The 72,089-nt window shown below is 41.7% G+C and overlaps 1 protein-coding gene across 8 annotated transcripts; it reads left to right on the forward strand.

The window, feature by feature from the left end:
• The first annotated feature begins 18,258 nt into the window (after nt 1–18,258).
• ppm1aa (protein phosphatase, Mg2+/Mn2+ dependent, 1Aa) lies at nt 18,259–50,788 on the forward strand. Of its 8 annotated transcripts, none has more exons than XM_070879456.1 (7): nt 18,259–18,451; nt 20,570–20,683; nt 23,168–24,025; nt 28,763–28,880; nt 33,801–33,912; nt 39,926–39,980; nt 46,744–50,788. In XM_070879456.1, the coding sequence occupies exons 3-7, from the start codon at nt 23,189–23,191 to the stop codon at nt 46,771–46,773; spliced, it is 1,152 nt and encodes a 383-aa protein (XP_070735557.1). In that variant the 5' UTR covers nt 18,259–18,451; nt 20,570–20,683; nt 23,168–23,188; the 3' UTR covers nt 46,774–50,788. The 8 variants fall into 8 exon arrangements, with proteins under 8 accessions (XP_070735557.1, XP_070735559.1, XP_070735558.1 ...); XM_070879458.1 differs by lacking the exon at nt 20,570–20,683 and adding an exon at nt 45,125–45,193; XM_070879457.1 differs by having other exon boundaries at nt 18,259–18,447.
• Nucleotides 50,789–72,089: the final 21,301 nt, after the last annotated feature.

The following is a 72,089-nucleotide window of genomic DNA, read 5'->3' on the forward strand; positions in this document are numbered from 1 at the left end:
AATCCTCTGGTCTTCCACTATTCTTCACAACATTAGAAACATAGAAATATAGAAATTTACAGCGCAGAAGGAGGCCATTCTGGCCCATCGTGTCGACGCCGGCCGACAAAGAGCCACACGGCCCTTGGTCAGCAGCCCTAAAGGTTACATATGAACAATGACGGAAAGGCAAAGAGCACCCAGCCCAACCAATCCACCTCACCTCAACTGCGACACCCCTTATATTGAAACATTCTTCACTCCACCCCAACCGGAGCCATGTGATCTCCTGGGAGAGGCATAAACCAGATAAAAACCCAGGCCAATTTAGGGAGAGAAAATCTGGGAAAATTTCTCTCCGACCCATCCAGGCGATCGAAACTAGTCCAGGAGATCACCCTGGCCGTATTCTATTCCCTGCAGTACTTACCATTATATCTGCTCCGTCCAACAAAAGGTCATCCAGTCTAATCCCAATTACCAGCTCTTGGTCCATAACCCTGCAGGATACTGCACTGTAAGTGCCCATCCAACCATCTCTTAAAAGTGGTGAGGGTTTCTGCGTTCACCACTCTTCCAGGCAGCGAGTTCCAGATCCCCACAACCCTCTGCGTAAAGAAGCCCCCCCTCAAATCCCCTCTAAACCTTCCACCAACCACTTTAAAACTATGCCCCCTCGTAATAGATCCCTCCACCAATGGAAATAGACCCTTACTATCCATTATGTCCAGGCCCCTCAATATTTTATACACCTCAATGAGGTTTTCTCTTGACTCACAAAGATTCGGAGAACAGGTTGCCATCTGGATTGTCCCGGGGGACGGTCCCACACTGCTGGGGAGGAGTTGGCTTGCTGTCATGAACTGGAAATGGAACGATGTCAATTCAATTTCTGCTGTGGAGTGAATATCATGCTCACAGGTCCTTGACAAATTTGATTCACTATTTCAACCCGGCATTGGCACTTTCATGGGGACCAAGGCAGTGATTCACATAAACCCGGACGCCAGGCCAGTACACCACAAGGCCAGAGCGGTGCCATACGTGATACGGGAAAAGATAGAAGGCCAATTGGACTGCCTGCTGAGGGAAGGCATCATCTCACCAGTCGAATTCAGTGACTGGGTGAGCCCGATTGTGCCGGTGCTCAAGGCGGATGAGTCGGTCAGGATATGTGGTGATTACATGGCCACCATCAATCAGGTGTCACTCCAAGACCAGTGCCCACTACCAAGAGCGGAGAACCTCTTTGCGACGCTATCCAATGGCAAACTCTTTTCAAAATTGGACCTGACCTCAGCTTACATGACCCAGGAGCTGACGAGTGAGTCGAAGAAGCTGATCACCATCACGACACACAAGGGGTTGTTTGAGTACAACAGATGTCCGTTCAGGATTTGCTCAGCCGCCGCGATCTTTCAACGAAACATGGAAAGTATCCTCAAGTCAATTCAAAGTATGGTGGATTTTCAAGACGACATCCTCATCACAGGTTGCGATACTGAAAAACACTTCCACAACCTGGAGGAGGTGCTACGCAGACTGGACCGGGTGGGTCTGCGACTGAAAAAGGCGAAGTGCGTCTTCCTAGCTCCAGAGGTATAATTACTGGGGATGAGCATAGCAGCAGATGGGATCAGACCTACTGCGTCCGAATCGGAAGCAATCCAGTGAGCACCCAGACCCCATAGCACAATGGAGCTGCATTCGTTCCTGGGGCTCCTGAACTATTTTGGTAACTTTCTTCCCAAATTGAGCACGCTGTTAGAGCCGCTACACGTGCTCCTACGCAAAGGTCACGAATGGATCTGGGGAGACAGCCAGGAAAGGGCTTTTGATAGAGCACGCAATTTGTTATGCTCCAACAATCTGTTAACGCTATATGACCAATGTAAGAAACTTGTTTTAACGTGCGATGTGTCGTCCTATGGGGTCGTATGTGTGTTGCAGCATGTTAATGCCAAGGGTCAGTTACAGCTGGTAGCTTATGCCTCCAGAAGTCTGTCCCAGGCAGAAAGGGGCTACAGGATGGTTGAAAAGGAAGCGCTTGCATGTGTATATGCAGTAAAAAAAAATGCACCAGTACCTGTTTGGCAGGAAACTTGAGCTGGAGGCAGATCACAAACCCCTAACGTCCCTTTTGGCTGACAACAAGGCCATAAATGCAAATGCGTCGGCCCGTATACAGAGGTGGGCACTCACATTGGCCGCCTATGACTATACAATTCGGCACAGATCGGGCACTGAAAACAGCGCCAATGCACTCAGCAGGCTCCCACTAGCCACCACCGAGGGGACAACAAGGCCATAAATGCAAATGCGTTGGCCCGTATACAGAGGTGGGCACTCACATTGGCCGCCTATGACTATACAATTTGGCACAGATCGGGCACTGAAAACAGCGCCAATGCACTCAGCAGGCTCCCACTAGCCACCACCGAGGGGGCAACTGAGCATGCTGCTGAGATGGTCATGGCTGTTGAAACTTTTGAAAGTGAAGGCTCACCTGTGACAGCCCGTCAGATCAAAGTCTGGACAAATAGAGACCCGCTACTGTCTTTAGTCAAGAAATGTGTCCTGAATGGGGACTGGGCAGCCACGTACGGGGCATGTCCTGAGGAATTTAAACCATTTCACAGGCGCAAGGATGAACTCTCGATTCAGGCCGATTGCCTACTATGGGGAAACCGAGTAGTCATGCCCCAGATGGGCAGAGAACTCTACAATGAGCACCCGGGCATTGTCATGGTGAAGGCAATTGCCAGGTCACACGTTAGGTGGCCAGGGATAAATGCAGACCTGGAACTTTGTGTTCGCAGGTGCAACACGTGTGCCCAGCTGGGCAATGCGCCCATGGAAGCCCCCCTTAGCCCCTGATCCTGGCCCGCCAAGCCATGGCCACGCATCCATGTGGACTACGCAGGTCCTTTCATGGGAAAAATGTTTTTGGTTGTAGTAGACGCCTACTCCAAATGGATCGAGTGTGACATTCTCAATTCAAGCACATCCTCTGCCATGGTAGAAAGTCTACGGGCAATGTTTGCCGCCCATGGTCTACCGGACGTGTTCGTCAGCGACAATGGCCCGTGCTTTACAAGCATTGAGTTCCAGGACTTCATGGCAGGAAATGGTATCAACCATGTCAGAACGGCACCGTTCAAGCCGGCCTCAAACGGCCAGGCAGAACGAGCAGTGCAGATAATCAATCAGGTGATGCTCAGAATCCAAGGGGGTTCCCTACAAAGCCGCTTATCACGCCTCCTGTTGGCCAATAGATCCCGACCACACTTGCTCACAGGGGTTCCACCCGCAGAGCTGCTAATGAAAAGGACGCTCAAAACCAGGTTATCCCTTATACACCCGACCATGAAAGAAATTGTTGAGAGCAGGCGTCAGTCACAATGTGACTACCATGACGGGAATGCGAGGGCACGATATATTGATGTCAATGACCCTGTCTTTGTCCTCAACTACGCTGCAGGGCCCAAATGGCTCGCAGGCACTGTGATTGCCAAAGCGGGGAATAGGATTCTGGTAGTTAAACTTACCAATGGACAAATCTGCCACAAACACATGGATCAAACAAAACGGAGGTTTAGCAACCCCATAGAAGAAGCAGAGGAAGAACACGATGTAGAGTTCACTCCACCACAGGTGACCGAACCAAGTGGAGGAGAGCCCAGTCACTGAGGGCAGTCCGGACAGGCCTGAGACACCGCAAACAGCAAACACTCAGGCCAGCGCCCAACAACCGGAGCCCCAACTCAGGCGCTCTACAAGGGAGCGTAAACCACCAGAGAGACTTAACCTGTGATCCCAATAAGACTTTGAGGGGGAGGTGATGTCATGCATTCAACTGTCATTGTAATCCATGTATAAACTGACCTAAGTTGTACACCGTGAGAACACTGACCACTAGGTGGTGAACTTGTGGGAGACACTCTTAACCTGGACTTTCAGGTATAAAAGGGGAAGCTCCAACCATCTTCTCCACTTCAGTGCTGGCTAATAAAGGTTACTGGTCACAGAGTGACGTTCTCTCTAGTATGGACCTCATGTGCATTTGTACTGTATAGTAAGGACATATCAGGACTAAAGGTGGACAAGTCCCCTGGTCCTGATGCAGCGGGTAGGCTACCCCAATCAGTCATCAACGCCGCACTGATCATGTCAGCGCATCGCTGATGCATAACAATGTCCCTCCCCTTCGGTTAAAGGGAAGGGCCACTGCGAGCTCTGCATATTTTTCCCTTGCGTTCACTGGGCTACCAGGGAGGGTTTCGGATGGGCCAGTGGCCCGTCACTCAAGAGAGGGTGCCAGGCTGCCTGTTGGCGGCCCGGCTGAACCCGGGGGACATAATTGTCGGGCCGACATGGTAGTCGGCCGAGAATAAAAAATAAAATGGCATCACCGGCAGCGCCACCTCCCCTTTAGGAGCGGCCGTGCTGTCTGCGAACAAGAAGTTCACCGACTGAAAAAGCTGTTGGGGACACTGACAAGCGGCGGTGCTGCTCCCGTGGGACAATTCCGCAAAAGGGATATTTCCCACGGGGCAATTTCGGGAAGTGGTCGCTGCCGGTCGGTAAGGGGTTGGCGTATGCACGCTGTGGTGGGAAAACGGGCGGGGCGATCCCCTTCACCGCTCCGACCCTGAGGAAGGGCAATGTTTAAAATAGCGGCCCCTCCGCGGAGACTCGGCAACCATTCCACGCCGCCCCGTGGCTGCCACTTTCAAGCAGCCAGAGGCCTTATCGGAAGCAACAATTTCGGCCCCTTAATGTCCAGACATCTATCAATTTCAGTCTTGAATAGATTCAACAACTGAGCATCCTTTGGGGCAGAGAATTACAGGGATTCACAACATTTGATTGAGGAAATGTCTCATCTCAGCCCTAACCAGCCGATCCCTTATCCCGACACGATGATCCATAGTTCTCCAATCAGAAAAAACAGCCTCTCAGCATCTACCCTGTCAAGGCCTCTAAGAATGTTGTAAGTTTAGATGAGATTACCTCATTCTTCTAAACTCCAGAGAATGTAGGGCTTCTACTCAATCTCTCCTCATAGTACAACCCTCTGAGCCCAAGAATCACTCCAGTAAACCTTTATTGTATCTCCTCTAAGACAAGTATATCCTTCCTTATCTAAGGAGACCAAAACTGTACACAATACTCCAGATGTGATCTCACCGAAGCCCTATATATTCCTACCCTCTTGCAAGAAAGGCTAACATTACATTTGCCTTCCTAATTGCTTGCTGTACTTGCATGTTAACTTCATGTGATTCGTGTACAAGGACACCCAAATCCCTCTTAATAACAACATTTCTAGTCTCTTACTGTTTAAAAAATATTCTGCTTTTCTATTCTTCCTACCAAAGTACATAATTTCACATTTCCCTACATTATACTCCATCTGCACCTTCGTGCCCAGTCACTTAACCTGTTTATCTTCCTTTACAGCCTTCTGCCTATTCCTCAAAGCTTGCTTTCCCATCGCACCTTCACAATCCAGAACATGCTACAGACTGTCGTTTTCCACACACGCAGAGAAAGCCCAAATATTACCCACGGTCCTTCCCCCACCTCTGTGTTGAGGATTGGCTCACTAAGCTGAAAATCAAAACGACCACTCATGTTGACAGCACCAGATGGCATTCAACATACTCACAAGACATTTAAGTGTATAACTTTATTAGATCCAAACTTAACCAAGCATTACATTCATAGATAGATTATAATTCGTTAATAAGTTATGAGCTTTCTAGTCATTGCATACTCGCCACTTGGGACACTTCACCTCGATTAGAATCTAAACACAAGAAATAGGAGCAGGAGTAAGCCATTCGGCCCCTCGAGCCTGCTCTGCCATTCAATAAGATCATGGTCGATCTTCCACCTCAACTCCACTTGCCTGCACTATCTCCCTTAATATCCAAAAATCTATCATAGAATCATAGAAATGTACAGCATGGAAGGAGGCCATTTCGGTCCATCGTGTCCGTGCTGGCCGACAAAGAGCTAGCCAGCCTAATCCCACTTTCCAGCTCTTGATCCGTAGCCTTGTAGGTTACAGCAGTTCAAGTTCACATCCAAATACTTTTTAAATGTGGTGAAGATTTCTGCCTCTACCATCCTGTCAGGCAGTGAGTTCCAGACCCCCACCACCCTCTAGCTGAAAATTTTCCCCTCAAATCCCCTCTAAACCTCCTACCAATTACTTTAAGTCTATGCCCCCTGGTTGTTGACTCCTCTGCTAAGGGAAATAGGTCCCTTATCGGAGGAGAAGGAGATCGAGAGGCCTATAAAAGGCCCGAGAGTTCGGGAGTTCAGGCAATTAGAGGAGCTAGCTGATGCAGGGCAGAAGGTAAACAAAGAAGTAAAAATAAATTGAAGTGTGACGTCACAGCCAAGCGGGTAAGTGATTGGCTGGTGGATTGGTGAGTATTTTATCTTTTTCTTTTTCTTTTCTTATCAGTAGGAAACCTTTGGCAGGGTTGCCAAATTAAGTTAATCGAAGGGTTAAGTCATGTCAGGAGAGCCCAGACACGTGTCATGCTCCTCTTGTGCTATGTGGGAAATCAGGATGTGTGTCCAGCTGCAGCTCCTGACAGACCGCATTGCGGCACTGGAGCTGCGCATAGAAACATAGAAACATAGAAAATAGGTGCAGTAGTAGGCCCTTCGAGCCTGCACCACCATTCAATAAGATCATGGCTGAACGTTCCTTCAGTATCCCTTTCCTGCTTTCTCTCCGTACCCCTTGATCCCTTTCGCCGTAAGGGCCATATCTAACTCCCTCTTGAATATATCCAATGAACTGGCATCAACAACTCTCTGCAGCAGGGAATTCCACAGGTTAACAACTATCTGAGTGAAGAAGTTTCTCCTCATCTCAGTCTTAAATGGCCTGCCCCTTATCCTAAGACTGTGTCCCCTGGTTCTGGACTTCCCCAACATCGGGAACATTTTTCCCGCATCTAACCTGTCCAGTCCCGTCAGAATTTTATATGTTTCTATGAGATCCCCTCTCATCCTTCTAAACTCCAGTGAATTAAGGCCCAGTTGCTCCAGTCTCTCCGCATATGTCAGTCCTGCGATCCCTGGAATCAGTCTGGTGAATTTTCGCTGCACTCCCTCAGTAGCAAGAACGTCCTTCCTCAGGTTAGGAGACCAAAACTGCACACAGTATTCCAGGTGGGGCCTCACCAAGGCCCTGTACAACTGCAGTAAGACTTCCTTGCTCCTATACTCAAATCCCCTTGCTATGAAGGCCAACATACCATTTGCCTTCTTCACCGCCTGCTGTACCTGCATGCCAACTTTCAAGGACTGATGAACCATGACACCCAGGTCCCGCTGCACCTCCCCTTTTCCCAATCTGCCGCCATTCAGATAATATTCTGCCTTCATGTTTTTTCCCCCAAAGTGGATAACCTCACATTTATCCACATTATACTGCATCTGCCATGTATTTGCCCATTTGGCTAACCTGTCTAAGTCACCCTGCAGCCTCTTAGCGTCCTCCTCGCAGCTCACACCGCCACCCAATTTAGTGTCATCTGCAAACTTGGAGATATTACACTCAATTCCATCATCTAAATCATTAATATATATTGTAAAGAGCTGGGGTCCCAGCACTGAGCCCTGCGGCACTCCACTAGTCACTGCCTGCCATTCTGAAAAGGACCCATTTATCCCGACACTCTGCTTCCTGTCTGCCAGCCAGTTCTCTATCCATGTCAGTACATTACCCCCAATACCATGTGCTTTGATTTTGCACACCAATCTCTTGTGTGGGACCTTGTCAAAAGCCTTTTGAAAGTCCAAATACACCACATCCACTGGTTCTCCCTTGTCCACTCTACTAGTTACATCCTCAAAAATTTCCAGAAGATTTGTCAAGCTTGATTTCCCTTTCATAAATCCATGCTGACTTGGACCAATCCTATCACTGCTTTCCAAATGAGCTGCTATTTCATCCTTAATGATTGATTCCAACATTTTCCCCACTACTGATGTCAGGCTAACCGGTCTATAATTACTCGTTTTCTCTCTCCCTCCTTTTTTAAAAAGTGGTGTTACATTAGCAACCCTCCAGTCCATGGGAACTGATCCAGAGTCGATAGACTGCTGGAAAATTATCCACTATTTCTAGGGCCACTTCCTTAAGTACCCTGGGATGTAGACTATCAGGCCCTGAGGACTTATCGGCCTTCAATCCCATCAATTTCCCTAACATAATTTCCCGCTGAATAAGGATATCCTTCAGTTCCTCCTAAACCCTCGGTCCCCTAGTACTTCCGGAAGGTTATTTGTGTTTTCCTTCGTGAAGACAGAACCAAAGTATTTGTTCAATTGATCTGCCATTTCTTTGTTCCCCATTATAAATTCACTCGAATTCGACTGCAAGGGACTTACGTTTGTCTTCACTAATCTTTTTCTCTTCACATATCTATAGAAGCTTTTGCAGTCAGTTTTTATGTTTCCAGCAAGCTCCCCCTCGTACTCTATTTCCCCCCTCTTAATTAAACCCTTTGTCCTCCTCTGCTGAATCCTAAATTTCTCCCAGTCCTCAGGTTTGCTGCTTTTTCTGGCTAATTTGTATGCCTCTTCCTTGGATTTGACACTATCCTTAATTTCTTTTGTTAGCCACAGTTGAGCCACCTTTCCCATTTTATTTTTATTCCAGACAGGGATGTACAATTGTTGAAGTTGGTCCATATGATCTTGCCTATCCACCGTCAACCCTTTTAGTATCATTTGCCAGTCTAATTTAGCCAATTCGCGCCTCATACCGTCAAAGTAACCTTTCCTTAAGTTCAGGACCCTAGTTTCTGAATTAATTTTGTCACTCTCCATCTTAATAAAGAATTCTACCATATTATGGTCACTCTTCCCCAAGGGGCCTCGCACAACAAGATTGCTAATTAATCCCTTCTCATTACACATCACCCAGTCTAGGATGGCCAGCTCTCTGGTTGATTTCTCAACATATTGATCCAGAAAACCATCCCTAATGCACTCCAGGAAATCCTCCAGCTAGGTAGCATGGATTCACTCTGGAGCATCCACAATACTGAGCATGTCGTGAATAGCATGTTTAGTGAGTTGGTCACACCACAAAAGGTTACTCAGGCAGATAGGGAATGGATGACCAGCAGGAAGAGCAGGAGAAGGAAGGTAGTGCAGGGGTCCCCTGCGGTCATCTCCCTCCAAAACAGATATTCCATTTTGGGTACTGTTGGGGAAGATGGCTCATCGGAGGAAGGCAGCAGCAGCCAACTTCATGGCACCATGGGTGGCTCTGCTGCACAGGAGGGCAGAAAAAAGAGTGGGAGAGCTATAGTGATAGGGGATTCTATTTTAAGGGGAATAGATAGACGTTTCTGCGGTCGCAAACGAGACTCCAGGATGGTATGTTGCCTCTCTGGTGCAAGGGTCAAGGATGTCTCGGAGCTGCTGCAGGTCATTCTGGAGGGGGAGGGTGAACAGCCAGCTGTCGTGATGTATATAGGTACCAACGATATAGGTAAAAAATGGGATGATGTCCTACAAGCTGAATTTAGCGAGCGAGGAGTTAAATTCAAAAGTAGGACCTCAGAGGTAGTAATCTCAGGATTGCTACCAGTGCTACGTGCTAGTCAGTGTAGGAATAGTAGTATAATTCAGATGAATACCTGGCTTGAGGAATGGTGCAAGGGGGAGGGATTCAAATTCCTGGGACATTGAAACCGGTTCTGGAGGAGGTGGGACCAGTACAAACCGGACAGGACTGGAACCGATGTCCTCGGCGGAGTGTTTGCTCATGTTGTTGGGGAGGGTTTAAACTAATATGGCAGGGTGATGGGAATCTACGCAGGGAGGCAAAGAGAAGTAAAAAGGGGGCAGAAGCAAAAGGTAGGAAGGAAAAAACAAGGGTGGAGGGCAGAAAAATCAAGAGCAAAAATCAAAAATGGCCACATTATAACATAATTCGAAAAGGACCAAGAGTGTTTAAAAAAACAAGCCTGAAGACTCTGAGTCTCAATGCGAGGAGCATTCGTAATAAGGTGAATGAATTAACTGTGCAGATAGCTGTTAACGGATATGATGTAATTGGGATTACGGAGACATGGCTCCAGGGTAACCAAGGCCGGGAACTCAACATCCGGGGTATTCAATGTTCATGAAGGATAGACAGGAAGGAAAAGGCGGTGGGGTAGCGTTACTGGTTAAAGAGGAGATTAACGCAATAGTAAGGAAAGACATTAGCTTGAATGATGTGGAATCTATATGGGTAGAGCTGCGAAACACCAAAGGGCAGAAAACGTTAGTGGGAGTTGTGTACAGACCACCAAACAGTAGTAGGGAGGTTGGGGATGGCATCAAACAGGAAATTAGGGATGCGTGCAATAAGTATAAAGCAGTTATCATGGGTGACTTTAATCTACATATAGATTGGGCTAACCAAACTGGTAGCAGTACTGTGGAGGAGGATTTCCTGGAGTGTATAAGGGATGGTTTTCTAGACCAATATGTCGAGGAACCAACTAGAGTGCAGGCCATGCTAGACTGGGTCTTGTGTAATGAGAGGATTAATTAGCAATCTGGTCATGCGAGGCCCTTTGGGGAAGGGTGACCATAATATGGTAGAATTCTTCATTAAGATGGAGAGTTACACAATTCATTCAGAGACTAGGGTCCTGAATTTAAAGAAAGGTAACTTCGATGGTATGAGACGTGAATTGGCTAGGATAGACTGGCGAATGATACTTAAAGTGCTGATGGTGGATAGGCAATGGCAGACATTTAAAGATCACATGGATGAACTTCAACAATTGTACATCCCTGCCTGGCATAAAAATATAAAGGGGAAAGTGGCTCAACCGTGGCTAACGAGGGAAATTAGGGATAGTGTTCAATCCAAGGAAGACGCATATAATTGGCCAGAAAAAACAGCAAACCTGAGGACTGGGAGAAATTTATAATTCAGCAGAGGAGGACTAAGGGTTTAATTAGGAGGGGGAAAATAGAGTATGAGAGTAAGCTTGCAGGGAACATAAAAACTGACTGCAAAAGCTTCTATAGATATGTGAAGAGAAAAAGATTAGTGAAGACTAATGTAGGTCCCTTGCAGTCAGAATCAGGTGAATTCATAATGGGGAACATGGAAATGGCAGACCAATGAACAAATACTTTGGCTCTGTCTTCACTAAGGAAGACATGAATCACCTCCCGAAAATAATAGGGACCGAGGGTCTCGCGAGACGGAGGAACTGAAGGAAATCCTGATTAGTCAGGAAATGGTGTTAGGGAAATTGATGGGATTGAAGGCCGATAAAACCCCAGGGCCTGAGAGTCTGCATCCCAGAGTACTAAAGGAAGTGGCCCTAGAAATAGTGGATGCATTGGTGGTCATTTTCCAACATTCTATAGACTCTGGATCAGTTCCTATGGATTGGAGGGTAGCTAATTTTTTAAAAAGGAGGGAGAGAGAAAACAGGGAATTATAGTCCGGTTAGCCTGACATCAGTAATGGGGAAAATGTTGGAATCAATTATTAAAGATGTAATAGCAGCGCATGTAAGGGGAGCTTGGGGTGTGAGTTCGAATCCGCACTCCCCTGGGGTTCTGTACGTGCGATTTATGAGGATAGGTGAGTAATGAGGCACCAGACACAGTGGGTAAGAGTACAAAATGGCTAATGTTGTTTATTTAGAATAGTAAACACCAAAGATAGAAGGCACAGGAAGAGGTCATAAATAGCAGTAATGGCACAATCTCACTCAACAACATGAAAAATCTTGCAACAGGGAAGGGGAAAATAAGAGGTTAAAACATTCCACTCACAGACAACCCCACCTCCCACTCCCACCCTTCTGACCAATTCCTATCCTAAATTAAGTCTGTGAGGGGGGTTTGGGCTCTACTCACAATCCTATCAACTCCGGGGTTCTGGGGGCACTTATTTCAGCTCGGGGTCCCTCTGGGGTGGGTTTTACATTGTTGGTCAGTTCGGTTTTCCTCCTCGATGTTGCGTCGGTTTCTTCTCTTTGCCTTTCGGTTGGCTCCTAAGCAAACAGCTGCTGGAGTTAAGCACACCTTCCCCAGAGCGAGGGCCCTGTGAAAAGCTGACTCAACTCCCAAAAGCTGACTCAACTCCCAAAAGCTGACTCCAATCGCTTCCAAAAGCTAATTTCAACCGCTTCCAAAAGCTCACTTCAACTGCTTCAAAAGCTCACTCCAACAGCTTCCTAAAAGCTGACTCCAACAGCTTCCTCCTCTCTGCTGGTTCCACACCCTGCTGCTTCTACACCCCCGGTGGTTCTCTAGGTCCTATAACCAATTTAGTTCTGGCCTTTTTGCACTTAAACTCAGTTGGTGGTCCATTGTGTATGTTTGGGCGGGGAGATAGCTTTGAATATTTAATCATAAGATGTCACAGATACAGGTAGGTGTGAGGACAGGGGTATTGTTTCAGTGCACATTGGTACCTCAACGTCTGCTGGTCCATTGTCCACTGTCCATATTAATTAGGTAGATGATGGTCCACATTCATTAGGGGTGAGTCATATTTTCAAACTGGGCCAGGTAGTCCCCATTAGTTGAGGATTTCCCCACTTCAGGCCCAACTCGACCCCTGATTGGCCTGCCAGAATGCACTTTTCCCCCATTGGCCAGTGCCTCTGTCTCGCTTGTGAGCCAGACTCCACAATGTCTGTATCCACCCACACGTTTCCCAGCCTGCCTGGTCTGAGGATTTTACTTGGCCAAAAAATTTTAATTTAAAATGTATAGGACGATCCCATGGTAGTTTTCTTGTCCTTAGGATGTTCCAATAAAATGTGGCCGTGGATTTTCAAATCTTACACGCATTTAGAAAGCAGTGACAGGATCAGTCCAAGTTAGCATGGATTTATGAAAGAGAAATCATGCTTGACAAATCTAGAATTTTTTGAGGATGTAACTAGTAGAGTGGACAAGGGAGAACCAGTGGATGTTGTGTATTTGGACTTTCAAAAGGCCTTTGACAAAGTTCCATACAAGAGGTTAGTGTGCAAAATTAAAGCAAATCGTATTGGGGGTAATGTATTGACGTGGATAGAGAACTGGTTGGCAGACAGGAAGCAAAGAGTAGGAATAAACGGATCCTTTTTCAGAATGGCAGGCAGTGACTAGTGGGGTACCGCAAGTTTCAGTGCTGGGATCCCAGCTTTTTACAATATACATTAATGATTCAGATGAAGGAATTGAATGTAATATCTCCAAGTTTGCAGATGACACTAAGCTGGCTAGCAGTGTGAGCTGTGAGAAGGATGCTAAGAGGCTGCAGGGTGACTTAATCAGGTTAGGTGAGTGGGCAAATGCATGGCAGATGCAGTATAATGTAGATAAATGTGAGATTATCCACTTTGATGGCAAAAACAGGAAGGCAGAATATTATCTGAATGGTGACAGATTAGGAAAAGGGAAGGTGCAACGAGACTTGGGTGTCATGGTACATCAGTCATTGAAAGGTGGCATGCAGGTCCAGCAGGCAGTGAATAAGGCAAATGACATGTTGGCCTTCATAGCGAGAGGATTTGAGTACAGGAGCAGGGAGGTCTTACTGCAGTTGTACAGGGCCTTGGTGAGGCCACACCTGGAATATTGTGTACAGTTTTGGTCCCCTAATCTGAGGAAGGACATTCTTGCTATTGAGGGAGTGCAGCAAAGGTTCACCAGACTGATTTCCGGGATGGCAGGACTGACATATGAAGAAAGATTGGATCAACTAGGCTTATATTCACTGGAATTTAGAAGAATGAGAGGGGATCTCATAGAAACATATACAATTCTGACGGGATTGGACAGATTAGATGCAGGAAGAATGTTCCCGATGTTGGGTAGGTCCAGAACCAGGGGTCACAGTCTAAGGGTAAGGGGTAAACCATTCAGGACTGAGATGAGGAGAAACTTCTTCACTCAGAGAATTGTGAACCCGTAGAATTCTCTACCACAGAAAGTTGTTGAGGCCAGTTCGTTAGATATATTCAAAAGGGAGTTAGATATGATCCTTACGGCTAAAGGGATCAAGGGACATGGAGAGAAGGCACGAATGGGGTACTGAAGTTGCATGATCAGCCATGATCATATTGAATGGTGGTGCAGGCTCAAAGGGCCGAATGGCCTACTCCTGCACCTATTTTCTATGTTGCTATGTTTCCTATCCACACTATCTCGGCCCCTTATAATTTTATACATCTATCGATCTCTGTCTTGAATATATTCAATAACTTGAGCAACCACAGCCCTCTGGGGTAGAGAATTCCAAAGATTCACCACCTTCTGAATGAAGAAATTTCTCCTCATCTCAGTCCTAAATGGCCGACCCGTTATTCTAAGACCGTGACTCCTGGTTCTAGACTCCCCAGCCATGGGAAACATTCTCCCTGCATCTATCCTGTCAAGCCCTGTAATAATGTTGTATGTTTCAATGAGATCACCTTCCTCATTCATCTAAACTCTAGAGAATACAGGCCTAGTCTACTCAATCTCTCCTCATCGGACAATCCCCCCATCTCAGGAATCAGTCTGGTGAACCTTTGTTGCACTCCCATTTGTTCTCTCAAGTGGACATAAAAGATCCCATGGCACTATTTCGAAGAAGAGCAGGGGATTTATCCCTGGTGTCCTGGCAAATATTTATCCCTCAATGAAAACAACAAAAAAACGGATTATCTGGTCATTATCACATTGCTGTTTGTGGGAGCTTGCTTGTGTACAAATTGGCTGCCGCGTTTCCCACATTACAGCAGTGACTACACTCCAAAAAGTACTTAATTGACCGTAAAGCGCTTTGAGACATCCGGTGATAATGAAAGGCGCTATAGAAATCCAAGTCTTTTCTTTTCCCTCTGTGGCAATTATCTCCTTCCTTATGTAAGGAGACCAAAACTGTGCACAATCCTTCAGATGTGGTCTCACCAGAACCCTATATCATTGTAGTTCGACATCTTTACTCTTATACTCAAATCCTCTTGTAATAAAGGCCAATATACCATTTGCTTTCTTAATTGCTTGCTGTACCTGCATGTTAACTTTCAGTGATTCATGTACAAGGACAAACCAAATCAAAATCCTGTTCTCTGGACGTGCCAACTAACTAATCTGCTCCCTCTCCTTTATACAGTCATTCTTGTTACCTTTTTAAGCCAGCTACAGCACACTGACTTCCTTTCACAACACAGGAATAATCCCATAATTATTGCAAAGGTTTTATTCTTATCTGATCTTTCTCAAGGTTGTGAACTGAAATCATTCCTTTCTTTATCTAGTAATTTATATTATCCCTCAGCTTAACCTTATCTTTCTGTTCTGGCGGATTGGCTGAAAAAGATGTTTTCCCATTTTATTTTATTGTTTTATGTCAGACACTACAGGAAGAATTTTAACATCCACGACGGACAGGAGAGGGTTAAAAATTCAAAAATAGGAAACCCCTCAATCCACCTCCAATGTACCCACTACCGTTTGTAACAGAGATAAATTGGGGGGTAGGTGATTAACCTGCTCTCCAGAGGCGGGACCTTCATTTAAATATTTTAATGAGGCTGCATGCCTCAGATTTTAGGATAGTTTTAAATTTAGTGGCTGTGGGTCGGGTTTCCTAGGGCTCAAGAAACTCGGCAACTGAAAGGAGGTGATATACTCAATGACTGAGCATCCACAACCCTCAGGGATAGAGAATTCTAAAGATTCACCACCCTCTGAATGAAGAAATGTCTCCTTATCTCAGTCCTAACTGGATCCAGCAGGTAAGTGCTTTTTCAGTATTGCTTGTGGGCCAACAGAAGCAGAAGTACTTCCCTGGCCCCTCAAGCTAACCTGCTACCCTCCCCGCGATCCTCCGAGCTCCACAATCTCGCCCCCTCCCTAATCACCTCCCTTCCTGCGATCTCCTCTCTGCCCACCCCCCGCCCCCCGCCCCCGATTTACTCCAGTAGGCCCACGATGTCCTCACCCATTCCGCCCTCACCCCCCACCCCCCCCACTCTAATGTCTTTTCCGCTAAGCCACCCGATCTACTCTCGGCTCATGATCTCCTCTCTGACCCCTTTCAATGTTCTTTCCTGGGCACCCCACAATATCCCTCCACAATATCCCAGCCCTCCACGATCTCTCCCGCTTCTCCACTACCCAGCTGCGGCCTGGCCCCTAATTCTGGTCTCCCCTATCAAATCCTAAAGATCTCTATCAGTGTCAGCTGTGGCTCAGTGGGTAGCATACTCGCCTCGGAGTCAGAATGTTGTGGGTTCAAGTACCACTCCAGGAACTTGAGCACATAAATCTAGGCTGACACTCCAGTGCAGTGCTGAAGGAGTGCTGCACTGTCAGAGGTGCCGCCTTTCGGAGGAGACATTAAACTGCGGCCCCATCTGCTCTCTCAAATGGATGTAAAAGATACCATGGCACTATTTCGAAGAAGAGCAAGGGAGTTATCCTCAGTGTCCTGGTCAATATTTATTCCTCAATCAGAAAAACAGTTTGTCTGGTCATTATCATATTGCTGTTTGTGGGGGTTTGCTGTGCACAAGTTGGCTGCCGCGTTTCCCACATTACAACAGTGGCTACACTACAAAGGTACTTCATTGGCTGTAAAGCACTTTGAGATGTCTGGTGGTCATGAAAGGTGCTATATAAATGCAAGTCTTTCTCGCTATCGTTACCCCTCAGTCTTCTCTTCTGGAGAATAAGAGCCCCAACCTTTTCAATCTTTCCTGATTAGGTATAACCTCTCAGTTCAGATATCATTCAAGTAAATCTTTTTTGCACCTTCTCTAGTGCCTCTATACCCTTTTTATAATATAGAGATCAGAACTGTCCTCAGTACTCCAAGTGTGTTCTAACCAAGGTTCTATACAAGTTGAACATAACTTCTCTGCTTTTCAATTCTATCCCTCTAGAAATGAACCCCACTGCTTGGTTTGCCTTTTTAATGTCCTTATTAACCTACGTCGCTACTTTTAGTATTTGTGTATTTGTACTCCCAGATCCCTCTGTTCGTCTACCACACCGAGACACTTATTTTCCAGAAGCCTCCTTATTCTTCCTACCAAAATGTGCCACCTCACATTTATCTTTATTGAAGTTCATTTACCCATTCTGCAAGTTTATTTTGTCGCAGTCCTCCTATATATTAACACCTCCCAATTTGATGTCATCCACATATTTTGAAATTGTACTTCAGATTCCTGAGTCCAAATCATTTATGTAAACGTAGAACAGTGGTCCCAGCACCGATCACTGTGGAACACCACTTCTCACCTTTTGCCACTCTGAGTAACTACCTTTAACCTCTACTCTCTTTTCTGTTTTGTAGCCAGTACCCAATCTGCTACTCAAATACTGCATTGATCTCTAGTCCAGTTCTCCATCATCCACCCTCCGTAAACTATAGTTCATCAAAATTTTGCTGCCTGTATCCTGTCTCGAACCAAGACTCTCCTGTCCTCCCTGTCATGCTTGGTTCCTAGTCCCCCAACGCCTCCAACTTAAAATTCCAACTTAAATCTCTCTATGGCCTTGGCCAGCCCTAACTCTGTAACCTCCCCCAGCCCTACAACCCCCTCCTGAACTCTCCACTTCTCCAACTTTGACCTTTTCCTCACATCCACTCCTTTCGCCCCACCATTTCTCCCTGCACATATACATTTTTTTGTGCTTTTGCTCCATATAAGGATGTGATCAGCCAATATAAGCATAATCATTTTAAATAATTATAGTTTAAGGACAGGCCTCCTTTACAATTACTAACTGGTGTAATGGAATGCAAACAAGGATAGTGAACAAGGATGGTGAACAGGGACTTGAGCACAAACAGCTAGGCTGACACTCCAGAGTAGTACCGAAGGAGTGCTGCACTATCGGAGATGCTGTCTTTCGGATGAGACATTAAACCGAGGCACGCTGTCTCTCTCTCTCTCTCTCTCTCGTGGACGTAAAAGATCCTATGGCACTATTTCGAAGAAGATGGCCAATATTTATCCCTCAATCAACATCACAAAAACAGAGAAAAAAACCTTGTTGATTGTGCGCAAATTGGCTGCCGCATTTCCTACATTACAACACTTCAAAAAAAAAGTACTTCATTGTCTATAAAGCGCTTTGGGACGTCCTGAAGCGATTAAAGGCACGATATAAATGCAACACTTTCTTTCTAGGACAAGTTCAGTGCTGCTCTAGTACTTGTAAGTGACGTGAAAGGCTGCTGGCCATGTACATCCGGGTTGCTCGGCGCAGCCGCCGTTGTCGGGAGGCGGACGGGACCATGTTACTGTGATTCTGCCGCGCTCTCGCTCTCGCTCTCTTTTTTTCCGCCGCTTCTCCGACCATGTCTCGCCCTCTTTTCGTCGTTACGGATCGGACTTCGGTTTCCTGGTGAATGCTATCGCGTTGAAGGACGTTGTCTGGCTGTCTGTTCTGTGTGGTGGTGGGGGAAGGAAGGTCGGTGAGTGTCCGTGTCTGCGCCACACATTCGCGGCCTCCGGCTCGACCAGCGCCGCGGGGAGATAGACTAAGCGTGAGAGGGCGCCATTGTCAGCGCCTAGGCCCCAGTGTTCAAAATCGGCGTCCGGGCCTTTTTTTAAATTCGCACCCGAGGTTTCTCCCCTCCCACTCTGACCTGGGACCTTTGCAGCTCCCGAGAGCCAGTTTTACTGCCTTTGTTTTAAGCGTTGACCCCCCCCCTGCTTCTATAATAGGCATAAGCCTATATCAAGATCGGATCTGGAGGGTGTTTCATGGGTGTGTGCTTGGTTACATTAGTGTTATGTAACCGCTCCTTTATTGGGGTAAACGATCGAGTGAGAAATGATTTGCACTCGGACCGTATTCGAGAGTTTATTATTGCCACTTTTTGGTGAAGTCACCCTACAAAATATCGGATTCACAAACAAATATTTTAATCTTCACAAATTTCGAACTATTTGATATCTTCCGAAATGATTACAAATATCATTATCAAGTTAGTAAAACTGCTCATCAGGATTATAAATATATATATTTTTAAAGCTCATTGTTACAGTACCAAACATTAACAGTAACTTTAGATGGTAGCAGGGGTGTGAGTTGATGTATTATTAATTTGATGCATTTTCAGATACTAAAGTGATACTGTAAGTTTATGTAGATACATATTTTATCATAGCTGACCAAAATATGAAACGGATTGAGTAGAAATAATCTGCATGGGACAAAAAAAACACCTGTATCTCTCCAATTTTGGATCTCTTAAATTCTAATAGAACAGCTGCAGAACTTGCTCCAGGGAGAATTATAACATGGTACATTTTTGCTTTCCCAGCATCTTGTTTTGTATGTCCTGGATTGGCAGATGGTGTTTGTTTTTAACTACCCCACATATTGTACAAATGCTGGACGATTAATACAAATATTCCCTTCTCTATTTTTTTCATGGTTTCATGCCATTAATTATTTAAGCTGCTACAGGTACTCTGGCTTTGCAATGGTGCTTGTTGGAATTGAACATTAGTGGACCTGTAACAGTCTTAGGACTCTAAAGAAGATGTCCTAAATTGAATTTCTACTGAGAAATCTCATGTTCTTTTACCACTTGACTATTACTTTTACTTTTCCAAATTTGGTTGACTTTCTTGACAAACATGCTCTTACTATGTAGTATAATCTATTATAGATCAATGTCATTTTAAGTGTGGAACATATACTGTACATTGCTGTTACTGTATATGAAACTTATTAACTTTGCATTTGTTTTAGAACAACATATTCTGCTGCATGTATCACCAGTTGCATGAACTGAAGGAATTAACTAGTCAATAGCTTGACATGTTCTGATTGTTAAAAGGATCTTACCTTGAATTAAGTGACTACCTGATGAAAGTTGCATTATAATTGACAAACCAACTAGTAACAAAATAAATAAAGCTGGGGTAATAGTTGAAGTGGACAAATCGGAAGTGCAGCACAAGGCATGCTTCAGCTTTGTTGTATTTAGACTCCATCTGTGTTCATAGAACTCTTAATTCCATCATTGGAAGCTTGACCTTATTGATTAAACTATTATTTGGGGGGATTGGAATCATAGAGGAATTTTCCTGATCAGATTATCCAAAATGATAAGATTTTCTTCATGTTTTAAGAATGCCAGCCATCATATTCCATCTTCACTTTTACACTTTTTAAAATAAATGTCTTTGTCCAAGTAACTTGCTGCTATCCGTAGTCTTTCCAAGTGGCTTATGCCTGATAAAAAGGATTAGTGGAATATTATCTAATTAAATATATAACTTAAACCTAGACTGTAATGACCTAACCTAACTTGAACTTATTACTAAGTATGATACTGTTTTTTGTAGAAGAGCAATGCTATATATGTTATATATTTATATTATGTCCGTTTTCTGGACTGCTTTGAAAATTAGGTTGGAATTAGCCGATCAAATTTAGCCGAATAGAAGGCCTTGCCACGACTGAGAAGGTCATAGGTTCAAGCCCCACTCCAGAGACTTGAGTACATAATCTAGGTTGACACTTCAGTGTAGTACTGAGGGAATGCTGCATTGACAGGTGCTGTTTACTTTCTCAGGTGGACGTAAAAGATCCCATGGCGCTATTCGAAGAGCGGGGGAGCTCTCCTGGCCTCCTGGCATCCTGGCTAATATTTATCCCTCAAACAACATCACTAAAAACAGATAATCTGGTTAATTATCTCATTGCTATTTGTGGGACTTTGCTGTGTGTAAATTGGCTGTTGTGTTTCCTTACATCATCAGTGACTACATATCAAAAGTAGTTAATTGACTGTAAAGTGCTTTGGGATGTTCTGAGGTTGTGAAAGCTGATAAAAATGCTAATAAAACATTTTGTGCACTTGCTCCTCAGAGACACTCCTGCCTGCCCACACATACACATTATCTCCTTGGAGTCCTCCTTTTTAGACTAAGTCTTTGCACTATTGTGGGAAGTATTGATTTATTAATTTAGTTTTCATTATTAATCATAAAACTAGCCAGTTAAAAAACTAAATGAGTTAGACTAACTGATTTAGTAATGCTATGACATAGTACTCCTATGCTAGATTGTTAGCCAAGTAAAAATTTTCACCAAAATCCGTATGAGCAATTGGTGACTTTCAAGTCAGTTCAATCCCTGCAATACTGTTTGCATTCAACTTGGTGCAGGAGAAGACTTGCCAGTTTCACATATAGTGGTCTTCCTCTGAATTGTCCTACCTTGTGGCCTGGCTAAGAACTGATACCAATTTTTGGGTTGCAGATTGGAGTGTTGTCAGCCAGTGCCAAGACTTAAACCCATCTGTACAGCTTTGTGAATTCGATATCTTGAATTCTTTGCAGCATTATTAATTGTAAAAGTTCTCTAACAGATTTTTGTTTAAATTAGGGTGAGTTTAAAAAAAAATAGAAATTTTTCTTATGTTATCTAGGTAATAGATTTCAACCAATCCAGCTGGTTCTGCCTCCCTCCACTCCAGTTTGAAGTAAAAGATGGAATAGTGACCTTATTGTGTCTCTTACTATACCAGGCACTGCTTGGGAAACTGGGTCAGGCAGCAGGTAGGCGGCAACGTGTAGCTACATTCTCCTTAGTATGGCTATGTGTAAAATGGGAGCACTGCCTGCGTAGCTGGGCTAGGTAGTTGAAATTCAATTTTTAAAAAGTCATATCTTTATTTAGCAAATTATTTGTGGTAATATTAGAAATTCTACCACCACCTATGGCAGATAAGAGCATACATATTTTGGGACGCCTTTCCCTTTCCTATTTTGTTTCCTATTCTATCTGTCTTTATCAGTTCTCAGCAAAGTAGTAAGTTGCAGAGCTTCCCAATAATAGTGTACTCCCATGAAAGTAAAACTAAGATGACCAAAATTGGCTTAGTAAATGTGCACCTGGTCAGGGTATCATTGGTTGTGCAATTAATTGGGTAGTTACATTAACCTTGTAAAGTGCACTGTTAGATGTTTGGGATCCAACATTCTTAGTACAATACCAAGTTGTCAGATGCTTGTTTTTGGAACAAGTTTATTATAAGGGATATGGGTAGTTCCATTACATTTCTGTCTATTGGCTTTGTGAATACTTGGGCAGGTCCATAACGATTATCTGTATGGAGGGGTGAGTGGTCACATATTATATAAAAAAAAAAGGTCCATGGAAATGCAAATCCAAAAATAGTGTCAAGTATCTGACCTTGATGTCCTGTGAATACATATTGCAGTAGTTGTTGGGCGGGGAGGAGGTGAAAGTCAGCAGAAAGCAGCTTCCTGTCAAACATACTCGAGAAAGACTATTGACCTTTAACCATCACATTATTTTCTACCACATCCTGGGTAGAATGCTGTTTGCTTAAGTGATTCAAGTTTCAGAGGGTTTAAAAAAAACAGCAATTGCTAGAAATGCACAAGATTTATCAGAATATGAAAGAAAGCTTAACATTTAAGGGGCGATCCTTCAGAACAGTTCAGGGTGAAGTACTGGTAGTTACAGTCTGACCCTAATGTTGATTGTGAATAAAGGAAGAAATGTGTTGCACAACATTAAAGCTTATTGGCCTAAGTGCTTTTATTTATAGTTTGGCACTAGTATGCTAAATAAACCTCATGGCACTAGTGATCCAGTGAGCTTGTAATCACAGGTACTTCACCCTAGTGTTCAGTCTTTCAAATTTGGAAGGACAAAATCTGTATTTGTACTTTGGGTATTTTTCATAGTTCAATTAAACACAGCATGAACATTTCACATGCCAATTGTTGCACTTCACTGAAATCCTAGCAATGAATTATTCCATCCTACTTTTATATCTTGTATTTATGGTGAATCATTTAATGCAGATTGACATTGGAATTAATATGATCACTTATCTGAATTATTCATTTGTCTGAACAAGTGTTTTTCAAACTGTTCAGATAAACCATATTGACTAATAAATTAGGCAATTTGTAAATTAAGCTTGCTTTTCAGTGGTGTCCTGCTATTGTAAAAGTTTAAAACATATTGTTTAGTAATCATTGTACTTGCTTTTTGCTGAAAAAGTTTCTTGGGTGCATTCCATTTTTCACTAGCTGCAGATCAGCTGCAATATAGATTATACCAATGTTTCTGTTTTAAGTACATTCATTGAGTGTCCAGAAAATTGAAAAGTATTTGTTTCCTTTTCCTTCAGCGCTGAGCATATCGGGGAAAAATGGGAGCATTTCTGGACAAGCCAAAGATGGAAAAACATAATGCCCGTGGTGAGGGGAATGATCTGCATTACGGACTGAGCAGCATGCAAGGTTGGCGAATTGAGATGGAAGATGCACATACAGCTGTCATTGGTCTACCACATGGACTTGAATCATGGTCATTCTTCGCAGTCTACGATGGGCATGCTGGATCCCAAGTTGCCAGATATTGCTGTGAGCATTTGTTAGATCACATCACCAACAACCAGGATTTCAAAATCACTGATGGTGTGGCAGAGCCTACTGTGGAAAAAGTAAAAAGTGGAATCCGAACAGGTTTCCTGCAGATTGATGAGCACATGCGAACAATCTCTGAGAAGAGGCATGGATCGGACAGAAGCGGATCAACGGCAGTGGGTGTCCTGGTTTCGCCCAAGCACATATACTTCATCAACTGTGGAGACTCGCGAGGTTTGCTCTGTAGGAATGGACAGGTTCATTTCTTCACACAAGATCACAAACCAAACAATCCACTGGAGAAAGAGCGCATCCAGAATGCTGGTGGCTCAGTGATGATTCAGCGTGTCAATGGTTCCCTCGCTGTTTCAAGGGCTCTTGGAGATTTTGATTACAAGTGTGTCCATGGGAAGGGTCCAACGGAGCAGCTGGTCTCACCAGAGCCTGAGGTTTATGAAATCGAGAGAACGGAGAACGACCAATTTATTATCCTAGCATGTGATGGCATTTGGGATGTCATGGGGAATGAAGAGATCTGTGAATTTGTTAAATCCAGACTAGAAGTTAGTGATGACCTTGAGAAAGTTTGTAACCAGATTGTTGACACATGCTTGTACAAGGTATATAGAATGTCTTTTCCATTTTTATTATATTTAATCCTTTTATCATTTTGCATTTGTTAAAAATAGTCTTCAAATCAAAGCGTACTTCAGTTATTGTTAACCTGCAGTCCTGAATTACACCTTTTGTATGAAAGTAGCCTAGATACTGTATATGCTGTAGTTATTACCATGTTCCTGTTATATGAGCTGGCAGTAAGTTCTGGAGATTGGACATACAGTTGCATTCTCCTTAGCCTGGCTATGTGCAAAATGGGAGCACTGGTTGAGTAGTATCAGGACCAGGTAGTTGAAATTATTTATTGGCCTATAAATGATTTTTTTAAGAAAGGATCCATAGTTGTTTCTGTTGGAATAATCCTTAAAGTAAGTCGACATTATTCCGAACATCAGCAAAAATTAATTTTGGGACCCGGTGACAATGTGTTGGAGTATCATTGTGTCGTGTCCTGAAGCGGTGGGATGTTGAAGTGTAGGCATACTTTCTCAAATGGCAAGTTAGGAGTCTTGGGCAGGTGATTAATGGGAAGTATTGTGCGAAGAATCCCCAGACAGAAGAGGAAAGAAAAACTTTGAGAGTCATTCCAGGCTACCTGTGCCTTGTAGTTGCTTTCAGAGCAGCAATTTCATGAGACTTGATTGCATGTATGAAATGAGAGATGAAAAGGAATGTAAAGTTGCTGTGTAATCACTGATCAGCAATCACATTTTCAATTGGCTGCTGATACCTTACCTTCATAAAAGTATGCTGTTAACAGTTGCATTTACATTGGGATAATTACCAAGATTATTCCATAGGTTAAGAGCTTGAACTTTGCTAAGATTGTTAACTAGTGTGTGTTGATCATACTGCTGAAAAGGGACCATTTGATCAATTGCATTATTCACAGACTTCAACATTCTTGATACTGGAACTAGTTACAGTTGATTTGGGATTTCAACAAATTGATTTAGAAAAAGTAGATTTACATTAACTGTTTCAGTTATTTGCTACTCAAAGTAGAATAAGGCACAAGGCTCTTCTTTCTAAGGTCCCTTGTTACCTGGATGACTTGACCAAGTTAACAAACATTTAATGAGCTCATTGGTGTACTGAGCTAGTCAGCATTTCTGCATTTGAGCAGCAGGATAGCAGGTGACGAAGGATAGGAATGAGCAATAAAAGGCAGATGGCAGCATAATAGGTGATACCAGCATACAGTGTTGATTTCAAAGGCATGCTTTAATTTGTTTGTTTTTCCATATATTGGTGCTGGAGAGCAAAACATGATTTCCAAATTTGCCACCGAGTAACATTTTCTTCCTCGCCCAGTAATGGGGATGAATTTCCTAACTTAAGTAAATGTGGGTAAAAAGTTTTTAAAAATCCCACTTTATTCATGTCTACTTTTGTTAAAATTAGCAAAGACAGAACTTTCACCTGATCTGTCTAAATCCCAGCCACAGAACAACAGCCCTGACACTTTCAGTTCATATGTTTCCACTTTCCATGCCAGCTAATTGATGGCATTTGTAAAGGTGATGGCCACTTACCCAGTATGAACTGGATTCAAACAGTACAAGCTTATTTTATGCCGGGCCTTTACTGCTGGCAAAGACGCCTTCCCATTCGTCTCAGCTGGAGACACGTCCAGGTCCCAAAGGTGAAGTGACCATGTGTGTCATCTTTGTGCTATCTAGTCTCCCAGGATTGTTCAAGAGATTACCCGCAAAGTCAGTTTTAAAGAGTCTTTAAAGAAAATAAAAACTTTACTTTTAAATCTTTTAATTTGGGACAATTAAGAAACAATTAAGAAGACAAGGATCAGTGCTGGGACCACTGTTGTTTACAATTTATATTAATGATTTAGTCTTTGGAATCCAAAATACAATTTCTAAATTTGCGGATGACATCAAATTGGGGGATAGTTAATACTGAGGAGGACTACAACAAATTACAGGACATTAATAAACTTGCAGAATGGGTATATAATTGGCAAATAAAGTTTAACAGTTAAATGTGAGGTATTACATTTTGATAGGAAGAATAAGAAGGTCACTTTTTACTTGGTGGGTGCGAGTTTAGATGGGGTAGAAGTACATGAGGGTCTCGGAGTATCAATACACAAATCACTAAAAGTTGCCACACAGGTTAGCAAGGCCATGTAAAAAGCAAACCAAGCACTAGGGTTTATTTCTAGAGGTAAAGAATTGAAAAGTAGGGGAGTTATGCTGCACCTGTATCGAACCTTGATTAGACCACACTTGGAGTACTGCGTACAGTTCTGGTTGCCATATTATAAAAAGGATACAGAGACACTGGAGAGGGTACAGAGATGATTTACAAGGATGATACCAGGAGTGCAATGGTATACATATCAGGAAAGGATGAACAGGCTGGGTGACTTTAATCTTGAAAAAGGGTGACCTTATAGAGGTCTTTAAAATTATGAAAGTTTTTAGAGTGGATAGAGAGAGAATATTTCCACTTGTGGGGAAGAGCATATCTAGAGGCCATCAATATAAGATAGTCACCAAGAAATCCAATAGAAAATTCAGAAGAAATTTCTTTACCCCATTGAGTGGTGCAAATGTGGAACTCGCTACCACAGGAATTGGTTGAAGTGAATAGTATAGATGCACTTAAGGGGAGGGTAGACAAGCATATGGGGTAGAAGGGAATAGAGGGTTATGCTGATAGAGTTTGATGAGGAAAGACTGGAGGAGGCTCGAGTGGAGCATAAATGCTGCATGGACTGGTTGGGCCGAATGGCCTGTTTCTGTGCCGTATATCCTATGTGATCTTATGTAATTTCATAAACCAAGGATAATTTGCAAAAGACTAAATTTCAACCATCATATATTTTTTACATTGTGTGTGTGTGTAATACATGGAGACATTGGTCTTGTTATATATTGCACAAGTAAAGAAATAACTTGCATTTACATAGGCATCCCAAAGCATTCCATTAGCAAAGAATTTCAAATTCTTTATTGTAATATAGGCAAATGTGGCAGCTAATTTGCACACAATTGTACTACAATGGAATGGGGCTTGAACCCACAAACCTCTGATTTAGGCAAGAGTGGTATCACTGAGCCAAGCTAATACTAAATGCTTATAGTCTGCAGGTAATTTCTAGTCATCTGAAGACCAGTGGTAAAGATTGTTCTGTCCACTTGTCAATTTGCCAGTGGTGACAGACTTTGCTGCAGTCCTTTACCTGTGAAAGTCAAATATGACTAACATAGTTTCATATTGATTACTGGTAAACTCCATAACACTAAATTTTCTTTGATTCAGTTTAAGGTACTCCAGTTAGAAACTCTGCTCCTCATTTACTTAGTGCTGAGATTTTTCTATTACTGTGGCAAACAAGAATTTATTATCAGTAAATGTCCAGAATTTGGGGAAATGTAATGATAGATAGCAGACACGGTTGTTGAAGCTGTGCAATTGCCATAATAAAGAAATATGAAAACTAACACAGAAGGTGAATGAATAAGAGGTGGGTAGGAAAATAGATTGACACAAGATTGAGAAAAGAAGATAGATGATAGTTGCATGTAGAAAATTAGAATCAAAAGGGGAAAAAAATGATTAACTATATATCAGTTGTAATTCTTTTTAGACCTGCTTGAAGTAATTATAAGCATAACATTTTGATCAGTCTGGTTGCTAAATGTTTGGAGATAGTGGTCAGTAGAAAGGCATGTTGGTGATAGCCAGCTAACTACAGTTATTTTTGTCTTTATTACTTTTGTCTTTATTACAATTAAGTTTTCAGCTTCCTGTACAGTTGAACATTCATTAAATCTCATTTAACGGTCTTATTATTTTTGTTACTATTGTTAGTGGTGTATACAATCCATTTCTAAAAAAAATTTCAACAAAATGACAATCGTCTATTGATCTATTAAAATTCTTATCAATGGGCACACTTTTTATCGACTTTTTCCATTATAAATTCCTACGTTCACATTTAATAATGGAAACTGCCTGCTTAAATGAAGCAGGAGGATGTAATTGCAGCATGATCAGTTTACATAGGCAGGTGCCAATATAAATGTGGATGTAGAAATTTATAATGGAAAAATAGAAATAAGGATAGAATGCATCACTTTAAAGTGGTATCTGCATTATATCTGGTTCTCTTGGTCCAATTATTCGACACCTTCTAATCCAAATTCACCTGAAGGCTACACTTGATGTTGCCCACCTATGTGTAAGACTGCAGTGGATCGAAGAGCATTCTTTAATCTTGCTGCACTTGCATGAAACAACTATTACAGGAGATGTGCAATGCTCTTTTATTAAGATTTGCCTGTAACAAACCCCTCCCTTTCTGTAAAAACTTTCACTTTTCAAACACTTAACATGAGGTAGCTGGGCTCCTCTTTGTTGCATTTCCAAAACTGGGCCTCAGGAATCTGAGGGTTTTTTTTCACCCTGCTTTTACGGATATATGTTTCCATGTTTGCTAATGTTAGAAAAACAAGTTAGCGGGAGCATAAAGCAGGTAAACTTGCTTTCTACCTGAACTGTTTTTCGCTAACAAAAAAAGAAGGCAAATACCCTTTATATTCTGGTGCTGGACCTTGGCTCTCACTGTCTCTCTTGCAATTTTTTTTTAAAGTAGGACAAATGAGTGGTGAGGTATGTTTAGATATCACAACCAGAATTACATAAAAATAATTAATGCATATTTTGCTAATTTAGCTGTCTGATTGAGACTATTTTTTGCCCCCCTCAAACAGGGGAGTCGAGACAACATGAGTGTCGTATTGATTTGCTTTCCAAATGCACCAAAGGTATCGCCTGAAGCAGTGAAGAGAGAGGCTGAGCTGGACAAATATCTGGAGAACAAAGTGGAAGGTGGAGCATCTAAAAAAACACTTGCTGCTAAGTAAAATAACTTAAAAAAAAATTAAACCGTGTTAACCCTCTAAGTTCATGAATATGAACTAGACAACTAAATTCTATAAGTCTTTTATCTTCTGTTGCTCCTTGAACTGAAGTGATTCTGTACTTCATTACAGTACTAGATACAACGCCTAATACCCGATACATTTTGTTATAGTGGTATAGATTTAAAATTGTACTTTTATAAAACTTTCTCTCTGCTATCATAAATACAAGTCTGAGCTTAGAGGGATAACTTCCACATAAATACTGTAAGTTAGAGCTTTCAGTTGCATATCTTGTAGAGTAGTCAGTGCTGTACTGCTTTATACTAGCACTTGACATTTCGGTTGTGGGGACCATTTCACTTGCAGGATAACTAAATCCCAGTAGTTTAAAATCTGCTACAAGGTTATGTGCCATTATAGTTTTTGTGTCCAATTGAACAATGCTGCTAGCGTGATGATTTACTGGTAGTTCGCTCAGGTTTTTGAAGGCTGCCATTGATACAATGTAGCTGTGCCCTGGAAGTGTTGCTGCTTTGGTTCTGCCAACCCAAAAAAATTGAATTGTCACTTGTTTGTGTATATAATTGTATTATACGATATCAAAATATCAATGTTGCACAAGGTCAAAACAGAACATCCTGTCTGTAATGGAAGATTATGCACTAAGGCATCCTGGGCACAAGTCTGCTATTTTGAAAAAAGTTAATGTCTTTGTTCCAAGTTTCCAAGAACTTGAGTTAATTCTGTGTAGTTTCTGACATTTGTTCAGTCAGACAGGAAAACATTAGTGCCCATAAACAAACTTTGTTTATCCACAGCTTATTATAATACAATTATTGGGGATAAGTTGCCACTTCAATATGAAAATGGAGATGTCAAATAACCATTTGTCACTTAATCTTTACTAAAAACATTAAAAAAATTGCAGACTGTCTCATCGCTGCAGCAGTAAAATATCAGATTGATCAGTTCAGATCCCAGCCTGGACTGTGATTGTTTTCCCCACTGGGATGTGCATCATGTGCAATTGTGGGGGAGACAAGGAAGATAAAATAATTGGTGAGACATTATGCCCGGCAAAGTGCATTTCCTATACACACAGTTTTGTCTTGTCTCACCATCTCTGGATAAGATAATATTCCATGGAGGAGTGAAAGGGGATAATGCAGAAGATTATAGCTTGTTTATAAAAAGGAAGAATTCCGATTAGATGTGCAGATATTAATTAGAATGCTTAACAATGTGCACTTATCAGAATTTAAGTTTGCTTCTTGACCATTCCAGCATTAGACATATGGTGCTGCCTTACCTGAAACTTAAAAGTAAAATTGTCAGTCTCCTCAGTACAAAAATGTTAGATTTGTAAGGAACTCTGTGTGATTGCATGAACACGTGGATACACTGACCTTTTCTAGACTTGAGAGGAAATATTTTGGTACCAGGCAATAGTCACATTCCGATTATGTTTACATAAGCATATCATTAAGCCATTGCTGGTTTTAATGAGAAGAAAACTCTCAACAGACATTTTTATACCCATAATCACTTCTTGACTACTTGACACTTTTCCATTGTATTACATTTGAATGTATAAATTGATCTGTCATTCAAAAATGATTCGGGTAATATTAAATAAACCACAAGAAGTGATTGTGGACAACTGAGTTACATAACACTCAATTTACTCTTTTCAAAAAAGAGACCAAAAATTTAAATTTACAATTACAACAATACTTATTGTCCAAAGATAACACAATTCTTGGTTTCAGTATCAGATTATTGCATACCTCACATTGGCTGTTAACCATTTGCCTGTACATTTCAGACTTGGCTGAAGAAATATAACTTGATTAGCCAAAATTACTGAGTTAACAAAAGTTATGGTACTTCTACATACACTGGTGCAAAAGTATTTTTTAAGTAGTTCTTCCATTGGAAAATAACAACTAAAATGTGGCTATAGTTTTTTCCCTATGGCTAAAATGCCTCCTAACCTCATGAGCTGTAACTTTACAGTCTCCAAGATAAGATCTGGATTTTTTTTATAGTTGCAAAATAGTGACATAATTTCAGAAGGTTGAAATGATCCGAATCAAAATGAATTAAGCCAATCATGTAGTCTATTTTAATAATTCTAGAAGTGGAGGCAAAGAAATGCCATACTTTCATGAAAATATGAATGAGATCTAGTTCATAAAATTACTTTTTTTGCTTCAGTTTTGTAGATGTGCTGTAATCTGAGTAGTAAGTTAAATATGAAATCTGGACTGATGAGTTTGTGGAGCTGTCAGGGCAGCTTTATACTGAATATTAAAACAAATTGAAGTGGGCCAACACTTGACTGCAGTGTAACATGTCTACAGCATACTGTATTTGGAGGGGATTTAACAGATATGATGAGGCACTTTGGATCTGAGCTTGTGTCTAAATTGATGTCTGTATGAAGCTACTGCCCGATAAAGATTTGGATTACACTGACATCAATTCAGAATGCATGAATCCGACCAAATAGGGAATACTTCAAAGGTCACCTTTTAACCAGTTTCAGGCCCAAATCTGACCTCTGAAACTTACCCTCAGGATTGATTGGGAAAGTCTTGTAAGGTCTTGTCTGTCTGTGAATAAAATGTTGCGAACATTTGTGAGTGGTTAATATGTCAATATTTGTGTGTGATTGGTATAGTTTAGTGAGAGTTCAGTGAACCTGTGTATGTGCAAGCCATAGTCCAATTTTTAAATGTTTGGTTTTAAAGATTTTATGCATCAGTTTTTTGGGGTGTTATTTTTGTAATATATAGAATCATTTATTATCGATCTAACAATCCCCTGTTAGTACATTTTACAAACTACATTCCAAGTGACTATTAATCCTTTTACTTTTTGATAAAATAACTTTCTTAATTGTATTTACTTAACAGAATATAAAACCTATTTAAATTATGTTTGGATGGTGTGCTTGGAGCTGCTGGGATCTGTCATAAAAATACTGCATACATAATATACCGGTGAATGTCTTAAGTGAAGCAATAATGAATAGAGGTGTGTGTTTAAGAATAATGCACAATGCGGTATGTATTATATAAAGTGATGTCAAATGTGTGCTAATAATAGATTCATTACATACCAGTAACTTGCATTGTGTACCAATAATACACACCTTTCAGCTGATTATTGCTATTATATAATGCCTTGATATTATCCTGAAATGCTAACTTTGCTGAATTTCATGTCGAGTCCATCCACTGTTAAATGCCAGCAAATTATGTTTCATGTCAGTTATAAAGTCACCTGATCCCCAGACCCTCCTCTAACAGACTGATTTGGCTGTTCTATTCCTTCTCTTTTATTTTGGCGACACCCCCTAATGTGCAGCTAAGATTGGAAATTTGATGTGTGGGGAGCTGCAGGCAGAATATTTTATTTTCCCCCAGTGCAGTACAGTCGTTATACCTTTAAGTCACCTTCACTTTGGGGAGGAGTTGGGCTCATTCTAATGAATGCACATTTGATGCCTAGATTCATATGGTTGGTGCTTCCTATTAGTCTACAATTTTTAAACTTCTATTTCTTTCAATTTTAATTACTTTTCATCCTGCCTTTACTCCCCTGGGGTGGGGGTGCAGGGATATTTTATATTTTAATAATCTCTTAGATTTTTAAGCAAAAGAAAAAGGCATTATATAATGTGCTTTATAGTAGGTTTTTTCTATAGTGACACTTTAGATAACATTGAAACATACAATTTGTTGGCACCCTACATATAGATAGGAGCAATAGACATACACATAGGAAGAAATAGTGGTGATAATTGCTTGCTAAAATTAATGCCTGTTGTATTGGAACTTCATTCTGTGGAAGTACCTTTTAATCACCCTTGCCTGTGCCTATGTGTCTGGTAACAAGCAGTTTATTTGACTTTTTTTGTAGAAAGAACGATGAGGTACTAAATCAATCGACTTTCCTCTTATTTTGTCTCTACATTTTTAGTCAAATAAGACTAAGAGGTATTTAAGCAAATATATTGTGACAAAAGAAGTGATTAATGTAATGTAGTCACTTGCTTAATGTTTGCACACAAACTCTAGTGTCACTATCATCTGATATACATAATATCAAGTAGTTTAGTTATGGTTTAAAAATATATGGGTAGTAAGTAGCTGTAAATCTTTTATTTTTGTATAGTAAATTATACAAGTAGGATGATTAAAATACAGCATACTGATGTAGATAATATGTTAGCCATATTTATAAAGTTACATGTTAAAAAGTTATTCTAATAAAGACATTTACTGAATCAATTCTGAGATCTTTGAATTTTTTTTATTTGACTAAGTCTTAGGCAGCATATATAGAATATTTCACTAAATCTGTTGGGCTGTCAGCTAGTCCTAATTAGTGCTGAAGGCTTTACTTCAAATTGTTTTGTTTAACAGCTGTTTGTACTCCCACCAGTAAGTTTTTTCTCTGTGTTGTAACTGCTTTTTGTTGATCTCAAAAAGAAACCCATTATATGTGGGTTAATGATGCTTTCCGGTCCCAAACCTAGTAGCTGTAATGCATGATATAAAATGTTAATGAATTGTTTGCTTGTACTCAATCATTATCTGGTCAAAATTCAAACATTTTTTCTACTGACAGTGTTCCATTGTTGCACTTTAGTAACAAAGTGCTCAAAAATAAAAATCCATCTGGTAGTTGTATAACTGGAATATTGTCATTAGTTACCTCATGAGAAAATACATCAAATTCTGTTCTGGTGCAGTACATTGATGTTTCACAGTTGCTGCTGTGTTGTTTGTTGTCATAGAACTTCAAAATTTGAAATACTGATATACAACTTTGACATGCACACCCCACTGACCCGGAAGTCCTTCTGATTCCCCAGAAATCTTTGAGAAGCAGGGTGCTGAGGGGGTGCCAGAGCTAGTCCACGTGATGCGTGCTTTATCGTCGGAGAGCATCCCAAACCTCCCACCAGGAGGTGAACTGGCCAGCAAGTGAGTGTACAATGTGTGGAATCATAACCTTTAACTAAAAATCTATTTGCACTGTTGAAAGGAACTTAAAGGGGGCTGCTAATCAGCTGCAAATATAATTTCCCTTCCAACACAACACTTGACTCCTTAACTGGCATTTTTATCAATGGTAAGAATGGAAGCTATTACTTGAGCAAAGCGAAGAAACTTTGACTGATTCAGCATTTCAGTACAGCATATTTGATTCTTCAAATATAGTGGTGATGAATATATTATGGATGATCTGAAAACCTAATGTGTAATCAGTTAAGTTTTGTACATAGTGATTAACAGTCCCATTTTAACCCCTTACAGTGCAAAATAAAATTAACGCTGTTCTTTCATCACAATGTTAATGCTGAAAGTTCTAGGCAGTATAAATTAAATGATTAGTATGTTATAACATACATTGTGGCACAAAGTCTATAGTATTCATTTAAATATGCAAAATGGGCAGTCATAAATTTTGTCCCTAATGGGCACTTGGATCAACTAATGTATTTAAAATTTGTAAATGATTTAAAGCTGCAGTATCCTTTTTTCTTCAGGCTTCTTGAGCTATATTTAAAACTATAAAATAAAACCTATTGTTTGCCTTTACAAATACAGGATCTCTTTGCATTAAAGTTCCATGCGCAACCTTGTCGGGATCATTCAATGCACGTATAAATGGAAATAAAAAATAGCCTATAAGTTATGAAAAGGATACTGCAACTATTTAAGTGGAGGTTTTACATACAGTTGTGGAGGATGCAGAGAAGAAATTTGCATGCTCATTTGATTCCTGTGCATTGAAAAAATGTGTTTGTAACTGTTTTACAACTAATGTAGCTAAATCTGTAAGTTGGTATTTAAATTTCTAAATTAGATTAAATATATCAGTATTGCATAGTTTAAAATATATATTTCAAATACAGTCAAGATATTCCTGGCATTCTTGTGTCTTTACTTGATAAGGTAATGGCCCTGAGTACATAGCTTTGAAGCAGTTTGATTTTTAATATGAATAAAAAAAGGAAATCCAGTTATATGATCTTGAGTCATGTTTACTACTCCATGCATTTTGTTGTTTATTTGGCAGCACACAATCATGTATGCCAATAGTTCTGCTGCTTGCACATCCTAAACAATAATGCATGCAGTTGTATCTGTATTGTCTACATGTTGAAAGAGTGTGTTTTAAACATGTTTTTTCTTCTAAGTAGACAACACCATGCAAATAGCAAAGTAAATGAATATAACTTGTTGGGTGTGTCATATTTAAATTGGTGCCACTGCTCAAATTACCTGAATGCAGGCCTGTAAAAATCGGATAGAGATAATATGACTTCAATTTTCTGGGGAAAAATTGTTTTATAAATTACCTGCACAGAAACTAGTTTAGAGAAGTTTTATTTTTTGTTGCTGGTTGTTACTAGATTTATTAAAAAGAATTTAAATGTAGCTACAAATTAGTGTTCTAAATCCTTATCTTTGTCTAGTTCATATAATAACTGCACCTTAAATTAAATGGTTTTAGAAATTACCAACAGGATTTTCTTTCCTTCCCGTAAGAGCATTTGTGTGTGGTGTGCTTTTATATTATAGCCATAATCTGTAGATGGAAATAGTGCAAGCTATTTTCTCATCAATAATTTTTCAATTTATGTTGAAATGCATACAGTACTCATACAACCAGGTACAAAAGTTGTCACTGGTTGTGATCATTTGCAGGAATTAAAATGCTTAAGTAAGCTTTAAACCATCTCTGCAAACTTTCTGTAATACTGCAGGTGAAAATGAACAATATAAAATTTAGTGGGAACCTTGAAGGTTTGGCACATTAAGATGCAATGACAACAACAACTTGCATTTATATAGCACCTTTTTAATGTAGCAAAACTTCCCAAGGCACTTCACAGGAGCCTGGTCCCGAGCCACATGAAATATTGTGACAGGTCACCATAAGCTTGGTCAAAGAGGTAGGTTTTAAAGAACGTCTTAAAGGTCTCCGAGGCAGTCAGGGCCCGCTGGAAGGAGCACTTCGAAGATCTCCTTAATCGAGACTCTGTCTTTGACACAAGTGTCCTCAACTCCATCCCGCAGCATGCTACTCATCATCTCAGCAAAACCCCAGCCCTGTACGAGGTAGAAAAGACCATCCGTCAGCTCAAGAACAAGGCATTGGGAGTGAGGCGCTATTGGCATGAATGCATGACCTCATTCTCTCTCATTTGGAAGGAGAAGAGCATGCCGGGAGATCTGAGATGCAGTAATCGTGACCATCTTTAAAGAAAGGGGACAAGTTTGACTGGCAACTGCAGAGGAATCTCCTTGTTGTCGGCCACTGGGAAAGTCATCGCTAGAATCTCCCTCAACCGTCTTCTCCCTGTGGCTGAGGAGCTCCTCCTGGAGTCACTGTGTGGATTCTGTCCACTACAGGGTACAACGGACATGATCTTTATGGCGCAACAACTGCCAGAGAAATGCAGGGAACAACACCAACCCTTGTATATGGCTGCCTTTGACCTTATAATTGTCTTTGACACTGTTAACTGCGAAGGACTATGGAGTGTCGTCCTCCGTTTTGGCTGTCGCCATACTCCGCCTGCTCCACGATGACATGCAAGCCGTGATCCTGACCAACGGATCCAACGCAGACCCAATCCACGTCTGGACCAGGGTCAAGCAGGGCTGCGTCATCGCGCCGACCCTCTTCTCGATCTTAATGCAATGCTCCACCTCGCGTTCAACAAGCTCCCCGCTGGAGTGGAACTAAACTATAGAACCAGTGGGAATCAGTTCAACCTTCGTTGCCTCCAGGCGAGATCCGAGACCGTCCCATTCTCTGTCGTCGAACTGCAGTACGTGGACGACACTTGCAACTGCAGACATTGAGGCTGAACTCCAAGCCATCGTCAACATCTTCACCGAGGCGTACGAAAGCATGGGCCTTACACGAAACATCCATAAGACAAAGGTCCTCCACCAATCTTGCCCTGCCACACTGTACGGTGCGGCCTTGGACAACATGGACCACTTTCCATATCTTGGGAGCCTATTATCAGCAAGAGCAGACATCGATGACTAGGTTCAACACCGCCTCCAACGTGCCAGCGCAGCCTTCGGTCGCCTGAGGAAGAGTGTGTTCAAAGATCGGGCCCGAAAATCTAGCACCAAGCTCATGGTCTACAGGGCTATAGCGATACCCGCCCTGCTGTATGGCTCAGACGTGAACCATATACAGTAGACTCCTCAAATCGCTGGAGAAATACCACCAACGATGTCTCCGCAAGATTCTGCAAATCCCCTGGGAGGATAGATGCATCAACGACAGTGTTCTAGATCAGGCCAACATCGAAGCACTGACTACATTCGACCAGCTCCGTTGGGCGGGCCACATTGTTCACATGCCTGACAAGACTCCCAAAGCAAGCACTCTACTCTGAACTACACGGCTAGCGAGCCCCAGATGGGCAGACAAATGTTTCAAGGACACCCTCAAAGCCTCCTTGATAAAGTGCAATATCCCCACCGATACTTGGGAGTCCCTGACCAAAGACCGCCCGAAGTGAAGGAGGAGCATCCGGGAGGGCGCTGAGCACCTCGAGTCTCATCGCCGAGAGCAGGCAGAAAACGAGAGCAGGCAGAAAACAAGCGCAGGCAGCGGCAGGAGCATGTGGCAAACCAGACACCCACCCACCCTTCCCTCCAACTACTGTCTGTCCCACCTGTGACTGAGACTGTAATTCCCATATTGGACTGTTCAGTCACCTGATAATTCACTTTTAAAAGTCTTCCTCGATTTTTGAGGGACTGTCTCTGTCTCAGAGGTATGTTTTAAGGAACATCTTAAAGGTTTGGATAAGCTCATGTTTATGGAGGGTGGAAGATGGGAGGCCAGCCAGGGGAATGTTGGAATAGTCAAGCCTAGAGGTAACAAAGGCAAGGACGAGGGTTTCAGCAGCCAATGAACTGCAAAGGGGCCTGGAAGTAGGCAGACTTGGTGATGGAGTGGATATGTGGTCAGATGTTCATCTCTGGGTCAGATACGACACCAAGGTTGCGAATGGTCTGGTTCAGCCACACACAGTTGCCAGGGAGAGGAATGGAGTCAGAGGCTAGGGAACGGAGTTTGTGGCGGGAACTGAAGACAATGGCCCAGAAGTCGAGTACGGACCTGGGGAGGCCGGAGTGTATACGGACCCGGGAAGGCATCGCAAAAGCCATTTTCAGCGCACAATGCGCATGCGCTGAAAACCGGCTTTTCCGATCTGTCAAGTTCCAGCTTGACAGATCCTCCACATCTCGAGAGCGAGAACATTTGCAAGGGCAAGATTGCGATATTTACCCATATCTTGCCCAGCAAATGTCCTGAAGACACTTGCTCCTGATAAAAGTAGGCGCATAGCCTACTTTTACAAGGTGTAAGAGTTTTAAAACACACACGACCATAATAAAATAAAATTAGAAAAACACATTTTATTGTTTTTAAAAACTCTGCCCACTACAGTAAATTTATTTTAAACCATAATTTAAAAAACTTTTTTTAAATTGGCATTTTTTTTCTAAGACATTTATTAACTTTAATTTCAGTTAATTTTAATTGAGGTGTTTATTTTTTATTATAGTGTTTAGTGTTTTTTTTCATAGCAATGAGAACTCTTAGATATGGAGTTCTCATTGCTATTAATGCGACTGCTGTGGAATACTGTACCTGATTGGTGTGACTGCACCTTCTGAATCCGAACCTGGCGGAAGGGAAAAGGAGGCCTCTGCACTGGAATCATAGGCGCCTCCGGGACCTATAAATTATCCAGTCGGAGGCGTTCATCCGAAAGAAGCCTCTGACCGGAATTTCCAGGCCAATGACTTCGGTCTTCCTAATATTAATTTGAGGAAATTTTGCTAATCCAATACTAGATGTCAGAGAAGCAGTCTGACAATGGAGGAGTTGAGAGAGTTGGTGGTGAGGTAGAACTGGATGTCGTCAGCGTACATGTGGAAACTGATGTGCTTTCAGATAATATCGCCAAGGGGCAGAATGTAAATAAGAAGTAGGAGGAGGACTCGACTGGTGTGGGAGCAGGAAGAGAAGCCATTGCAGGTGATCGATAAGAATGGAACCAGGCAAGGGCAGTCCCACCCAGCTGAACAAACCCAGCTTTGACAAATATTCAGTTAAACAAATTTTAGATTAAATTCAGATGCATTTTAAATAGGCAAAAGAATACTATAAAGTAATAACTGTTCTGGCCAAAATCACTTGTGCTGTAACGATCAACAGTGATGGTTACTTGTATGAACTTTGCTGAAAACCAATTTGGCTTTGTCAATTTGTGTGGAGCATTTATCCGTAAGCCATTCCCCATTGAGAACTAATTTACTGTTGCAATTTATGAAAGTTTTAAAAAAAACTGAATAAAATTGTGAAGTCAATAATGGTTTGCCACACAAGGCAACAAAATGTGGAGCTGTACATACAGGTCCTCCCGTGGCGATCAAAAGTAAGTGGTGTTTTCATTTACTATCATCTTTTAACTTTTTTGCAAATCTATTTGATAGTTCAATCATCTAGTGCTCGAGAGTAATTGGTGAATGACTTCAATGTGAATTTTATAAAACTAAGCTGCTCTCACTAGTATAGAACCATCTAACTGTTACACACTAAGTTTTAATAAAGCTGATGCACCATTTGCCATTTTGCACATTTCTGACATCAAGGAATTGACATGCCAGCGAATTGAAAATATTCTGGATGGTGAATTGATGGTACTGCACATATGACAGTATTGTCATCCTTTCTCTTAGTAATAGCTGAAATCTGCAGGTTGTGTGAAGTCAGATAAGTTCTGGATGATTCATTGAAGTCTTAATTTTAAGAAATGAATGACAAATTCTGCAACTTCAAAAACATTTTTATTTTATAAATATATCTTTTAATTCAATATCAACTTGAATATGCATATGAAAAATCAATTTTGAATTTTAACTTTTTTTTTTTAATTTACTTTAGGCGGAGTGTTATTGAAGCAGTTTACAACAGACTGAATCCCTATAGGGCCGACACTGTGAGTAACCATACTTCTAACATTAAGGCCATTTATGTCTAGGCAACTTTCATAATTATAATAGTGAACCCCTTTATTGTATGCCTACAACCAATACCATTGTGACAGAAATTCAGAGCTTTTATGCTTAAGACAAAATTGTTTCTGGCCTGAAAACCCACCATTGTTAGCAATGGTACTTCCATATTGCTAAAATACCACTTTTTCACAGTATCAATAAAAAGAAACTGCTAAATCATAGAATATTGCAGTCCCAGAAGGAAGCCATTCAGCCTGTTATGCCTGTGCCGGCTCTTTGAAAGAACTGTCCAGTTTAGTCCCACACCCCAGCCTTTTCCCCATAATACTGTAAACAAGTCCTCTTCAAGTACATGGTCAATTGTCTTTTGAAAGTTTCTATGGAATCTGATTCTATCAACCTTTCCGGTAATGTGTTCCAGATTTTAACAATCCTCGGTGGTGCGGGGGGGGGAATTCTCCTCATTTCCCCTTTAGTTCTTTTGCCAATTATTTTAAATCTATGATCTCTGGTTACTGACCCTCTTGCCAGTGGAAACAGTTTCTCCCTACTTGCTCTATCAAATCCGCTCATAATTTTAAATATCTCTTGGGTCTCCCTTTAACCTTCCTGATCTAAGGAGAACAATCCCAGCTTCTCTGATCTCTCCACATAACTGAACTCCCTGGTATCATCCTAGTAAACCTCCTCTCTACCCTCTCCAAAGCCATGACATCTTCCCTAAAGTGTGGTGCCCAGAATTGTAATCAATACTCCCACTGAGGCCTAACCAGTGATTTGTGACGGTTTAGCACAACTTTCTTGTTTTTGTATTCAATTTCCCTATTTACAAAGCCAAGTATCCCATATGCTTTTTAAACCTCCTGATCAACTTGCCCTTCTACTTTCAAAGATTTGTCAATATACATCCTCTACTCTAACCCTCTCTGCTCGTCCCCTCAAAATAGTAGTTTAGATTAAAATGCCTCCCTATGTTCCTCACAAAGTACATCACTTCACACTTAGCCGCATTAAATTATATCTGCTTATTTCACCAGTCTGTCTGTCCTGAAGTCTGCTACTATCCTGCTCACTATTTACTATGTTGCTAAGTTTTGTATCATCTGCAAACTTTGAAATTGTACTCCCTATATCTAAGTCCAAGTCATTTTTTTTATAACAAGAAAAGCAATGGTCCTAATTCTGATCGCCAGGGACCCCACTGTATATTTCCCTCTAGTCAGAAAAAACATCTGTTCACCATACTCTTTGCCTTCTGTCCTGTAGCCAATTATGTACCCAAAATGCCACCATCGCTTTAATACCATTTGCTTCTATTTTCTGAATAAGTCTGTTATGTGGTACTTTATCAAATGCCTTTTGAAAGTCCATATATATCTACTGCATTACCTTCATCAACCCTCCCTTGTTACTTCACCAAATAACTCAATCGGGTTAATCACACAAGATCCGCTTTCAACAAATCCCTGCTGCCTGTCTCTTATTAACCCATGCTTCTCCAAGTGAGAATAAAACATTTTCCTTGACGAAAGTCTTTAATAATTTTCCACCACTGGCACTAGGGGGTTGCAGAGTGTGTGAGAAGAGGAGATACTGTTCCTGAAGCTTGTGTTGAACTGGGTTGAATGAATGAAGACAAGGACTGAGAAGTTAGAAAGGGAATGAAAATTGAAGTGGTGAGTCACATTTGGGGATGGAACTGATCTACTAGCAGAGCATTTGCTGATCAAATCAATCTAACACTGCCCACTTAATGTTAGAGGACTAAAGCGTGAGCAACAAATATTGTTTTCCAAATTGGAGTAAATACTCGTTTTACAAGAAAGGAGTGTTTGGGACCCTGTACAATGGTATGGAAAGAGTTTTCACAGTAAAATGCCATGGAAAGGGCAGCTAGAAGTTAGATTGATGAAGGAACCAACAGCTGTGTAAGATTCTGGTTAGCGCCTTGTCGTATCAATTAATAGGTTCGAGAGTCTAGTGTTATCAGCTTATTAAGAAATATAAGATTAACCGGTTCTTCAAAGTTGCTCTGTTCAACAATTTCCCATTATACATCTGTATCCATGGTAACCTCACTTAACTATTTTAAGTTTATACACTTCTAACCTCTTGTGGTACAATTCTCATCTAAGGATCTATTGTCTACAGGAATAGTTAATTACTACACTAGCTGTCTTATCTTACTCAGGCTGTTTATTCTGTTTTAGACACTATCTATACTAGTTATTTAACCCATCATAAATACAAATCATTTTTCTTCTATTACCTCTAAAATATATAAGCTCTATCCCAGATGGAATGGTCCCTCTGGAAAAAGGAGAGGAGAAAATGTGCTTCTTGGTGGAATCATGTAGATGGGTGAGATGTTCGGGTAATTGTGAAGATTAGGGTAGCAGATGTGAGCAGAGTTATGGAAAATTGGATCTATATGTTCAAGGGGCTTGTCAATTATTGCTGAGAGAGCGCCTCCGGCTTCTGAAGCTCTGGTGCCGAACATGGAATCATTTAGAGTAGATTCAATGGAGACTGAGAAACTGAGAGAAATGGATGAAATTATTAGAGGAAACAGGATGGGAAGAAGCATAATCCAGATGGTTGTGGGAGTCAATGTCCTTGTTATACATTTCTATATAATCCCCATTACCTGAGATGGACAAAGAGAAGTAAGGGCCAGAAATGAATCATTCGAAGATGAGAGATGAGCGGAAATTAGAACTGTACTGAACGACAGTTTCAAGATCCGAGTGATTGCATTAAATGGCTCCAACAAGGTCATCAGTGTGATGGAGGAGGAGATTAAGGAGGAGACTGCTATCATCATTAAAATAGCAAAGTAAAATGCTTCTCCTGCATTATTTCTTCACACAAAATTGATTCCTGAAACACGGTCATCCACTCCATATGGCGAACACTACCACTGAGCCAGATCTAGCTTAGTCTCTGCTGGCTTTAAGTACTCTGTCAGACTTCTGAGGTAAAGTCAGTCTAATAAATCATTCAACATCATACTTTGAAAAAACAAAGAACATTAGACAATGTTGTCTTATAATTACATTATATTAACAACCATTCACAGGCTATCAAATACCTAGAATATTTGTCCACACAAATGCATCTGCCATTATAGTAATTTTCAAATACAACTCTGTACCCAAAGTATCACGCTGACTAAATTTAATAGAATGATATCTAAACAGCAAGGTGCCAAGAAATGCTTCTAAAGGAATAAAGCATCTGAAATGACCCTTTATTGTTTCCCAGATGAATGTATATTAACCCCTCCCTAAACCTCTCTACCTCCCTTTCCTCCTTTTAAGTTGCTCCTTAAAACCTACCTCTTTGACCAAGCTTTTGGTCATCTGCCCTAATATCTCCCTATGTGGCTCAGTATCAAATTTTGTTTTATAACGATCCTGTGAAGCGCCTTGGGACATTTTACTACTTTAAAGGCGCATATATATATATATATATATACTTGTTACAGTTTGCAGAAACCTGCATTAGCTCTGGGTATTGTAGCCAATAAAAAAAATCAATGAATATTCTAATGCAGACAAAATTGCTTAATTTTTGTCACACTACAGAGCCTGTACACCCATGGTGAACGGAGGCTTTATACCACCATCCGTCACCATGACAATCTTCATGTTATCTGCTTCCTCCTTGAACAGTAGCACAACCAGTCCCACTATCCTCCTTAGCCTGTCAAAACTTGTTTTTACTCTGAACGTCCCTTTTTAACTCCACTCTTTTTTTTCCTCCAAATAAAATACCTCCTTGTGGCATGCCACTTTAACTCTGCCTCCCATTCTGATCTTTTTGCAGGGTTTGGAAAAAAACAATGCTTTTTTTCATTTTCTCCAATGTGCAATCATTCGATAGAAATATATGTTTCATAGCCCCTGCTGTTCTTCATGCAGACAGTTTTCAATCTGCTGTGCCACCATTGGGAGGCATTAAGTTGAACCAAGCAACTGTCCCTTAAGGAGGGAAAACCTGTCCGATCTCATAGATCACAACTGGACTCAAATGTCAAACAAACCAGAAATTGAAGCCCATTTGAAAGATTGTGAAGTAGTATCAGAAAAATACTATTTGAAGCAATTTATTTTTGAAACCATGGGTAAAAGCCATAACTTGTGCTTAAATTAATGTTCCTGCTACATAAAAAGTAAAATTAGAAGGTTAACAAACTTATTTTGGGTTGTTTTCATGATCTGGACATAGCGTTTTGGCTGCCTGTCTTTTTGATGCAATGTGGTTGAGTACTATGACAGGGAATAGAAATTGCAGGTTATGACCTGAGCTATGAGGTTGGAACCATGTTAGATTAGTGAAAATTTGAAGCAACATCAAAGCTTATAACCCAAAATAAAATGGGGGATCCCCACATGCCAAGATCTCATGTGGCAGTATTGATGTCTAAGATTTGACTTTGTTTTCCAAAGTATAACTGGCCATTGCTGCAATTTCATCGCTTATCATTTGTTTTTCCCCCCCTCCACTTTTCCTTTTTATTTTTTTCTGCTCTTACTCTTCAGTCACTTTATTTCCCATTCTCGCACACAATTGGCAATCTGAGTCCAGTTGAAAGGGCCTTATTTCAAGCCTTGGCATGTTTTACCATTCTCACTTTAGCATATGAAATACAGTTTGTGTTCATGGAGTGTTAGAAAGAGGGTAATGAAGGAGCTACACACAAATGATTGCCAATTCAGAAGCATTAGAGGTGGGGAAAATATAGTGTTCTTTGCAGGTGAGTAGGTTGCTTCTGATTTTCAACTCTGGAAAGTAACTTGCCTCAGGTCAAGTAGTGAATAAAATTTTCCACCACTGATGTGATACCCATGTGTCACAGCATGCTGTCTTTATACTGTGCATTTGGCACTCTTGTTTCACTGAGAGATTTTGATATAGTGACAAAAGACAGTGTCTGTCTGGAATAATATTGGTGTAAACAGGAGCATGTCCTAGATGTGCTCTCATTTCATTTAACCCATCTCTTTTATCGGTGCTTTCAATCAGCAAAACATGCACATGTTTTGTCATGCATGCACTGATCTCTACGAGCTCCCATCCACACTGATCTGAGTATGTAGTGTAACTGCAACTTCCTCCATAGCTGCTGTCAGAGCTGGTGGATGTGGTGTAAAGGAAGTATAAAACTTCAGGCTCCTACACTCTCAAACAAGTAAGTCTGAAGGTATATTCTTGGGATTGTATAGCCTTAAATCAATGGAAGGAGAACAAAATTAGTCCACCAATTATCTGTTTATAATAATACCTGAAAGTTTTGGGTAACATCACTTGTATTGAAGGGCTAGATTTTCCCCAGCCTAACGCACGTTTTAGCGCGATTTATCTGCGTTAAAAGTGCTTTTTTGTTCTTAAACTGAATTGCACAAAATTCCCCAAACCTTAAGAATGACATTTTTAAAATATCGTCAAGAAGCTGATCACCCTGGTGCAATGCAAAAAAATTGAAAAAAACACACTGCCTAAGTTTGGCCATTCGGCGAACCTGTTTTTAGAAAAAAAAACACACGAGAAAAGCAGGCGTTGCAGCCTCAAACGTCGGTAAGTAGGAAAAAAATGTAAAGCCTTTATTTTTAAAATTCTTTTGCAGCAATTACTTAGTTAAGTGTCTTGTAAATGTTTTGTGATTTTCGATATTTTGTTTTTTGCAATTTTTTTCCGCTTTGTTAGGCCTCTGGCTAAAGTTGGCGACATCGCGGTTTTTAACACCAATCGTCGTTGAATGCCATATTTTAAGAACCACCGTATTTTGTGGCCAAATTTACACCCCTAAAAAATGGCAATGTTTGTTCTTGTATTTCACTATTTTGTCGTCATTAAATAACGACAGGATGGAGAATTTCTCGCCCATAGTTCCAAGGAGTGAGCTCTCAGATTAAATTGATGCAACAAGATGTACTTAGTAGTCAGATGTACTATATTATATACCTTCCCTCCCAGACCTCTTCCTGCATTACACTGATGACTGTTGTCAGCGTGGGACCTTTACAGCTGTCTCCTTAGTGAATGCTTACTCCTTTAGCTGGCATTATTGACTGGGCTATTGGCTTTGTTGCTGACTTTGATCAGCAGACTGGGTATATGTTTCCAAAGCACAATATTGGTTTCACCGGTTGTGTGTGTTTTTTTTTAAATCCTCCTTTCTCACTCCCTTCCTACTGATTTCCCACCCTCTCTGTCTACACCTCCCAGAAAGTTTTCTGCTGGTGTGTGCTGCCTCAGAACTGGCAAATCCTGTGCCATTAGAGTTGATACACTGTCCTATGAATTTTAAATACTATTGCAATAGATTGCTTTTAACTACAATTTTCATACCCCAGAAATTATGTGTAAACTTAAAGATTTCATTAAATGGCCATAACTCTGTTATACCAGAATGTAATGCTTTTGAATTTGGAATAGCTGCTCAATTTTGCTCAGCCTTATTTGATCACAGTAGTATAAAATACACTATGCAAGAACAAGAATAGAACGAACAGGTTGTTTTAAAAATTCAAAGCATCTGGAAAGAGCTTTGGCAACTACTGGGAATTTATATTAAATATCTACCACCGATACTTAAAGGTTTTGAATGCTATTTTAATAACTATAAATTCAGTCAGAGTTATTATGGTTCTTAATTCTTTGCAGTCTGGGTTGTCTAGAAATTTCTGCACTTTTGGGCACTCCAGACTTTAAAGAGTTATACTTCTTTTCTTTATCAAGGAACCTTCATCCCCAGACGACATGTGGTAGCTGCAGACCAGGAAGCTTGCATACATCTACAACCAAGGCCATTGCATATTCGTGAATCACAAGTCTGCAAAGCATTGTTTGATTTTTGCGAAGAGAATTCAGAAAGGGTGCAACTACAATACCAGAATTCAGTAACCAGCAATGATTCACCCAGGATTTGATTTATTTACGGTGGTTGAAAATACAGAAGATTGAATTATTTCCACTATAAATTGGGCATTTTGATTTAATCTTGTTGACTTAAAAGTGCAATTTTGTCTCTTTTTTTAATGCTTCTATTTAATGGAATATGACCTCCTTTTAAAAAGTGTATTGTATAGAAAAACTAACTGATGTCCCCCTCTGGTGCAGAAGTAGCAGCCAAGTATTTGGTTTATCAAAAGAAGAATTTCCTCCATCCAAAGAACTTTTGTTGCAATTGTAATCTTCTTTAAATTGAGTCTTGGGTAAGCTACTCTTCAAATTATGTCCCAATACCAGAGAGTATGAATGCTCTGTAAAATTTTAATTATGGGTTTGGCAGGCCGTGAACTTGTAGAATAAATGCTCACTTGTTGAGTATGTCACAGATCAAACTCGAATCATAGCATCCATATTACTATGGGCTTTTTAAAAGCTAACATTACACTGCTGGGGAAAGTGATTTATTGGGAATTATATAATGCCATGTCTCTAATTTTGAAAAAATCTAGCTAAGGTGTGTACATTGTTAAATGGCAGAGTGCCCTGTGTTCTTGCTGTTAAATGAAAAATTTACCACGCTAGATTTTTATACTAAGTTATTTATAATATTTTATATTTTAATGCTGCTTTTCCACTTTGACACACTCCCCACCTCCAAAAATTAAAATGTTACTTTATTTCTTCATGGGCTTGAGTCTTCATTTATCTATCATCAGCTAAATGGACAGAAGAGCAAGCCACAGATGCTTGAGTTGAGCTGATTGGTATGCTGGTTGTAGTGGTGAAGGTCATTTGGTTAGATATTTTTTTTTTCCTTCCAGGAGGTGATGGTCTTCCACTAGGTCATACTACTTATCCAGATCACCAAGAACAATAATGCTGGTAGCATTATTGGTCAGTGGATTGGATTGTCCAGCCAGCACTGGATGGTAGTTTGTGACCACAGAGATAGAAAGTTAGCTGCTTTATTGCTGTGCTTTGGAGTGTCAAAGTACTTTTCCCATTGATAGTTAACACTTAAAAGCTTTGTATATGATCTGTAATCAACCAAACCTTTTTATTTGTTTCCTTTTGTATTGTGTATTAATGGTACAATGCTAAGAATGCATTTCTAGAATCTGTGTAAGAGTGTGAAATGGATGCATTATTGCACTTCATTAACCAATCTTTATTAATATTTGACAATCCATGGCATTGTATAATAACCTTTAAATGTATCCATAAAGAGCAAATAACACACTTCAGGATTTGTTTAGGCTTGCCTTGTGTCCCAAGTAATTGCAGATTTTTCAATATTGCTTTAAATGTTTATTTGTATTTAATGCTTTATAATCAGCTATTTGGTAACAGGAGTACTTTCTCATTGTACTAAATCTTTCATTAACTGTTTTCGAAAAGTAGAGGATTGAACAAGAAAATATTGAGGTGTATTTCAAGGTGGGAAGGTTTTATTTAAAGTGTATTGTCCTGAGGACATGCGGCTTGATAGTACAGATTGTCTGGTGGTAGATCTGCATGTTCAGTGGGTTTAAATACATGGAAAGGAATTGGTTATGACACTGGATCAGGTTTCCATATACCACTGTGAACAGACAGTTTAATACTTAGTGACTGTATCGAATGAGCTTCCAGCTGTATTCATGTTCCAAACTAAAAATGTAGATTGTGACATTGGATTTTCTTTCAATCTCATCATAGCAAGAATATTTTTTTTTTCTTTTAGTTATCATGGTTAAAAATTGCATTGTACAGAGCTTCAACAGAATGGAATTCTAGTGATGGTAAAATGGATGCTTTATTTTTATGTATTTTTGGTGTAGTGCTATCTAGTTATAAAAGGTTCAGCAGTCAGTCCTTGAGGACGATTTTTAAGTTTTTATCACAGTGGCTATAATTCCCAACCCAAATGCAAGGAAAAATGAGCAAAATGTTTGAAATTGTTGTAATGTCAATGTTTCTCCCCTAAATAATGAAGCAACATTAATTATGCTTAAATATTGCTATTTCACTGGTATTTTACATCAAATTAAAAATCTGAAATTGCTTTAGAAGCAACTTTTTCTGAGTCCTCTCCCATTTTCCTTTTTATTAAGTTGTCAGTGGTGCCACCCAGTTCCATATTTTCTCTCTCTCATTGCAAGGTGGTCTAAGCCACTGACTTCTCAATGGCAGTCAGTGTAATTCTGTGGTGCAGACCTGACCTAGTCAATTTTTCCCCTCCGAGATAAATTTCGACAGGGTATTGAACTCCAGCCCTCTGACTGATTGAATGGAGTCCAATGCTTGCCATTAGAGCAACCCCATCATTTAAGGAACAAAAGATCCAGTCGTAATATTGTGATGTCTGATAGTATTTCATGAAAGCATTCTAACCTATTTGCAGCAGTATAAATTAAATAAATATTAAAGAAATGGCCCCTGAAATAATATCTAATGGGTTTTAATGGCAAATGAAAAATCCATGTATTAATGTGCAAGATTAATAAACTTTAATATTATTTTAAGTGCTCTCAATAGTTAAAGCTTGTGACTTTAAGTAAAGATTGATTTTTGGCATCCTAAATGAAATATACATTGCTGACAATATAAAATTGCTCACTGATAAACTTTAAAATCAAATTACTCCAAAATAGTTTTTCTAATGCTTTGGAAAGAATACTTGTGTCCAAGAAAATGAACTGTAATATTTTTATGAATTTACATTTTTTAATTTGGGTTGCAAATTTAAATTAAATAAAGGACATGTTTTAGGTAGTCTGATGAAATAAATATCTTCAAGTGAGGCTGACCAGATAACTCTCAAGTGACAAGTCATGAAAGTTCTGGTCAGCTTCACAAGTAAGAGATATTTGATTGAAATCACATTGTTCATTGGAATATCATAACTTATTTTCATTGTTATTTCTGTACACAAGTGTTGGAGAAATACTGTTGAATATTTGAAAAACTTCAAAAATTGAGGGGGTTTGTTTTTAAAAGGGCAAGCCAGTTCTGAACTTTGCTCATCTTTCACTTCAAGGTTTTTAAATGACTGCAGATTTGATCTGAAGCATTGTTGTCTTTCGGACAAACCAAGTACGAATTGACTTTTCTCACTGTTGTGTAATAAATGTCAGACAAATGAACTTTCCCGCTTATGTCGTGGTGTCAGAAAATGTAACTGTAATCACACCAGTTTGCCTTACTACGTTCTAGGATAGCATTTGTCCCAGCACATTGCAAAAGATGGGATTATATGATACATCTATTTGACTTAAGTCTGAAACTTGCTGTGCCTGTCTTAGAAGAAAACCTTGTGAATTGCCATACAAATTAATCATCTGTAGATATATTTGTTTATAGTGTTCATTATCAGGTAGCATCAACATACTGCTAGACTTCCCTTTACTCAAACATCTATATATATTTTTTCGGATCAGAAGATAACGGCATTGGAAAATATTTTAATAACTGTTTACTTTAGTATAGAAAGTAATTTAAATTTTCTATTCAGTTTATCACACACTAGAACGCATTGATTGACCTGTAGAATGTGTAACAATACTTGGTACATTATTGTTCACAGCAATTATACTGTTATTGAAAATCCAGATTAAGATTTGTGTTTACAAAAAGCTTGTTAATTGTATATTTTGTATTATGTACTGATCCCAACTCCAGAGGAAATAATGTGTGAATTTAGTTCCTAACTGTGAGATTGTACTATTTGTTTGGAGTCAATTGAACAAATTGCATATGCCTGTGAATTGTGTTTGCAGATTGTGAAAGTTTGAAATACATTTATGGCTGAAGAATGGTGCCATTTATTAAAGTGTCAGGCAATTGCATTATATTTTTGTGTTTTTACTAGTTAAATCATGAAATTTACATAAATGGGTTGACAATTTTGTTTGCGGCCTTGAGTCCGTTATAGACTGCATTTAAACATGTTAAAAACCTAAATTGTGCCATAGAAAATTAACCTGTTCTTCAACTAATCTAAATCAAAGCGTACAAAACAGTTTGCTATTTATACTAATATATTTTCATATGCTGAGCTTCTGATCATTAATGTTAATCAATTGGAGGATAGACACTTTAAGAAGGAAGAAAAGTCACAATCACCCTGAGTTATTGTTCCATACTTCCTAGTAGTTGAATCAAGAGCAATAATAGATCTTAGTCTGTCTGTGCTTTATTTTTTTTTTCTTCATCAGTGGACATCACTGGCAAGGTCAGCATTTATTGCCATCCCTAGTTCCCCTTGAGAAAGTGGTGATGAGCCACTTTCTTGACAACTGAGTGGCTTGTTTGGCCACTTCACAAGAGCACTTGAGTTGCTGTGGGTCTGGAGTCACACAGGCCAGACCGGGTAAGGAATACAAATTTCCTTCCCTAAAGGACATTAGTGAACCAGATGTGTTTTTACAACAAGCTGATTGGATCATGGTCACCATTACTGACAACTAGCTTTTTATTCTAGATTTATTTATTTGAATTTAAATTGCCCAGCTGTTGTGGTGGGATTTGAACTAGTGTCTCTGGATTACTAGTCCAGTAACATAACCACTATGCTACCATTCCCACAGATGTATAATACAATTTTAAGTTAACTAGTTTAGTGTGCATACACTAAAATTATCTAGAGTGTTTTGTTGTTGGCAATTCGGTTGTAATGCCCCTCCAAATGAAAACACCCTTGAACCTGTTTAGCTCAAATTTCATATTCCTAAATCAGCAAATTGCCGCTGAACAGGTTGGAAATGTGTCAATTAGCTAGTAGCTAATCACCAATCGTGAAACTCAAAAGAAAGTGTGAATCCAAAATGGGCAGTCAGCAACACATAGATTTAATAAAGGGGAGCCAGTCAAATTGCTCAAAATATTTTTTGAAAATCCTTTGACCATCGTTTTCTGTTCTTAACTAAATTGACTACATGTTGCTAGAAATAGTTTATGACAACCACATAAAGCAATAACATTTTCATTTTCTGGGTTAGACATGCTTTCTGAGCCCCATGACTATGTCAAGCCTGAACCTTGAGTTTATACAAGTGCCCAGATATATTCTAGTACAGTGTTTCTCAAACGGCTCTGTAGTGACTTCCAAGGAGGTCCGTGACCGCAGGTAATTTCTAACCTATTCCTCTTTATAAAACTGACACTGATTCAGTTCTTGCAACTTATTCTCAATGTCTGGGCCCGCCTCCTCACAGAGGCCGACGGCTCTTACTCACTTTGCAATAAGCGCTCCCTGCCGGTCGAGACGATTCCTCTCTCTGGTGCGACAATGTATTCATGCAAACATGTACAATCACACAGTGCAGCTGTTACGGAACATGCCAATTGGCCAGTATGGAATGAGTCATGCTTCCACCAGCATGTGCTTGGGTGCTTGTGCCCTCATTCATCTTGGCCGGTCTGCTGACTGCTTTAAAAATTGTCCAGCACAAAATGGCTAATAGTGGCCATCTGTTGCTGTGGAGTACCCAGAATTGGTGTAAGAATCTGGCACAACCATCTCACTGATATCTGTAAACACTGACCTGTTTTCTTAAAAGCAATATTAAAACACTTTACGAGCAGCACTTGCACATTGAGTATTATTTAGTTGGGGTGGTGTGGGGCGGGGGTCCGTGATTACTATCCGATTTCAAAAGGGTTCCTTCAATCCAAAAAGTTTGAGAACCACTAATCTAGTGGAAAGTTACTGAAACCGTAAGACCCCAGAGCACAGTGGAATTTGGATAAAATCTTAGGTCCAAATCCATTTCTCGTATTTTTTCCTCACTTGTAATCTGCTTTTGATTGTATGTATGAGATTAAAAATTATTTTCTTATGTTTCACAGAAATAATTTTATACATGTTTCGCACAAATCATCTGTGGCGAAAGAATTGGAATACTAATCTGAGCCAATTCAAATTTGAAATGATCTGCCTTCGTTATAAAATAATCCATTGGTAGTGTGTGCTTTTTTTTTTAAAAGACAGATATCGAGAACTTAATCCTACTTTAGACGCAGTGTGCAGCTTTAAACCAGTTTCACTTGTGCATAATGTGTTTGTAGCACTATACTGTTTATCAGTAACCAAAACGTGTTCAGCATTACGGAGTAGTGAAACACAATACTGCATAGATCTGCATTGTGATGTAATGATCAAACAGAAGACAGCTCAAATTGACTCTTTGACTTTCACTGTAATTGGAATTTTTTGGTATTAAAAATAAAAAATCAACTTTTTCCAAAATAACTTTGAAAGCAAAAGTGTGCGTGCTACTAGCTGATGTCCTGCAATTACAATTGCCAAATAGTTAGGGAGTTGAACACACACAGCTGAAGAGAAAACTGGTGAGTAGGGAGAGACTGAGTAGATGTTTATATTTTGTATTGTATTATAAATGGTTACAACAGCTGCCTCTGTTATTTATGATTATATGAGCAATGGTTCTGGAAGTACTATAAATTTTCAAATGTGGAGGGAAATTGGAATAAAAGTACTGAATTTAAAATGTTTTACCAGAATGTTTTGCTTAACTATTTTAAGCACCATTGGAAAGATGTTGGATGAAAGAGGGTAGTGAGAAAACAAAAACTTGCGCATATATATAGTGCCTCTCATGGCCTCAATATTCAATATCCCAAACTGCTTCACAGCCAATTAAGGACTTTTGAAGAGTAGTCACCTGTTGTAAGGAAATATAACAGCATTGAGATAAATGGCCAGATAATCTGTTTTAGTGATACTGGTCGAAAGATAAATGTCCGAAACACCAAGAGAACTCCCCTGCTCTTTTTTTAAAAAAAAAAGCCATGGGATCCTTTACATCCATCTGAGAAGGCAGACAGTCTCGATTTAATGTCTCATGAAAGGCAGCATCTCTGACAATGCATCACTCCCTCAGTACTCCACTGAAGTGTCAGCCTAGATTATGTGCTCAAGTCTTTGAAGTGGAACTTGAACCCACGACTTTCGAACTCCGAGGCAAGTGTGCTACAACTGAGCCCAGGTTGACACTGAAAAGATGCCAATAAGGAAAGTAGTAAACAAAAGTTTTCTTGGCCTTCATTCTAAAAAGTTACACTTTAACCAAATGGGCAGTAAAGTTTAATGGGCTGTTACTAAATACCAATATTTATTATGTATTTATCTGCTTTTCTATCTTTCCAAATTCTTTCACTAGTAGGATTACATAGGCTATATAGCATAGAAACAGGCCATTCGGATCAACCATGCCGGTGTTTATGCTCCAGTTGAGCCGCTTCCCATCTTTCCTCATCTAAATCTATCAGCATAACCTCCTATTCCCTTCTCCCTCATATGTTTGTCTAGCCTCCCCTTAAAAGCATCTATATTATTTGCTTCAACCACTCCCTTTGACATTCTCATCACTCTTTGGGTAAAGAAGTTTCTTTTGAATTCCCTATTGGATTTCTTAGTGACTATCTTATATTGATGGCCTCTTGTTTTGCTCTTCTCCACAAGTGGAAACAGTCTTTCTGTATCCACTCAAACCTTTCATAATTTTAAAGACCTCTGTTAGATCACCTCTGTCTTTTTTCCAGAGATAAGAGACCCATCTTGTTCATCCTTTCCTGATATGTATACCCTTGCATTTCTGGTATCATCCTTCTAAATCTTCTCTGCATCCTCTCCAGTGATCCGATACCCTTTTTATAATATGGCGACCAGTAACCCTTCCCTATTTCCGTAACACAGTAGTTCCACCCCCATCCTTGCAACACTTCTATGGCTGAATTTTCCTGTCCTTTGCGCTCTGGGTTTCGCCCCGGACCAGCGTGAAAGGTGGCGGTTAGGTCTCCAGCGCCCCGCAGCCATCCTCCGGTCGGGTTTTGTGGCGGTGCTGAGCAGCACCGCCGGGAAGAGCTGCGTCAGGTGTGCAAAGTCCCTGGTTGTGACACCGGCACGAGTTTCAGCTCCTGCCTGACCCTATCCTGGAAGTGCGCCCACAGTGACTACATGGGAAATCAGAGCGATCCAGCCAGCGGGAAGGAAGGTTAAGTACTACAAAAGTAAGTGCTAGTGTTTTGTTTTTAATTTTTTGTGCGATTGTGTCGCAGTGGCATGGGATATGTTTTTGTTGGGATTTTTTTAGGTCCTGCCACCCCCTGGGCATCCCAGGCCCCTCTGAGTGCGCACGGCATGGCTCTTTAGCTCAGGAGTTTCACATCCTTGCGCTATGAGAGGTGTACAATGCCTCTTAGCGTTGTGCCCCCGACGCCCAAACTTGCATACTAAAATGCAAATTTTCCTGCCCCGACGCCATTAAGGCCCCGAAAATAGAAAAGGCGAAAATCTAGTACATTGTGTTGCCACAGGAGGACTGCTAATGCTGTGAAAATTAAAATTTTGAAATCACTTGGTGAATTTTGCAAGATTTTAAAATTTGTCATCCTATTCTAGATAACGGGCCAATAGTGATAGCACGCACTTAACATAAGAACATAAATAGGAGCAGAAGTAGGCCATATGGCCCCTCGAACCTGCTCCGCAATTTAATATAATCTTGGCTGATCCAATCATGGACTCGGGTCCACTTTCTTGCCCGCTCCCCATAATCCTTTATTCCCTTATTGGTTAAGAAACTGTATCTCTGTCGTAAATTTATTCAATGTCCCAGCTTCCACAGCTCTCTGAGGCAGTGAATTCCACAGATTTACAACCCTCAGAGAAGAAATTTCTCCTCTTTTAAATGGACGGCCCCTTATTCTAAGATTATGCCCCCTAGTTCTAGTCTCCCCCATCAGTGGAAACGTTCTCTCTGCATCCACCTTGTCAAGCCCCCTCATAATCTTATACGTTTCGATAAGATCACCTCTCATTCTTCCGAATTCCAATGAGTAGAGGCCCAATCTACTCAACCTTTCCTCATAAGTCAACCCCCTCATCTCTGGAATCAACCGAGTGAACCTTCTCTGAACTGCATCCAAAGCAAGTATATCCTTTCGTAAATATGGAAACCAAAACTGCATGTAGTATTCCAGGTGTGGCCTCACCAATACCCTGTATAACTGTAGCAAGACTTCCCTGCTTTTATACTCCACCCCGTTTGCAATAAAGGCCAAGATTCCATTGGCCTTCCTGATCACTTGCTGTACCTGCATACTATCCTTTTGTGTTTCATGCACAAGTACCCCCAGGTCCCGCTGTACTGCAGCACTTTGCAATCTTTCTCCATTTTAAATAATAACTTGCTCTTTGATTTTTTTTCTGCCAAAGTGCATGACCTCACACTTTCCAGCTTTATACTCCCATCTGCCAAATTTTGCCCACTCAGTCTTTCTATGTCCTTTTGCAGATTTTTTGAGTCCTCACACATTGCTTTCCCTCCCATCTTTATATCATCAGCAAACTTGGCTATGTTACACTCGGACCCTTCTTCCAAGTCGTTAATATAGATTGTAAATAGTTGGGGTCCCAGCACTGATCCCTGCGGCACCCCACTAGTTACTGATTGCCAACCTGAGAATGAACCATTTATCCCGACACTCTGTTTTCTGTTCATTAGCCAATCCTCTATTCATGCTAATATATTACCCCCAACCCCATGAAATTTTATCTTGTGCAGTAACCTTTTATGTGGCACCTTGTCAAATGCCTTCTGGAAGTCCAAATATTCGCAATATATATATAAATGATTTGGAGTCGGGAGTTCGGGCAGCAGTTCAAAGAGGCCAATAAAGACCAGCGAGACCGGGAGTTCGGGCGGCAGTTCAGAGAGGCCTACAAGAGGCCAGCTGGTGCAGCTGCAGCGGGGAGAAAAGGCAAAAAAAAGTAGAAAGAAATCGAAAGGTGATGTCACAGCCAAGGGGGTAAGTGATTGGCTGGTGACTGGTAAGTAGATTTTCTTTTTCTTTTCTATATCATTAAGTAACCTTTAGCATTGTTGTTGCCAATTTAAGTGTATTTAAGGGTTAAGTCATGGCAGAACAGCTCGGACACATGTTATGTTCCTCCTGTACTATGTGGGAAGTTGGGGACGACTACGTGTGTGGGAAGTGCATCCGCCTGCAGCACCTGACGTACTGCATTGCGGCATTGGAGCTGCGGGTGGATGAACTCTGGAGCATCCACGATGCTGAGAATGATGTGAATAGCACGTTTAGTGAGTTGGTCTTACTGCAGGTAAAGGGTACATAGCCAGATAGGGAATGGATGACCAACAGGAAGAGCAGTGCAAGGAAGGTAGTGTAGGGGTCCCCTGCAGTCATCCCCCTGCAAAACAGATACACCGCTTTGGTACTGTTGAGGAGGATGACACATCAGGGGAGGGCAGCAGCAGCCAAGTTCATGGCACTGTGGGTGACTCTGCTGCACAAGAGAGCAGGAAAAAGAGTGGGAGAGCTATAGTGATAGGGGATTCAATTGTAAGAGGAATAGATAGACATTTCTGCGGCCGCAACCGAGACTCCAGGATGGTATGTTGCCTCCCTGGTGCAAGGGTCATGGATGTCTCAGAGCGGGTGTAGGGCATTCTGAAAAGGGATGGTGAACAGCCAGTTGTCGTGGTGCATATAAGTACCATAGATATAGGTAAAAAATGGGATGAGGTCCTACGAGACGAATTTAGGGAGCTAGGAGCTAAATTTAAAAAGTAGCACCTCAAAAGTAGTACTCTCAGCACGTGGCACTGGTAGCAATCCTATCAGAGTAGGAATCGCAGGATAGCTCCGATGAATACGTGGCTTGAGGAGTGGTGCAGAAAGGAGGGATTCAAATTCCTGGGACATTGGAACCGGTTCTGGGAGAAGTGGGACCAGTACAAACCGGACGATCTGCACCTGGGCAGGACCACAACCAATGTCCGAGGGGGAGTGTTTGCTAGTGTTGGGGAGGAGTTAAACTATTATGGCTGGGGGATAGGAACCTATGCAGGGAGACAGAGGGAAGTAGAATGGGGGCAGAAGCAAAAGATAGAAAGAAGAAAAGTAAAAGTGGAGGGTAGAGAAACCTCAGGCAAAAAGCAAAAAAGGGCCACATTACAGCAAAATTCTATAGGGGCAAAGTGTGTTGGAAAGACAAGCCTGAAGGCTCTCTGCCTCAATGCAAGGAGTATTCGGAATAAAGTGGACGAATTAACTGTGCAGATAGCAGTTAACGGGTATCACGGAGACATGGCTCCAGCGTGACCAAGGCTGGGAACTCAACATCCAGGGGTTTTCAACATTTAGGAAGGATAGACAGAAAGGAAAAGGAGGCGGGGTGGCATTGCTGGTTAAAGAGGAAATTAATGCAATAGTAAGAAAGCACATTAGCTTGGATGATGTGGAATCTATGGGTGGAGCTACAGAATACCAAGGGGCAGAAAACGCTAGTGGGAGTTGTGTACAGACCAGCAAACAGTAGTAGTGAGGTTGGGGACAGCATCAAACAAGAAATTAGGGATGCATGCAATAAAGGTACAGCAGTTATCATGGGTGACTTTAATCTACATATTGATTGGGCTAACGAACCTGGTAATAATGCGGTAGAGGAGGATTTCCTGGAGTGTATTAGGGATGGTTTTCGAGACCAATATGTCGAGGAACCAACCAGGGAGCTGGCCATCCTAGACTGGGTGATGTGTAATGAGAAAGGACTAATTAGCAATCTTGTTGTGCGAAGCCCCTTGGGGAAGAGTGATCATAACATGGCAGAATTCTATATTAAGATGGAGAGTGACAGAGTTAATTCAGAAACTAGGGTCTTGAACTTAAGGAAAGGTAGCTTTGATGGTTTGAGGCATGGATTGGCTAGAATAGACTGGAGAATGATACTTAAAGGGTTGACGGTGGATAGGTAATGGCAAACATTTAAAGATCACATGGATGAACTTCAAGTGTACATCCCTGTCTAGAGTAAAAATAAAACAGGGGAAGGTGGCTCAACCGTGGTTAACCAGGGAAATTAAGGATAGTGTTAAATCCAAGGAAGAGGCATATAAATTGGCCAGAAAAAGCAGCAAACCTGAGGACTGGGAGAAATTGAGAATTCAGCAGAGGAGGACAAAGGGTTTAATTAAGAGGGGGGAAATAGAGTACGAGAAGAAGTGTGCCGGGAACATAAAAACTGACTGCAAAAGCTTCTATAGATATGTGAAGAGAAAAAGATTAGTGAAGACAAACGTAGGTCCCTTGCAGTCGGATTCAGGAGAATTTATAATGGGGAACAAAGAAATGGCAGACCAATTGAACAAATACTTTGGTTCTGTCTTCATGAAGGAAGACACAAATAACCTTCCAGATGTACGAAGGGACCGAGGGTCTAGTGAGAAGGAGGAACTGAAGGATATCCTTATTAGGCGGGAAATTGTGTTAGGGAAATTGATGGTATTGAAGGTCAATAAATTGCCGGGGCCTGATAGTCTGCATCCCAGCGTACTTAAGGAAGTGGCCCTAGAAATAGTGGATGCATTGGTGATCATTTTCCACAGTCTATCGACTCTGGATCAGTTCCTATGGACTGGAGGGTAGCTAATGTAACACCACTTTTTAAAAAGGGAAGGAGAGAGAAATCGGGTAATTATAGACCGGTTAGCCTAACATCAGTAGTGCGGAAAATGTTGGAATCAATTATTAAGGATGAAAAAGCAGCACATTTGGAAAGCAGTGACAGGATCGGTCCAAGTCAGCATGGATTTATGAAAGGGAAATCCTGCTTGACAAATCTTCTAGAATATTTTGAGGATGAAACTGGTAGAGTGGACAAGGGAGAACCAGTGGATGTGGTGTATTTGGACTTTCAAAAGGCATTTGACAAGGTCCCACACAAGAGATTGGTGTGAAAAATCAAAGCACATGATATTGGGGGTAATGTACTGATGTGGATAGAGAACTGGTTGGCAGACAGGAAGCAGAGAGTCGGGATAAACGGCTCCTTTTCAGAATGGCAGGCATTGACTAGCCAGGTGCCGCAGGGCTCCGTGCTGGGACCCCAGCTCTTTACAATATACATTAATGATTTGGATGAAGGAATTGAGTGTAATATCTCCAAGTTTGCAGATGACACTAAACTGGGTGGCGGTGTGAGCTGTGAGGGGGATGCTAGGAGGCTGCAGGGTGACTTGGACAGGTTAGGTGAGTGGGCAAATGCATGGCAGATGCAGTATAATGTGGATAAATGTGAGGTTATCCACTTGGGGGGCAAAAACACGAAGACAGAATATTATCTGAATCGACAGGTTAGGAAAAGGGGAGGCGCAATGAGACCTGGGTGTTGTGGTTCATCAGTCATTGAAGGTTGGCATGCAGGTACAGCAGGCGGTGAAGGCGGCAAATGGTATGTTGGCCGTCATAGCTAGGACATTTGAGTATAGGAGCAGGGAGGTCTTACTGCAGTTGTACAGGGCCTTTGTGAGGCCTCACCTGGAATATTGTGTTCAGTTTTGGTCTCCTAATTTGAGGAAGGACGTTCTTGCTATTGAGGGAGTGCAGCGAAGGTTCACCAGACTGATTCCTGGGATGGCAGGACTGACGTATGAGAAGAGATTGGATCGACTGGGCCTTTATTCACTGGAGTTTCGAAGGATGAGAGGGGATCTCATAGAAACATATAAGATTCTGACGGGACGGGACAGGTTAGATGCGGGTAGAATGTTCCTGAAGTTGGGGAATTCCAGGACCAGGGGACACAGTCTTTTGGATAAGGGGTCGGCCATTTAGGACTAAGATGAGGAGAAACTTCTTCACTCAGAGTTGTTAACCTATGGAATTCCCTGCCGCAGAGAGTTGTTGATGTCAGTTCATTGGATATATTCAAGAGGGAGCTGGATATGGTCCTTATGGCTAAGTGGATAAAGGGGTATGGAGACAATACAGGAAAGGGATACTGAGGGAATGATCAGCCATAATCTTATTGAATGGTGGTGCAGGCTCGAAGGGCCGAATGGCCTACTCCTGCACCTATTTTCTATGTTTCTATGTTTCTTAGACCCTAGGATGCAAGCCATCAGGTCCAGAGAATTTTTCTGCCTTTAGTCCCATTCTCTTGCTGCATGTGTACTATTGTGTTCCTAACACAGATGAGACTGCACACAGGGAGGTTAAAGTAACAGTGACCTCAGTCATTAATAAGACACTCCAGAGTGAGGAACAGGCCTTAGGGGCCAGCTTATATACAGTGCTCCCAAGGGATGCTGGGATCCCTTGGGACTTCAGGGGATGAGCTCACTGGTGGCGGAACATGGGAGTGCATGCTTTACAGATACACAATATCACCTCCGCCCCCCACCTCCCCCCTCCCCACCCCACAAAGTCAAAGTGAAAACTATTTACATGATGAGGCGGTCGGGAGCCTTTCTTTCCCTGGTGGACTGCCTTGGTACAAATGTCTGTTCTGGTGTGTTGACTGTGCCCTCGTTGGGCTGGCGTGTTGTTGGCCGTGTAGGGCTGCTAGGTGAGCCTGGCCTTGCTGGGCTGTTTGGTGTGATGGGTTCAATTTCTTGGTCCGGCGTGGTGTTGTTGATCCTTTGGGTGTGTGTTGTGGGCTCGAAAAAGGTGGTGTCTACTGTGGGTTGTTCAGGGCAGTGTGTGAACCACAGCCTCGTTTGGTCCACGTGCTTCCTGCAAATTTGTCCATTGTCTAGTTTGACGACACACACCGTATTCCCTTCTTTAGCTATCACCGTGCCCGCGATCCACTGGGGACCATGTCCATAGTTTAGCACATACACAGGGTCATTCAGATCAATTTCCCGTGACACAGTGGCACGACCATCGTTTACATTTTGTTGTTGCCACCTGCTCTCTACCTGATCATGCAAGTTGGGGTGAACCAGCTAGAGTCTGGTTTTAAGTGTCCTTTTCATGAGTAGCTCAGCCGGGGGCACCCCTGTGAGCGAGTGGGGTCTCGTGTGGGAGCTGAGCAGTACTCGGGACAGGCGGGTTTGGAGTGAGCCTTCTGTGACTCGTTTAAGGCTCTGTTTGATGGTTTGCACTGTCTGCTCTACCTGCCCATTGGAGACTGGTTTAAACAGGGCCGAGGTGACATGTTTGATCCCATTGCGGGTCATGAATTCTTTAAGTTCGGTACTGGTGAAACATGGTCCGTTGTCACTGACCAGTATGTCAGGCAGGCCTTGGGTGTCAAACATGGCCCTCAGGCTTTCAATGGTGGCGGTGGTGGTGCTTCCCGACATTATTTCACATTCAATCCAATTTGAAAAAGCATCCAGCATCACCAGGAACATTTTACCGAGAAACAGGCCCGCATAGTCGACATGGACCCTAGACCATGGTCTGGAGGGTCGGGACCACAAACTTAGTGGTGCCTCTCTGGGCGCGTTGTTCAACTGAGCACATACGCTGCATTGCCATACGCAGGACTCTAAGTCAGAGTCGATACCGAGCCACCACACATGGGATCTGGCTATCGCTTTCATCATTACTATACCTGGGTGTGTGCTGTGGAGATCCGAGATGAACGTCTCCCTGCCCTTTTTTGGTAGCACTACGTGGTTACCCCACAACAGGCAGTCTACCTGAATGGACAGCTCGTCCTTTCGCCGCTTGATTGGCTCTTGCATTTCAATGGGGATGCTGGCCCAGCTCCCATGCAGTACAGTTTTTTACTAGGGACAGCAGAAGATCTTGGCTGGTCCAAGTCCTAATCTGGCGGGCCATGGCAGGTGATTTATCATTTTCAAACGCTTTCATGACCATCAACAAGTCTGCGGGCTGCGCCACCATCAATAAGTTTGCAGGCTGCGCTATTTCCACCCCCGTGGTGGGCAATGGTAGCCGACTGAGAGCATCCACACCGTTCTCGGTGCCTGGCCTGTGGCGGATGGTATAGTTATATGCTGATAGCGTGAGTGCCCACCTTTGTATGCAGGCTGAGGCATTAGTATTTATCCCCTTGTTTTCAGCGAACAGGGATGTGAGGGGCTTGTGATCGGTTTCCAGCTCTAATTTGAGGCCAAACGGGTACTGATACATTTTCTTTACCCCGAACACACACGCTAATGCCTCTTTCTCAATCATGCTGTAGGCCCTCTCGGCCTACTCTGTACGATGATGCGTCACATGCTGGCACAAGTCTTTTACACGGGTTATACAATATAAGCAGCTTGTTGGAGCATACAATATTTCTGGCTTTCTCAAAAGCAATTACTTGGTTTTTTTCCCATACCCAGTTCTCACCTTTGCGCAATAACACATGTAGGGGCTCTAAAAGGGTGCTTAACCCCGGTAGGAAGTTACCAAAATAGTTGAGGAGTCCCAGGAACAACCGCAGCTCCGTGACATTCTGTGGCCTGGGTGCCTTCCTCTGTCTTGGCGTTTATGGGCCGAAGGCCGTCCGCTGCGATCTTTCTCCCCAAAAATTCCCCTTCTGCTTCCATGAAGATGCATTTCAACCTCTTCAGCCGCAGCCCTACGCGATCCAGTCGCTGGAGGACGTCCTCCAATTTTGTAGGTGCTCGGCGGTGTCCCGACCCATGACCAATATGTCGTCGTGAAAGACCACCGTGTGTGGTACCGACTTGAGTAGGCTCTCCATGTTTCTCTGGAAGATCGCTGCAGCCGAGCGAATTCCAAACGGGCATTTGTTATAAATGAACAGTCCCTTGTGCGTGTTGATGCAGGTGAGGCCCTTCGAAGACTCCTCCAGCTCCTGTGTCATGTAGGCCAAAGTCAGGTCGAGCTTGGTGAACGTCTTGCCTCCTGCCAGCGTTGCAAATAGGTCGTCTGCCTTGGGTAGCGGGTATTGGTTCTGTAGCGAGAAACGATCAATAGTTACTTTATAATCGCCGCAAATTCTGGCCGTGCCATCACTTTTGAGTACTGGAACAATTGGGCTGGCCCATTCACTGAATTCCACTGAGGAGATGATGCCCTCGCGTTGCAGCCTGTCCAGCTCGATTTCCACTCTCTCCATCATCATGTGAGTTACCGCTCGTGCCTTTTCTAAATGGGTCATGCCTCTGGGACCAAGTGGATCAGCACCTTCGCCCCGGAAAAATTTCCAATGCCTGGTTCAAAAAGGGAAGGAAATTTGTTAAGAACCTGGGTACATGAGGCCTCATCGACATGTGATAGCGCTCGGATGTCATCCCAGTTCCAGCGGATTTTGCCCAGCCAGCTCCTTCCAAGCAGTGTGGGGCCATCGCCCGGGACAATGCAGAGAGGCAGTTCGTGCACCGTGCCCTCGTTGGTGACCTTGACCATGGTACTGCCCAGGACAGTGATAAGTTTTTTGGTGTACATTCTCAGTTTCGTGTGGATGGGGCTCAGGGCTGGTCTGAATACCTTGTTGCACCACAGTCTCTGAAACCTCTTTTTACCCATGATGGATTGGCTAGCGCCAGTGTCCAGTTCCATGGCTACGGGTAAGCCATTCAATTTTACATTTAGCGTTATAGGTGGACATTTCATCGAAAATATGTGCACCTCGTGTACTTCAGCATCTGCCTCAGCATCTGCCTCCTCTCTCTGAGACTTGAAATTGCTTTGATCCACCATGGACCGATCTTCCTCTGCCACGTGGTGGTTAGCAGGTTTTGCAGAGCTTGCAGCTCGTTTGCAAGCTCGTTGGAGGTGCCCCATTGTTCCAGAGCTCTTGCAAACATACCCTTTGAAGCGGCATGAATAGGCTGAATGGAAGCCTCCACAATGCCAACAAGGTATGAATTGCCTTGCATTCATCCTTTGTTGGGGACACTGAATCATCTGGGTCACCTGAGGCCTGCTGGCAGTTGCAAAACTCGTTGGTTCTGCCCTGTACATTTCTGCTCACAAACACAGTTCCAGTTAATTTATGAACATTGCTAGCACTTGTGTGCTGAGAGATTTGTTTGGTGTTATCACTGGTGGACTTCAACACCTGTGCTATCGTAATGGCCTTACTGAGGGTCAGTGTTTCTACAGTCAAAAGTTTTCGTAGGATGGTCTCGTGGCCAATGCCCAGTACTAAAAAGTCTCTGAGCATTTGCTCCAGGTAGCCATCAAACTCACATTGTCCTGCAAGTCGCCTTAGCTCGGCGATGTAGCTCGCCACTTCCTGACCTTCAGATCGCCGGCACGTGTAGAACCGATACCTCGCCATCAGCACGCTCACCCTCGGGTTAAGATGCTCCCGAACCAGTGTACACAGCTCCTCATGACTTATCTGTGGGTTTCACCGGAGCCAGAAGATTCTTCATGAGGCTGTAGGTCAGTGCCCCGCAGACTGTGAGGAGGACCGCTCTCCTTTTTGCAACGCTTCCTTCTCCGTCCAGCTCATTGGCTACAAAGTACTGGTCTAGCCGTTTGACATAGGCTTCCCAGTCCTCACCCTCCGAGAACTTCTCCAGGATGCCCACAGTTTGCTGCATCTTTGCGTCGGATTCGTATTCTCGTCGCCAGTTATTGTGTTCCCAATACAGATGAGGCTGCACACAGAGAGGTTAAAGTAACAGTCTTTAATAAGACACTCCAGAATGAGGAACAGTCCTTGGGGGCTGGCTTATATACAGTGCTCCCAAGAGATGCTGGGATCCCTTGGGACTTCAGGGGATGAGCTCCCTGGTGGTGGACCATGGGAGTGCATGCTTTACAGATACACAACATATACATTGGTGTGTGACCTGGTATATTCAAAAGATGACTTGATCTTTGTGAGTAGATATCCATGGTAATTGTATTTTATAATGGCCCGTAACCTGCGGTCCGCGATGAAGCAAAGGTGTTTGCCACTAGTCCCAAAGAAAGCTGCTCACAAAGATCTCGCGATCTCTGCTTTGTGCTACTGTGACCTCAACAAGTTACTTTTATTCTGACTAAAAATGTTAGAGAGGAAAACAAAGACTGGGACTTTCACATGGGGAAAAGGTAAACCTGAAATAAATATGAACAAACTTTCAAAAATATATTAAATTTCTTAATTGTAATGAAGAAATTTGGCAATGCACAAAAATTAAAATAAATTTTTCAGGGCCATAACGTTTGTTTAGCAGTCATTACACTATTAAAAACCCAGTTACACCTAATCTAACAATGTCCAGCTTTTAATGGGGTATTTAACGTATTTTATTGAGGAAAATCCCAAGTTTTCGTCCATTTCACTGAGATCACTGATTGCCGGCTATGGGGGTGGGGATAGGGTGGTCCACAGCACAGTCAGCAGTCAGTGTCGGAGCAGTGAATGATTGACCACAGCTTCAGGATTTCCGCGTTTAGATGCGCATGCGCTGCATGCTGAAGTTGCGGTCGGTTTCAAAGGGCAATAACGGCAAATGCTGTTCATTCACTGTTCTCACCTCAAATTCTGGGCCATTGTATCCTGCAGAAATGATTGAATTTAAGAGAAATGTAAATGCAACACATTAATGAAGAAAATGTCAAGCGAATAAAGGGAAATCGTGCTTCTACAATAGTTTAATTGTGAGGGAAATAAAATCTCACCTATGCTTCTGAATGCCTATTATTCGTGGACTAAAAATGGGGCATCTGTTGTCCTTTGAACATGCGATTGAAGTTCATGTAAGAATGTATCATGCGCTGGTATTGCATTCCAATGTGGTATATTCTGTGTTTAAAATGGGTTAACGTCAGTGAAAACATTGCACACACAGGAACTTTGTTTAACATGCTAGTATGTGAACTTTTCTGACTGGAACTCCTACTCTTGTATGTTATTAAAGTAACCCAAAAATAATCTTTTACAATGAGGGCAACATGGGGATAAAATACATGATACAGGTTCGATTAGCCATCTTGTTGCATTCCCAAACCTAGCAACATTGTTGTCAGCAGATACCAACGAGCGACCAGATATCCCTCTGCAGAGAAAGAGGGAAAGTCGGATGGAGATTTGTTTCTGGGCTCCACACATGTATCTTGTACCTGCTTTTATGGATTCCTGTAGAAACCGGGATAGAAAAACAGGCAGAAATTGAGGAGGAAGATTCCCATCAAATGTGTTTTTTCCAAAGTAGTTATATAACAAAATAAATATAGTTTGGGTGAATTAGTTCCAATTAGCGTTTAATTTTTGTGCTTGAGGCTGCTTCAAGTGTCATAAAGCGTAAACATTAACTGTTCATATTCGCTGTCTTTATTGTCAATAATTTTCTGTAGTGAATCACAGGGAGGGATCTGCTTAGAGGAGTTCAGAGTCGTGAGGAAGTTCAATTAGCAATGACACAATCGCTGAAGTGTCAGGGTTAATAACAGCACAGCTAATAATAAATCCCATGCAATTTTGGACTCTACTGAGCTAGTTGCTGTGATGTCTTGTTACTAGTTTTTTTTAAAAAAATGAATGCAATCATAATTCTTTGTAATTGTTTTTAAATGACTTGCTGGTGGTGACACATATTTGGATTCTTGCCCATCTATGTTGAGATTTTTTTTGCAAAGAATCTTATCTGCCATGTCAGCCGTGGCTCAGTGGGTAGCACCCTCACCTTTTGAGTCAGAAGTTTGTGGGTTCAAGTCCCACTTTAGAGACTTGAGCACAAAAATCTAGGCTGACACTCTATTGCAATGCTGAGGGAGTGCTGCACTGTTGGAGGTGCCGTCTTTCAGATGAGACGTTCTACCGAGGCCCCGTTTACCCTCGCAGGTGGATGCAAAAGATCCTGTGGCACTATTTTGAAGAAGAGTAGGGAAGTTATCCCTGGTGTCCTGGCCAATATTTATCCCACAATCAACTATAAAACAGATTATCTGGTCATTATCACATTGCGCACAAGCTCCCACAAACAGCAAATTGGCTGCTGCGTTTCTCACATTACAACAGTGACTACACTTAAAAAGTACTTCACTGACTGAAATGACTTGGATGTTCTGAGGTTGTGACAGACATCCTGATATGGTGACTTATGCTTGGATACACTTCCATAGCTGCTGACAATTCTTTCCTACCTAATCCATATAGGAGGGCGGGTATTACTACGGCCTTGTAGACCATGGGCTTGGTGACAGTTTTGAGGGACTGATCTTCAAACACACTTTTCCTCAGGCGGCTGAAGGCTGCACTGGCGCACTGGAGGCGGTGTTGGATCTCATCATTAATGCCTGCTCTTGTTGATAGGAGGCTCATATAGGACACCCTCCTGTATGGCTCAGAGACGTGGACCATGTACAGTAGACGCCTCAAGTCGCTGGAGAAATACCACCAGCGATGTCTCCGTAAGATCCTGCAAATCCCCTGGGAGAACAGACGCACAAACATTAGCGTCCTCGTCCAGGTCAACATCCCCAGCATTGAAGCATTGACCACACTTGATCAGCTCCGCTTGGCAGGCCACATAGTCCGCAGGCCAACGAGACTCCCAAAGCAAGCGCTCTACTCGGAACTCGTCCACGGCAAACGAGCCAAAGGTGGGCAGAGGAAATGTTACAAGGATACCCTCAAAGCCTCCCTGATAAAGTGCGACATCCCCACTGACACCTGGGAGTCCTTGGCCATAGACCGCCCTAAGTGCAGAAAGTGCATTCAGGAGGGCGCTGAGCTCCTCGAGTATTGTCGCCGAGAGCATGCAGAAATCAAGTGCAGGCAGCGGAAGGAGCGTGCGGCAAACCAGACTCCCTGCCCACCCTTTCCCTCAACCACTGTCTCCCACCTGTGACCGAGACTGTGGTTCTTGTATTGGACTGTACAGCCACCTAAGAATTCATGCTGAGAGTGGAAGCAAGTCTTCCTCGATTCCGAGGGACAGTCCATGATGATGACCTAATCCAAATAGTTATTCTTTAAAGGTGAATCTGAACAATTGTCAGTGCGCTACTTATTGAACTGGTTGGGGGGGGGGGGTGGGGAGGGGTTGGTTGTGGGCGTAGCGTTGCAGATAAGCCCATTCCTATCCATCTATGCATTTTGAAGATAGATTACTGGCTAATAGGGCAAAACCTTGGCTAATGTGTGCTCTTTTCGCCCCCCCCCCCCTCACATACATTCGTATTTCAGCAATGCCCAAGGCCAAAGTTGACACCATAGCTGAGATCAGCTAACTCAGCACAGATCAGGATTACACACCGTCTAATGCATATGTCTACTGAGCTATTGAAGGAACTCTGGAAACTTATGCATTTTTCAATTGGAACAGTAGACAACTATTGACACCAGAGGGTGCTGAAGTGCTTTGGGGTATAACTTTTGATCATACTCTTTGGAGTATTCCTGTTGTGATTTGAGATGGGAGTTATTAAGTTCACTCAAACTAAGTAAAGAATTTTGATTACTTTCTCTTTTGATAATTTTTCTGATGAATTGAGCTCATACCATTCATTGGTCATTATTGAAATAATTTTTGCATTCTGCAACTAACAGGCCTTTCACATTTCAGTATCAGTCAGAACCCCAGTCACTTGAGACCTTGAAATCAATGCTGTTCAGTCACCTGGGGCTGTGCTCTAGGGGTGCTAATACCCTTTGTTAACTGGGTAAATTCTATTTCCTTCCATTGTATTCCAATGCCTGTCGATGTAACATTATACCTGAGGGCAAAACCCATACAAAGAAACTAAAGTAATGGCTGGCAAATTACTCATGTTTCTGTCAATGCTAAAAGTCAGAAGAAAGTGCGAAATAAATGCACCTGGTGTAAGTAATTATGTACCTGAAAGAGAAGGTGTACGTGTAAGGTGCCGTGGAACGCTAAATGGCAGACTAATTATTTGCAGAAGGGAAAAATCCTGCTGCTGATGAGTTTGAGATTGGCTCGATTAATGCAATCTTTCTGCCAGTTTTGTTTAGCCATGTCATGGTCTGTTTCCTTTAGTAAAGCCATTAAGTCTGACTAATGCAGCCGCCCAGCAGTTAGCCCTGTCTTCCCTGGGGCTGAGGATATAATGTCAGTGGACTAAGATCCAATTCACTCTGAGCTGGATACATTAAATCTTTTTACTGCAGGTCTTGTCAGGCAAGGCCGATTGTCTGCTATCAAATGCTCTGAAAGCATCCTAGCTCATAAAAGCAATTTTATGTGCTCATTGATACAGAATGGATTGTTGCTAAACCTCCAAGGCATATTCTCAAGGTCAAACTACTGGATTTTTTTAATAAAAAAATTGAGTTATATCAAAATATGACCTTTAAAAAAAATTAAGCGAGGATGAATGTTTTTTTGTGTGTGTGTGTTAGCTGGTGATATGTCACACTACAGCCTGGGGGTTGTTTGTCACAGAGACCGCCAGAATTTATCACTTGTTCACAGCTACACAATAATATGATTTAAACAAACAAGATCAAGCTATGTATACTATCAGGCTGTACTTGGTGTATAGGGATTTGTATCCTGCACTGAGGCTATGTTAGCAGCTAATAGAGTAGCTAGCCAGTTGCTGCAATTGTTGTGTGTTTTGTCTGCAGTCAATCCATAAATACAGATGAAACGGTTCCCAGTCGATAAGCCTGACTAGCATGTTTTTTCTCATTGTTGCCACTTGGATTGTCTAATTTTTGGGGGCATTTTACCCAAGAGAGAAAAATGCCATCAGAAATAGCTGCATGCACATGTATGTTGCATGTTACACAACAGTGGCAAAAATCTCATTATGGCTATGCATTTTATTTCTGGTCATCACATTATGATGACTGGCTGTTTTGAATAACAATTTGATTTTTAAACCGTCCACTTATCTTTCATTTGTCAAAGGTAAATGTCGATGAATTAGCAAATCAAACAATAACTTCACAGTTAATACAACTTAACGATTCTATGAAACCAGATGTTGATTTTCAATTCTCATTACTTGGATTTTTATTACTGACCAGTAAATTCTGGCCCACCTCCCCACCTCCCCACTCCTTACTTTTGGCATCCATATGCCAGGAAGCTCTAAACACTTAGTCTGAGGTCTGTGCACCCTGCTTCACAAAGGTTGACCACATCAGTTAAGGGCTGACTAAGGCTCATCGACCTGAAACATTAACTCTGTTTCTCTCTCCACAGATGCTGCCTGACCTGCTGAGTATTGCCAACATTTTCTGTTCCTCCCCCTCTTACTCTCAATCTTGAACAATTAAACAACTGTTGCATTCCTTTGAGGCCAAGCATAAAGTATATATACCAAACACACTGATTCTTAACAGCGTCCCACCCGCCCCTGCCCTCCCACACCCATGCTGTTACTGATTTGCTCCCTCAAAGTACATAAACTCTGACCTGCTTCATAACAAAACCCTCGCAAAAGTACCGCAGCCCTGACTATTGGGCAAACTGTCTGCTGATTCACAGATGATACAAATTTGTGTTAGGACCTTGCATCAGAAAAATATATTGCAGTCAGATCTAGAGGCAGTGGGAGATGTCATTTAATACAGATAAATGTGTTGGGCATGGGGATAGGGCCAACACCAACATGTGTACATTATGCAGGGTTGCAATTTTAAGACTTGAGCGAGAGCAAGACCAAGGTGTTACATAAATCTGAAGTTTCACAACCAATGCCACAAAATTATAGCTAAAGCAACTTGAGTATTGGGATGTATTGCTAGGACAATTTGATTTGATTGAGGTCTTTAAAATGTTTACAGTTTAGATTCGGTCCATGTGGATTGGATATTTGAGTTGGATAGGTTAGGGAGGACCATGGGACATAAGTTACGTAGCATTTAACTAGGTGAGCTGTCAGGAGGCTTTTCTTTTCACAGAGTGTCGTCAACCTTTGGAGCAAATTTGAGGCTTGTGCAGTGAGTGTGGATTCTCTCTAAGCATTCAAAAACAGCTGGACAAGTTCTTAATTGTGGCTAACATTACAATGTATGGTCAGTGCGAGTCTTAGTAACTGGGGTCTCCTGGGTGGCAGAGATGGGACAGGTGTGATGGTGTTAAATTGAACCACTATGGTATGAGACAGGCTTGATGAAGCAGTTGGTCTTTTCCTGTCCATCATTTTGCTATGTTCGTATGTAGCTGAATCTCTTCTGTTTAAAACAATGACTTGAATCAGTCCACCAGCTGAATTTGTGTTTAGTACCTTTGTCTCTGTTTCCTGCAACAACAAAATAGGGCGGGGTGGTGAGAGAAAGAGAAGAGCATGTGTTACTGCTGCTGGCCATTGTCACTGATGGTGGATGTTTATGTAACCAGAACCTGGACTTGGCTCCAAACTTCTGTCAATTCACTAATGGAATATCACATGCCACCCAAGAAGGCCCTTGCAAATTGGTAAGAACCCAACTTTCAGAAAAACTAGAGCAGTGAAATAATGCTTTGGTTTAACCCCCA

Source organism: Pristiophorus japonicus, chromosome 4 (genome assembly GCF_044704955.1).
Source record: "Pristiophorus japonicus isolate sPriJap1 chromosome 4, sPriJap1.hap1, whole genome shotgun sequence".
NCBI lineage: Eukaryota > Metazoa > Chordata > Chondrichthyes > Pristiophoridae > Pristiophorus > Pristiophorus japonicus.

Bases quoted from the DNA above. Each gene is read 5' to 3' on its own strand.
- ppm1aa (XM_070879456.1), top strand. From the start codon at position 23,189: ATGGGAGCATTTCTGGACAAGCCAAAGATGGAAAAACATAATGCCCGT. The intron at 28,881-33,800 runs GTGGAGCATCTA...CTGATTCCCCAG, and splicing joins TCTGGAGAACAAAGTGGAAG to AAATCTTTGAGAAGCAGGGT. The intron at 33,913-39,925 runs GTGAGTGTACAA...AATTTACTTTAG, and splicing joins GGAGGTGAACTGGCCAGCAA to GCGGAGTGTTATTGAAGCAG.